General features: G+C 36.6%; 2 protein-coding genes and 2 pseudogenes across 3 annotated transcripts; 3 read left to right on the top strand and 1 right to left on the bottom strand.

Moving 5' to 3' along the window:
• Positions 1-7,735: 7,735 nt before the first annotated feature.
• LOC143558258 (heavy metal-associated isoprenylated plant protein 46-like) lies at positions 7,736-9,222 on the top strand. Its single transcript, XM_077047127.1, has 3 exons — positions 7,736-8,108; positions 8,196-8,274; positions 8,747-9,222. The coding sequence occupies exons 1-3, from the start codon at positions 8,100-8,102 to the stop codon at positions 9,049-9,051; spliced, it is 393 nt and encodes a 130-aa protein (XP_076903242.1). The 5' UTR covers positions 7,736-8,099; the 3' UTR covers positions 9,052-9,222.
• Positions 9,223-39,347: 30,125 nt separating this feature from the next.
• Positions 39,348-44,021, top strand: LOC143558257 (ras-related protein RABB1c-like). Its single transcript, XM_077047126.1, has 6 exons — positions 39,348-39,533; positions 41,247-41,386; positions 41,622-41,704; positions 41,791-41,995; positions 43,614-43,682; positions 43,775-44,021. The coding sequence occupies exons 1-6, from the start codon at positions 39,488-39,490 to the stop codon at positions 43,862-43,864; spliced, it is 633 nt and encodes a 210-aa protein (XP_076903241.1). The 5' UTR covers positions 39,348-39,487; the 3' UTR covers positions 43,865-44,021.
• A 6,138-nt stretch (positions 44,022-50,159) lies between these two features.
• On the top strand, positions 50,160-57,190 carry LOC143558261 (glucose-1-phosphate adenylyltransferase small subunit, chloroplastic/amyloplastic-like; annotated as a pseudogene). Its single transcript, XR_013139708.1, has 8 exons — positions 50,160-50,393; positions 53,839-54,135; positions 54,217-54,665; positions 55,398-55,501; positions 55,599-55,710; positions 55,876-55,974; positions 56,051-56,170; positions 56,480-57,190. The product of XR_013139708.1 is annotated as a glucose-1-phosphate adenylyltransferase small subunit, chloroplastic/amyloplastic-like (transcript).
• Positions 57,191-63,905: 6,715 nt separating this feature from the next.
• Positions 63,906-66,793, bottom strand: LOC143558265 (receptor-like protein 20; annotated as a pseudogene).
• Positions 66,794-72,089: the final 5,296 nt, after the last annotated feature.

The raw sequence follows: 72,089 nt of genomic DNA, 5'->3' as shown, positions 1-72,089 counted from the left end.
CTAGCAAGACGCTAAGAAGCAAGCAACGAACCACAAGAAATTAAAACCGGAAATCACACCAATCTATTGGTAAAATGATTTTGCAAAGGAGAATGTTTCTTCATCCATAAGTGTCCCAATTTTCCAGAAATTAATTTCTAGTTATATCATAGTATATATTACGTCCTGTTTATTACACAATAAGAACTATTTTTTGTTTACATTTACGTCATCCTTGTATTCATTGTCTATATAAGTACCAACAAGTGTCAACAGGCCAAGTAAATAAGTACCAACCACTCATACACATTGTCAGATCATCATAAATGGCCAAGGTAGAAATTTGCTTTCGAGTTGAATCACACTTTGTTTCACCTTTGAATGAATCAACTGACCTCAATTTGTATAATTCATTATTTTTTTCAGCAAAAAATTGTGATGAAAGTTATGACGAAGAACGAGAAGAAGAGTCGCAAGGTTTTTGCGATCGTGGCTAAGTTTCATGGTATGATGTTTAAAAGCAAAATTAATTTTTATAGGATTCAATGTGTGATTCCGATAGAGAATCACTGAAAATGTGTTATGATGATTGAGTCTTACGTTTCAAGTTGAAGCGTGGGTTGGAATGGATTTGAGTTTTTTCTTTAAAATCTTATTGATCGATATGTTATCTACTTTATACTCCAACCATTTGACATTCATATATTGTATAAAATGATCCAATTACTACATAGAGGTGGCTAAGCGAACAACAAGTTGCGCCGCGACCCCTTTATACTCAATATTTTGTTTATTATATATATATGTGTGTGTGTTTTATATTTTGTTAATATCTTAAATCAACACCAAAAGTTTATACAACTTTTATATTTTTTATACACGTGTACCTTTTAAATTACTCATAAAAGTCAATAGTTTCTAAACCAGTTCAATCAGTGGACTAGGGGTGTTCATCGAATCGAATAACGAATTTTCAAGTTAATTGAATCGAATAATTCGAATAATTTATTTTTTTTGCTTGTATTCGTATTCAATTCGTATTCGTTTAAAAGTTGGATTATTCGATTTGTATTCGTATTATATCCCATATTCGAAATGTGATTCTATTCGTATTTGAAGCTCAAATTCGAATAAATTCGAAAAAATTCAAGTTCACAATGTCAAAATCTTCAAAAATCATAATCATCAATGTAAACACACATAAATATTAATTTAAAGTAACTAAAATACCACATTTGAATTTGAATTTCGAATACAATCGAACAAAAGATCATGAATTCGTATTCGATTACTACACTCGAATACGAATCGAATCGAATTCGAATATTTTGAAATCGAATTCGAATCTTCATATTCGAATTTGAATCGAGTCGAATTTCGAATGTTTTGAATTCGAATCAAATTTTGAACACCCCTACAGTGGACCGATGACCAGTACAATTAAAAAAACATTAGATATTTACAATTATCGAATTTGAATATGGTAATGGATATATAGGTGTAGACTCAGTGGCTTTTGTGGGGACAAATAACGAACATATAGTGTTGACCGGAAAAGGAATTGACCCGGCATGCTTGACTTGCACACTAAGAAAAAGCCTCGGTCATGTAGAGCTAGTAAGTGTTAGTATGGTTGAAGAGAAGAAACACGAAAAATATGTTCAGTATTCAACGAATCACATATTGGAGCCATATCAGCATCAGCATCAACATCAGTATCAGTATCAGTATCAGCATCAGTATTCAAATCCTCCGAAACCTTATTATCTTCAACTCATGCCTATGCAAGCCGTCCATGAAGAATCTTACAACTATTGCAGCATATTATGAAGTTGAGATTTCATTAACCGAAACAAGACGAGAGACATGAAATCAAATTATACGTGACTTTTTTGATATGACTAGATATCTATAATATCAAGAGTTAATGGCCATTTTCGTCCCTGTGGTTTGCTATTTTCGCCACTTCAGTCCAAAATTTTTAATTTTGTCAATTTAGTCCTCATAGTTTTAAATATTAGCCAATTACGTCCCATACGTCTAACGGCATCCAGTTATGCCGTTAGTTTAAAGGTAATTTTGTCTTTCTTATTTTAATTTTGAGTTAATGGTCATTTTAGTCCCTGTGGTTTGATATCTTCGCCAATTCAGTCCAAAGTTTGAAAATTTGTCAATTTAATGTTTAGTTTTCTTTTTATTTTTTATGTTTTTTGTTTATAACCCTGAAGAGCATAATTCAAGCCCAAAACCATCGATCAACCTCAAATACTGGTATGCATTTACTCTATTGTCAACAGTAATCATACCCCCCCCCCTTATATTTAGTATCTAGACATTACCTAAATCTTCTCCATGGTGGAATTCAATGGTAAAGTGGTCAAGGTAATTCCCTGAAACCGAATTATACAGAAAAAACTAAAAATTGTTTTGTTGATTAATGTATAATAGTTGATTACGACCCAGATTTTCGTTATGATATGTTAATCTCTAAACCCTAAATATTATGCATTCATCAAAGAAACGATTTTTTGTTTTTTCCGTACAATTCGGTTTCACGGAATTGCTTTGACCACTTTACCATTGAATTCCACCATGGGGGAGAGTTTAGGAACCGTCTAAAAACTAAATACGAGAGGAGGGGGTATGATTACTCTTGTCGACAGAGTAAATGCAGACTTGTTTTGGGCTTGGATAATGCTCTCTAGGGTTATAGAAAAAAAACTGACTTAAATTGACAAAAGTTCAAACTTTGGACTGAATTGGCAAAAGTATCAAACCACAGGGATGAAAATGACCAATAACTCAAAATAAAAAGAAGAAAGACAAAAATACCTTTAAACTAACGGCATAGTTGGATGCCGTTAGACGGCTAGGACGTAATTGGCTAATATTTAAAACTATGAGGACTAAATTGACAAAAATACAAATTTTGGACTGAAGTGGTGAAAGTAGCAAACCAAAGGGACGAAAATGGCCATTAACTCTAATATCAATATGTGTGTTAAGAATATCCTTGCTTTCGTAATCTTATAGAAATATATTTAGCTTGTTATGTATTGTAATTGTGCATGTGAACCATGCTAAAATAAATATCTATGAATGTATCCAACTCTAAAATTTTATTGTTTTATGTAACACAATATTGGAAACCCAAATGTACTGAAATGAAAAAAGAACTAGAAGTGACCCAAACATACCGACTTGACTCTACCTGTTTGTGACTATACCTTGAATTTTAGTATTTCAAAAGCAAATTATAATAATTAGATTAATGATTTTATTAATAATAGCAGTACTACTTGTGAAAACAATTTAAAAGCGAAAATAATTACAAATGAAAACAATCTAGCAGATATGATCCCCTCTTCGAGACGGGAAATCTGAACGTTGAGGCGCTTGCTACAACATACGGAATAAAAAACGGGGTTAAACTTCGTAAGTATTCATCTCGACGACATATACATAGATAGTCAACCTGCCAAAATGTCTAATTGGCGCTTAGATTACAACTTTTTCGCGTCTTTTGATTAATCTTTTTTAACGTATACGATTTAAGACACATGCCAGCAAACCACTAACTTAGTTTGTTTTATTTAAAAGACAGAATTACGAATTTTGTCCTTTAAAATAAGACGAATTACGGTTCGTGTCCTTTTCTAAGTTTCCTTGCAGGCGGTGTACTTTAAACTTTTTTTTCCTACAAGTTTTGTCCTTTACGCTAACTGGGTTTGAAAAACACAGTTAAGTATGACATGTGCCAGACATGTGATGGGCATAATTGTAATTTTAATAGGGGAATGTATTATATATATTTTCTTTTCTTTCTCTCTTCTTTCTCTCTAAGCCACCACCATCACCATAAATTCCGGCCACCATAAATTCCGGCCACCTCGTTGCAGATTCCATTCAACCCACCACCACCACCTCCTCTCCATCTCACAAACCGCCACCACACTTTCCGTTCACAAACGCAAACGATCCCTATCACCCAAACCCGACCCATCCTTTTCCAAAACCCGTATCCGAAAACCCAATTCACCTAACCCACCCACTGACCAAGATCAGTCGCACCCAATCAAGCGACTTAACAGTTGGTTAACTTCAATGGCTGGTGCAGCCCCATCTCTGCTTATCCTCCACCCCCGGTTCACCCGACTCGCCACCACTCTCTGCCCATTCACCTTAATCCACCACTTCACGGCCGCCGCCACTGGGTTAGAAAAACTCAGTGGCCTGCTTTGTCATCATACTTTCTTTCTTGACCTGCTTTGTCACACAACCGTCTTCTCTGGCGAGCCACCAACACTACAACCGGAACCCACCACTACTAATGCCTACCTCTCCCCCCCTCTCTATCTCTCTCTCACACAAACACACACACACACACGAACAGCCACCGTCGTCAAATATTTCGGATATTGAAAGCTCACTGGGTTGGACATGTGGGTCGATTTTGAGGGTGACGTAGTCTCCGATTCCGTCAACGCCGCAGCCTGAGAAGTCAAACCCGGGTCAGAGGTTGGCTACGGTGGCCGGAGCGAATGATTTGACGGAAGTGTAAACGGGTTCGGGTTCCGGGTTGGATGTGACACCGATTTGCAACTGGGGGTGGGGTTGGATGTGATGGAAGTGTAAACGGGTTCAGGTTCCGGGTTCGGGTTGGATGTGACGCCGATTTGCAGCTGGGGGGGGTGGAGGTGGGAGACGGGGTGGGCTGAAGTCGGAGATGGTGATGGTGGCAGGCGCCGGAGAAGAAGCAGTTGCGGCGGTGATGGTCTGAAGTCGGAGACGGTGATGGTCAATGACTGTCATCGTCGGAGATGGTGATGGTGGCTCGCCAGAGAAGAAGCAGTTGCGGTGGTGATGGTCGGAACAAGGTTGAGGGGAGGTGGTTTTGTAAATATGAAAGAAGTTGCAGGAACAATATATGCAAGAACAAAAATGAAGAAGAAAGAGGAAGAAGAAGTTGCAGGGCAGACGAAAAGACAAAAATGCCCTCACATGCGCCTCACGTAAAGGACTGAGTTTTTCTAACCCAGTTAGCGTAAAGGACAAAACTTGTAGGAAAAAAAAGTTTAAAGTACACCGCCTGCAAGGAAACTTAGAAAAGGACACGAACCGTAATTCGTCTTATTTTAAAGGACAAAATTTGTAATTCTGTCTATTTAAAAAGAGTGTCATAACTGTTTTACTAAAAATTGAAAAACGTTCTTTCACGTCACTGCTATTTATGTTTCACCTTGAAATGCCCACAACTACTTAAGTGTCTAATGGCTTCGCTTGGAAATTAAATAAAAATAAAATAAAAAAACACTAAAGTCCAGTGAGGTGTTTTAACCTTATATATCGATGCAGAATATTAAATGAACAAGTATTCGAGTACCCACCCTCGTGTTTTGCTCAACGCCTATGCCTCTAAAAACGCCCATCTATAATGTTGTGGGGGCGTTTTTGTGCTTATGTGAGTCAAGGCATTACGACATTACCCAAATACAAATGCCCTAATAAACAAACTACACAAAAAGAAAACACAACAACACGTTAACATTGAATGTGCATTCTATTCTTATTTGATTTAGTGGTAAGAGTAATATTTGGGCTAAACGTATTTCAAAATTTCTATGATTGTGCTTTTGTTAATGTGCCCATGCTCTTATAAATGAACGCTACTCACTTAAATTGATGCTTAGATGTGTTTCTTAGTGACGATTGAAATGTAATTGTCAAATGCTATTATATCTTATCAATGCAAACATGTCACCTCGGTGTGTTACTCAGTTAAGTTGATGTTCAAATCTGCATATATAAGACGCTTGAATAAGATTTGTGTTTGTCAATAAGAGGAGGGCGTATCTATTGATGAGATACCAAAAAGACAAAATAGTACAAACATTGAAAATGCAGTGCTACCAGACTCATTGAATGTAATATGAACACATGACCAAGTTACCAAATTTTAAATGTTTTATTAATTATGTTTTTGAAACAACTAACTAAAGACAAGAGTACAAGACTATCTAGCTGTGCATTGTTGGTTATGTTTGTTACGATATCTGCATTCGTTATAGCAACTTAAAGATGTACTCAAAATATAAATGTGTAATATGTCTAAAAGAGTGTCGACGCCTTTTAGGTCCATCCCTTATTTGAATTTTGTTGAATTAAAAAACGAGTACTTGGGTAGAGAAGTTCGCTTTGATTGCTACTGTTAGTGGCTAACTCAAGATGCTTTTCATAAGAGCGTAATCAATGTCTAAAGGTTAATTACAAACATTTATAAAATATCTTTACTAGCAAGGACAAATAATGTGTCGAATCCACATAAAACCAGTGGAAAGTGCAGGTTTGACTAATGACTTATTAATTATTAATTAAACTAAACGGACAAACGATGTCAAGCGGTTTGGAAATTATAAATTTGGTTGTAAAATAATTTAAGAAAACAGTGACTACACTTAAGGTTGGGGATATGCTATAAACTGACTGACAATAATTTATACAAATCGAGAAATCACATAGACATGATTCGTTTATTAGAATAGATAAATGATTACTAGACACAGTAGTTTGATTATGATGATTCATAGAACTTAATCCGAGGAATTGACACAATTGACACGATATACTTAATTACTGGTTCATTAATATAAAACTTAACATCTATCAATGATTAATGGTAAACGGTTCAATAACGATAAGAACTTAATCCTAAATGTTGATGAACACAAACCAAATAATTGATGATAAACAAAAGTCCCAAAAACACAATTGTTTAATCAATTCTAATAAACATATAGATTCAATCAACCAAAAGATTAATCAAAACTAAATCTCAATACATGTAATCTTTATAAAAATAATTAGTTCATATGCAAACCCTGAAGTGGTCACAAGTGGTTTAGCTTTGCCTCTACATTAAGATTAGCTCGATTATCGGTTGGAATGATGAAACCACAGATGATTGTGGTGATTGGTAGGTGTTAAGATGATGAACGGAAAAATAATAAAATTCGCTTTTCCCTTTAGGTCAGACCGTAAGCTACGGCCTAGCCACCGTAGCTTACGGTTCTGCTTCTCTTCCTTACGGTGCCAACTCCACCGTAAGCTACGGTGGAGCCACGTAGCCTACGGTTGCTACAGCACCAAAACAATGTTTTCTTCATAAAATTTTCATTCAAACTTTGTTTTCCTCCCCGTTTGCGGCCACTTCTTTCTATTTCAACTCTCTATCATATCATATATCATTACTTTCATTTCCAGTCAGTTCTAAATACTCCAATTTAGTTTCTTTAAGCTTTGATCACCTACAATCGTAAAACCAATCAAAGTACATGTGTTCAATACATATAAACAATTAAACACGCCATATTAAGCACCTATAACACGCTCTTTTACCCGTCCATCAACGGTTGAAGGGCTCAACCGACTTTTTTTTGGGTGTGTGGGGTGGGGGACGGGGTAATTGAGATTTTTCGTGTATAAATAACACTAAAATAATCCTTATATGTATAAATAATATATATCTTAAACCAATTTGTTTATCATATAACTTTATTCTTCTCTAATAACTTTTCTTCGTGAACTTTTATAAAAATTAATAAAATACACAGTTATGTTCATTTTTTTTTCTCAGTATGCAGGTATATTTTATTGAATACAAAGTTGTATTCAAAATAAAAATACTTTGTTATCGAATACAAACACTGATCGAACAATATTCTGGTACCTATATGTTGTATATATTTTTATGGTTTATCATGTCTTAAAAAAACATTTTGATAACAAAAAAAAGTAAAATTAAATCAAACTCATTAATCTAACTAATTTCTACACAACACTCGTTGTGTGATCATATCGAATTAAATTCATAGTGTCGTGTCATGTCTACTTGCAATCCATTATTTAAATTGAGGGCCCTTTGGTGGAACTTTCTGAGTAATAGTGTAATACATATTCTTTCTCGTTACATCATTTCTTACATATTTATAGTACGGACTATTTAATATGCCGCGTCAACCTTTTATTATAAGTAGAACATACCTTTTTGTTCTTAAAGCATCTCCTCAAGTCTCAAGTTTCTAGTGATCACTAAGGCAACATCATAAGATTATTATATATAAATGGCCAAGGTAGTAACTAATTTATTTATTCATTGGGTTAAACTTTGTTTGAATCAACTGATCTCATGCATTTTGTATGAATCATTATTTTTCCAGCAAAAAATTGTGGTGAAAGTTACGATGAAGGACGAGAAAAAGAGTCGCAAGGCTTTAACAATCGCTGCTAAGGTTTCCGGTAAGATATTCAAAAACTTTTTTACAATTTTCTCAAAATGTTTTCCTTATATATGGTTTCAACATGTGATTCCAATGTAGAATCATCCAAAATGTTTTAATCAAGCAATCCGTGACAATTTTTGAGTTGTTTTAGTCACTGTCGACTCATAGTTGGACCAGACTAGAGCTAGGACCATGAACCAGTAGCGTTACTGGTCTGACTGTCCAACTAAGAAAAGCTTATTCTCTTTTAAAAGAAATATTTACGGATACAACTACCGCCTTATACATGCAATTATATTCAATATTTATGTTGTCTATTGTGTTAAAATCGCAAAAAAACACAAAAGGTTAAAACAAATTTCATATCATCGATTTTTTAACCAGTCCTGTCAGTGGACCTGTTACCAGTTTAATGACCGGTACAGTTATGAAAATTGAAAACATAAGATTTTTTATTCCGGAATTTGAATTTGGAAAAGAATAAACAGGCGTAGACTCGGTAGCTTTAGTGGGGCCGAATAAAGAGCATATTGCATTGACCGGAGAAGGAATTGACCCGGTTTGCTTGACTTACATGCTAAGAAAGAGCATCGGTCATACAGAGATAGTAAGTGTTGGTGTGATTGAAGACAAGAAACCTTACGAACCGGTCGCCACACCAAAGAAGACCAAGGAAGCTCTTTTAATACCAGAGTCATTTCAATATCCGCATCCGTATCCTCCTTATCATGCCCACCTCATGCACATGCAAGTCGTCCATGAAGAACCTTACAATTATTGCAGCATACTATGAAGTCGAGATTTCATTGACCGAAACAAGAGGAGACATGAAATCCATTTTGATGTGAATTTTCTTTGATATGGCTATATAGTTTTAGTACGTGTGTCAAAAATATAGTTACTTTCGTACATCTATAGAAATGTACTAATTAGCATCATATGATCATGTATTGTAATGGTGTGCATCATATGATCATGTATTGTAATGGTGTGAACCATACTAAAATAATTATCTATAAATGTATCCAATATAAAGTTTATTTGGAATTTTTTTTGTAATAGCTAGTTAACTGGATTTTATTAATCTTATATTTTAGAGGTTAACCAATAATAATCTCACCTAAAAAATTTGTTACCACCGGTCTCATATTTCATACTATTTGTTTTCATTGGACCTCTGTTAAAAAAAACTTAACTCAGTTAAGTTTTCTCTTTTTTTTTTTTTTCCAAATTTCAAACTATTTTAAGACTTTTGATTAGAGGTGACAATGTGAGTGGGTTGGGTTGGGTTGGGTTGGGTTGGATTTGGGTGATGGGTCAAGATGGGTATGGGTCAGGATGGATTTTTAAAATAAAGGGTTAAGATGGATATGGATCAAGACGGGTAAAGCTAACCCATCTTGACCTAAGTGAAGGTTGACATACAAAGGGTTTTAAAAACCTCTCAAAAAAATATTCAAAAAACCTATTAAAAAATAATAACTCAAAATATAAATAAAAAACGCAAAATGTAAAATAACTAAAATGTTTCCCCCGTCATCCTCGTTCATTAAAAAAAAGACCGTTTTGTACCATTACAGGTTCGAGTTTTTCGGGGTATTTTTCGGTTCGGTTTTGTTTTTTTTTTTTTTCATTTCGGTCGGTTTCGGTATTTGCTCGGTTTCAATGATTTCGGTTTTGATTTCTCGGTTTTTTCGGTTTCAGTGTTGTTTTGTTTTAGTCAGTTTTTTCGGTTTCATTTCGTTTTTTTGTTGTTTCGTTTCGGTTCAATTTGTTTTATTTTGGCCGGTTACGTTTCAGTTTTTTGTTTCGTTTTGGTAAGCTTTTTGATTGCATTTCGCTTTTCTTTGTTTCGTTTTGGTCAGTTTTTCGGTGTCATATCGGTTTTTTTTTTGTATCGTTTTGGTTGTTTTTCTATTTCGGTTGAGTTTCTTTTCAGTTTTTGGTTTCGTTTTGGTCGGTTTGGTGTCTTTGATTCGTTTTGATTCGATTTTTAAATTGCATTTAGTTTTTTATGTTTCCTTTTTGTCAGTTTTTCAGTTTCAATTAAGTTTTTTTGTTTCGTTTCGGTCGTTTTTCTATTTCAGTTCAGTTTCGTTTCGGTTTTTTGTTTCGTTTTGGTCGGTTCAGTGTTTTTGTTTTGTTTTGGTCAGCTTTTCAGTTGCATTTCGGTTTTTTTTTCGTTTTGGTCGTTTTTCTATTTCGGTTCAGTTTCGTTTTGGTCGTTTTTCTATTTCGGTTCAGTTTCGTTTCGGTTTTTTTGTTTCGTTTTGGTCGGTTCCGTGTTTTTTGTTTTGTTTTGGTCAGCTTTTCATTTGCATTTCGTTTTTTTTTTTTCATTTTGACCAACTTTTCGGTTTCATATCAGATTTTTTGTTTCGTTTTGTTTGTTTTTCTATTTCAATTCAGTTTGGTTGATTCGGTGTTTTTGTTTAGTTTTGGTTAGCTTTTCGGTTGCATTTCGCTTTTTTGCTTCGTTTTGGTTAGTTTTTCGGTTTCATTCTGGTTTTTTTTGTTTCGTTGTGGTCGTTTTTCTATTTCGGTTCAGTTTGGTTTTTGTTTTTTTGTTTCGTTTTAGTCGGTTCGGGGTTTTTGTTTCGTTTTGATCATTTTTTGGGTTTCGGATGAGTTTTGTTTCGCATGTGATAGTTTGTGTATTTTAAAATTAGATAAATTTTGGATAACTTGGATATTTTGTTTTGACCCATTTTAACCTATAAATGAAACTCACTTGTATATTTCCAACCCATCCTGACCCACTTGAAGAATTTTATTGATCCATCCTAACTCATTTTACTTTTAAAATTTATCCATCTTGTCCCAAAACAATCCATTTGGGTTGGGTTTGCCACCCTTACTTTTGATCGATAGGAGGTTATTAGTCAACTGATGTAAAACTTATCTTGAAACGCAATGAATGTAGATATAAATGCATTAACCAACTTTTGAAAATTCATTAATGATGTGGATGAATCAACATAATAGTCAACAGATAAGACCAGTTCACAAATAGATTTAATCCGAACATTATAACTTTTTGGTTATGAAAAAGATAAAGATTACCTAAGGTCGTTGGGTAAGTGATAGCAAGGTACTTGATAAGATTTTGTCTTTCTGGGATTAAATGGATTCCCTATGTAGAAGGAACTGGATTCTCTATGTAATAGGATATTTTATTGAAAAAAAAATCCTAAAATAATCCATTTTAGGAGAGAGAAACTAATTTTGATCTAAAATTTGAAAATATTCAGATAATGATTTATTGAAAACTCACGTATGCGATACATTTTGGAATTCCGCCGATAGATTTCGATATCCACTAGTTTTCTGACACGTGTTATAAGTCTGACCATACCCAGTAGTTTTCTAACCAAATCCACCGGTCGCGTGAGTTTTGGTAGCAATTCGTCTCCGCGAATACCATCTCCTCCGTGATATTTGATCATGTTTTCATCTCCTCCGTGAGTTTTCTAAAAGGTCAAAAATTATCTATTTTTGAAATTCATTTGACTAGACGAATTTCAAGTGAATTTCTTCTTTGGAGACAAATTTCAAACTAATCTTTAATGTCGCTGCCTAATCTTGAAGATGAAGTTGCAACATCTCTAAGCTCGGGTAAGCTTCTTCAAAGATGTAATGCAGCGTTCATTTCAAACACTTCATCATTCTCTCTACTTTCCAAATCTCTTCTTTCAAGTTTAATTCTATGGATTCCTGCATCATCTTAAAGAAACATGCATTGCTTCTATACATTTCAAAAACCATCCCTACTTGCCCACCATGTTGTATGGTATTTAGGACGCTAGCCATCGCACCCCCATGACTCCAAGCACCATGGCCAACAAGATTCCTTCGTAATATGTTGTTGCAGCCATTGTTGACGAATAAACAAAGGGTTGGTTGAAATCCATCTTCAAATATAAAATTCACTTAGAAATTCGTCTAGACCGATAAATATAAAAAAAAAGATGATTTTCGACATTTTTGGAAAACTCACGGAGGAGATGAAAACAGGATCAAACATCACGGATGAGATGATTTTTGCGGAGACAGATTTGCTACCAAAACTCTCTGGACCGATGGATTTGGTTAGAAAACTACCGGGTGGGGTCAGACTTATAACACGTGGCAATATATTATTGGGTTATACCAATGTGTTGCCCCAGTGAGTTTTTGTAAGGACTTTATAGGAAACTTTTTAAACATTGGACTAAAACAAGAATATCTCTCATATTTTGGATCATTTTTGGAATTCTCTAAGTTTTATTTCATAGACTTACGTGAGTTATTTTATTATTCTCTCCATTACCTCATACAAACACCCACAGCATTCTGCCAAAAAAAGTTATTCATCAACTTTCCATAATTCATACTCTCTAATATATTGTTCTTAATAAGTGTATATCTTGTGATATGCATATCGTAAGTACGACTTCAACAACTTCTATTTGAACATGTTTTTTTTCTCGAATACTAGGGTAATCAACAAGACTCTATATGCAGTTAATGCATCAGGAAAACTTGAATATTTTTAAACATCGGTAGGGCTTGAGAGTTTCAAAAGGTAATAAAAGTTTCAAACGAATTTAAATCCAGTTCATCACTATCATATCTAATCCCCGTCATACTATTGCATTCTCAAGAAGAATATGAATTTATAACACTACTTAAGATTTTTATTTTCTAAATTATTTAACCTTTTAGGAAACAAGCACGCGTATAGTTTTTCGTAGTCTTTGTATTTGTTCAAATATTGTTTTCAAGAAAAACACGCACTTGATCAACACGCACTTAATATATTTAAAAAAAATAGTTAATTTAGCTGGAAATAATAGTTGTTGTTCACTTCAAGCAATCAAATATACTTCTAATTCTAAATGAATAATCAACTTATCACCCCCAACAATAAAACTCTGAGCCAAATAAAAAGTACCTAATTAGACTTGTTTGTTTAGATTGATTGCATGTCATATCTAAACCAGGGCGAACCTACCCTTGTAGGTTGTCATTGTGAAAAAAAAAACCTTTTACTACTATTATATTGTAAAAAGCAAGACCATGTGAGTACATAGCCACTGCTGCAAACTTGTTTGAAAATTTAAACAGAATTGTTTGGTGCCTTCCTCTTTGGGGTTGTACTTTAAATCGGCTCTTCATGGAGTGCCCTCGCCCCTCGACACCCTTTGTTATGTTCGTAGGTTTAGAAACCGAATGTTGATTTATTAGAAAGGTCGACTAAAACAAACATGCCCCCTCCTTTGTTGTATAATTTGCGTACCTGGAGGATGAATTCGATCAATGATGCAAACCTGTAATCATGATTTCAATCTTAGTTTCTTTAACAATTGCCTGGATTAATCTCTGAATCGTGAATCACTTTCAGATAAACCTATTTGTGGGTTACACACAATGATTTATCGGATAAGACAGAGAATTCTGTAGATGGAATTGGATTTTTTTGAAGAATCTGTGATGAAGAACCAGAGAAGAAGTAACCGTCTTCTCTGTTCAATATCTTCGATGGAGTCAGATAATTTATTATTATGTAGCGAATTAATAAACAAAGATTAATATATAATCCAAACCCATTTCCCTATGAGCCCAAATAAATTAGTTAAAAGCCCACTTAACATTACAATTAAGCCCAAGTATACAAAGCTCAAATAACATTATTGTTAAACAAGCTCGCACTCCCGCGTCACCTAACTCGTTTAATCTCTAACGTTATTTCCTCAATCGACAAGTTAATCCAATAACACTAAAATAACCAACAATCCTCCTATATTTTAGTGATATCCATGATTAACTTAACCATCGTCATAGAAACGCAAACGTATGCATAAATGAAAATGTCATACGGATTGAATTTTCATCTTAGTAAATTACACGATCCAAATATTCGAATATCGGGGTGTCCTATGGATTGAACCGTTGCTATCCATTTGAATACTTGAAGGAAAAATACACATATGCTTATAAATCCAAATTCCACTCGACACAATATTTTACTAGCATGTGTCCTAATCCTTCAAAGAATATATCATAGCTCAAGTCCAAAGCTTCTTGAAGCGGCTAAACTTCATATTCTTATAGGTAGTTCACTATTCTCGCACGCACACTGCAATTTATCAATGAACTATTAAGAAGCTATACTTCAACCTTCTTTATCTTACGGTCTGAACACAAACCTTGGGATGCTTACGATATTGTGTTCCAATATCTCTATGACAAGCTTTCCACATTGAATTCAGTATCTAACGTTGTATTTGATGGGAATTGGGTGTCTTGACACATGATATTAAAGTATGGACTTTAAACTCATCCCCATGACTGATATGTTCACGAGATCTCTTCCTAACTCTTTAGTTAGATCATTAGCCAAATTATACTCATATATTACAAACCAACTGACATCACACATTGCATTGTATAATATATAACCATCTAGACTTTCCACTATAACTCATAGCCAGCACGATCCCACCTAATAGATTCTGGTGATATCGGTTTGACCACAATAGAATTTCATAAATCCAGTTTCTTAGCCATTCAACCACTTTTATCGGTTATTGCTAATGCTAGAAACGTGTATTCCATTGTCAAATGATGCAAATTCATTCCTTAATTACCTAAGAATTGAAACATTCTCCAAAAGAGAATACACATCCATAGTTAAGCAGTTTGTTTACTGCTTGCCAATGTTGAGCATTAGGATTACTAGTATATCTGCTCAAATTACCCACAACATAAATTACGTAAGTCTTTGTGCTAATCATAGCATAGATCTGTAAGGCCCCAAACCCGGTAGCCCTACTTTAGCGTCGGATTTACTCATAAACACAGTTCTTCAATCAGAGTTTATTAAAACTTTTCGCGGAATATAAAACATCAATCATTTGTTACAAAACGTTAAACTTTTTCTTTGATACCATAACACAAAACTTTATATTTAAAACATCTTTACTTCTTTCTTCAGATGCCAGCCGTTCAATCCATGCCGTGTGTCGTCCTCATGCTAACTCTGTAATCAGCTCACCTGCGTGCATACTAAAAGTCAGCTACGCTGAGTGAGTTCTAGTTAATCGAACGCCATACAATACATACACATACATACATATCCGTAGATACATTTCCATACTTCACTAGTTACCCTTCTGTTCTACATACACACTTACTACCATACATACACACATATTTATAACCACTAACCTCAGTCTACCGTGAGTACGTTCATAGTCCGCCGTCTATACCTGTACTCAAGGTCGTGAACACGTAAAAGGTCCGCGGTCCTTACCTATGTTCACCCTTTATGGTACGTGCAAGGTCCGCAGTCCTTCCCTATACCATCCTACATCCACAACACGTACAAGGTCCACAGTCCTCCCCTATGTTGCAACCTAAACCATAGCACGTACGAGGTCCGCAGTCCTCCCCTATGCTACCACAATACAACTACAGCACGTATAAGGTCCACAGTCCTTTCCTATGCTGATGCCTATCTATAATACGTATAAGGTCCGCAGTCCTTAACTACGTTGTCGTCTATTATCTGTAACGCGTATAAGGCCCACCGTCCCTATCTACGTTTACGTCTATCATCTACTTTACGTATAAGGCCCGCAGTCCTTAACTACGTTTACATCTATCATCTACTTTACGTATAAGGCCCGCAGTCCTTAACTACGCCATCACCAGCCGAGTCTATGTCCGACAAAAGCTAGAGGGATTTGCCATCCTAACTTACTATGTCGAACGTAGAACTCACATACCATTCGTGTAACTGCATACACCTACTTCACATATACAATAATTACATCATAGCATAAGAACACCCTAGGCGTTCTTTACATCATTCATTTAACAACCATACCTCTTGTCGATACGTGCAATATCCGAAGATCGTTCACGCCCCGACAAGTATTCATTTGTAATGTTCATACATCTTCGATGTATAATATTCGTACCTTTATTTTTGACCTGACAGTACGCGCAATATCCGAAGATCGTTCGCGTACCGACAAGCAACCATTCATAACCATCACATATATCACATATGGCATACACTTATCACTTAGGATAAATGTATTAACAACACATCGAGTATGCACACAGCCCCGAAAACATAACACATAAATGGGGCTAGAAACTCACCTGAATACTGTTACGCTCTCCGTTAAAAGTTATTCCCCTCTTGAGCTGCGCACGGCTAACTGTATAATATTTACACGTATCAATTAGCTACTACTACTTATGTTGCGTTTCTATCTTTATATGACCCACAACGAACGGGGGTCCGGGGGCAGCGCCCCTGGTAGCGGGGTTCTAGGGGCGGCAGCCCCTAGCGGGGTCCAAGGGGCAGAGCCCCTGGCTGGGGTTAAGCTGCCAGGTCAGCTTGGAAAAATTTTATTTTCGATAACTGCCTTAACACATTTTCCATTAGGTTTTTAATTTATTTTATAGACGAACTTCGCTTCAGGCGAAGTTAAACCTTAGGCGAACTTGGAAACAGCTTGGTTCTGGCTTGATTCGATCGAATAGGAACACGTTCGATCGAATAGGAACACGTTCGATCGAATACATCACGTTCGATCGAATAGGAACACGTTCGATCAAACAGGAACACGTTCGATCGAATACATCACGTTCGATCGAATAGGAACACGTTCGATCAAACAGGAACACGTTCGATCGAATAGGAACACGTTCGATCGAATACAACACTCATTCGATCGAATACAAAACTCATTCGATCGAATGAGTTGGAGACCATTCGGTTGCTTCCCTATTCGGTCGACTGGACTTGTTCGATCTACGCATTCGATCGAATGGACTGATTCGATCGACTGGTTCGATCGAATGAGTCTGATTCGACTCCTTCAAGCTGGGCGACGGAGAAACCCACGGGTTTTCCAGATTTTCCAGATTTTTGACCCAAAATCGAAGTTTTTGACATGGAAATGCTCGGGATTGAAAGGGCTATCGATCCCTAGTACTTTTAAACACAAAAGCTTGTATTTTGACACCAAAACAAGGCGGTTTTTGACCCGAAAACTCAAGTTACGAAAATGGGAGTTTTTGCTCGATTTGAGGTCGAAAATGGTTATGAAAACGGATGATTTTCGAGGGGGACTTACCAAAAACGATTAGGAACAAGATTGTGGACTCGGATTTGTGATTTGAGAACTTTCTCTCTCTAGCTTCTCTCTCTAGAAATGAGAGTGTTTGGGTGGGTGTAAGTGAAGGAAGATGGTGAAAATGGTGGAAGTGTCAAGAACTTTCGTTTATATACTACGGGTTTGGTTAGGCTCGGGTTGGCTTCCTACGGGTCGAGACAGGCCGAGTTCATAAAATAACTAAGCCCAAGACCCGTTCCTTACTCGACATTAAATAACTAAAACGTGAAATTACTAAACATAACTTTCTTTATTCAACATTATAAATTTTAGGATGTTACAAGATCATAATTAACTTTGGATAATCTGATTGTGAAATTGAATCACCTTGATTAGACGTAAACTTGATATTAGGATCTATAGGAGTTCTAACCGAAGAATAATCAAACTGATTGAATTTCTTCAATACTTTCTTAATGTAATGAGATCGAATCATAGTTATATCATTGTTACTCCATTTTATGATCATACATAGGATAACATTAACCTCCCCTAGATCATTCATATCAAACTTAGTAGACAATAATTTATGTTTCTTATCAACCACTCAAATCCGAGTAAGATAACAAGGAATCAATCATTTCCTTCAAGATTCTATATTTATTTTCACTTCAAAATAATTCACATGCTTTGAGATGAAGATGCCATACAAACAGATTCAATAGCAAACGGGACATTTATATTAAGTTTAAACATTCAATTACACAAATATTCCATGGGTTGAGATTAAATAAATTTAATAGATTCAATAACCAGTTTAAAACCATAAATTATTTTAAAACAACCTAGACAAGAGGTTCTTTTAATCCCTAAAACATACAACACATAATCCAAAACAAATGTTTTTCACAAATAAATACAAGTCTTCAATCGGTTCAAATTCTCAAACCATTTCAGATCCATGCATACATGACTCATATCACCCGAGTCTACCCACCATGCAAACATGTCATCCTTTACATAATAGGAATAAGAAATAAACCACAAATAATTCTTTTCACCAAATTATTTTTAAACCATTAGACTTTTCGAGTTCAATAACAAACTCGAAGTTTCATTTATTTCACACCCACCGGGTTTCCCCAACTTGTATACCTCTAATGAGTTATTACCCGGGTCGTGGCCCATCAACCCCATGTGTGTACCATCTAAACAAACATCTTCATTAATAGTTCTTATCAACATGTCCTTAGTGGCAAACTGAATAAACTACAAAACTCATAGGTTTTGTCATATTTAAAATAGAATTAGTAAACGTACCTTGTAAAAGCATTCGGGTCTTACGACCCATTTGGACCAGCCACATTAGACTGGTTTCCATGCGTAACCTTCACTGGGAAATCTTTCTTGAGAGTCACGGCTTGCCACATCTCGGAGAACCAAATATATTTATATGTGCATCGCATTTTTGAAACTTATCAAGAAGGAAGTTTGGCAAAACTTTCTTCTCAATATGTTTATGTGAAAAAAAAAAGAACATTCTGTTTTAAACTGATCATAGCATTAGCTAAAATGGCCATTTAGAAGCATACTAGGAAACTTACATCATGCAGATCATTCACTAATTCATCTAGATACTATTCACATAAACAAACTAATTTCCCACAACCCTCATATAACTTCAATCATGATTCATATAATGCAAAAGAATGAATCACTTACTTGTAGGGTAACATCTTTGATGTAGAAGACGATATCTGAATGATATATAAATTGGTTTGTGCTAGTATGAAATTATTAAAAAATATGTGGGTTCTTGTTTGCGAACATTCTTCTCTGTATATGCCAAACCCAATGCCACTATTTGGATAAAATCCACAAATTCCAATTTTTTTTTTCAAAACACATGCAACAATGCTTCAAGTTGAACAAATCCTGTTTGATTGACATTAACATATTCCCCACTTGCAACTTTGTTTGAATAGAAATTTATTATACCACAAACAAAATTAAAATACCCAAACGTATCTAATTATACCATAACCCATCAACTTTAAATTAAACACAATATATAATAACATGAAAAGTTATGTTGTGGGATATTATAAAGTGAAAATCAATAATACCAAAATCAATACTAAACCGAGGGGCATTATTGATTTTCATGAAAAGCTTATCCACGAATCCGACTATACCAAATGTTTTGACTTGAAGAGGTATGTACCCGCCTCAACACCGAGCAAGGCGGGTCAACCCACAAGATAAACACATTATGAAGGCACAAAGCCAAAACTTATGCGCATGGCGCATACAAAACATGCTCAGGCATCATATGCCCAGGCACACATATGCTCGCGCATCACATATGCGCGCGGCGCATATCACATGCTCGTGCATATCATATCTGCCCAGGCACACATATGCTCGCGCATCACATATGCGCGCGGCGCATCAGCGCGCGGCGCATATCACATGCTCGTGCATATCACATCTGCGCATGAAATATCTGTGCGTGAGAATAAAGAGAAGACCTCGCGCATCCTCAGGATTGGTGCATATCACACATGCACATAATCGACCTCGTCCTTATCCAAATCAGGATTAGGGCAACCTAGATTGTGCACGTCAGACAATCTTCCAGAAGGCATCTTTTTAAGGAGTAAGAATATGCTGATGTTGACAGCTGCCAAATGAAAGGTCGACAACTCAGCATGACACAGGTGCTACCACGCGATTACAACCAACGAGAAAGCGCCAGGTGTCCCAGAGGACACGTGGCGCAATGCGATTGGAGGAGGCCAACGAGGTTGAGCCCAATCAGTGGAAACCCTAGCACTATAAATACAGCATCAACTCCACTTTGATGGACACATTCATACTCAATCATTGACAGTTACAGGCAGTGATATCACATTCAATCATATTGAATTACATTCACTCACAGCCAGTTACATACAGAAACACATAGTCACACAATCATACAGTATTCAGCTATTAAGCAATACTCTCCAAATTCCCTTACTCTCACATTATTATCTTCTCCTACACATACTTATTCTCACGCCGGAGGGTTACCCCAAAGAGGACCCCTCTGTCCCTTTCTGAGGGGTAAGTTAACGGCGTTGTTCATTTTGTAGGTGGAAGAACACAGATCCAGAAGAACCATCGGTGAAATAGTACAATCAAAACCCGAGGAAAGTAGATCTGCTACCAGTGAGTAGATCCACGTTTCTTCATTGGCGCCATCCGCTGTTACAAACGGCAATCAGATCTCATCAGATCTACATAAAAAAAAATCAATCACCATGGTTTCTGGCGTTCGTAACGCTGATCAAGCTCTGGAGGATATTGAACGTGAGGGTGTCAATGAGGGACAACAGTTTCTGAGGGTGCCGCGTGATTCTACGCGCACCACCAGTAACCGTCCCTTCATCACAACCCCTCACGGCCAGACTGAAACTCCTCCAGACGATCTAACGTTACAAAATCTTCCCGGCGAAACTGAAAGGACCAATGGGTCCAGAAGAAGAAACAAATGATCCGAATGAATGGCTCATAAACGAGCAGCGGCGTTTAATAGAAAAGTACAATGAAATGGTCAAACAGAAAAAGCTAGCCGACCAAACACAAAGGCAAGCGTTTGATAAGCAGACTACAAAAAGGCCGCGCGCGCCGGAAGAAGGACATTCTGTTCACACTGCACACACTGAGTTCAGTGATGAAGAAGTGCATAGCATGAGGAAGGCGCGGGATACTCATGCAGGAGGCTCACAGCTCCGCGCGCCTGTGAACATGGCGCCTGGAGCCAGAGCCGATCTGGATCTGCACATGCCGTACAGCCCACCAGTCGGAGGGCAAGTGGACGTAACCACACCCTACAGACCAGCCATCTTGGTGAAACACTCAAAGTTCACTGCGCGCATCGCGCAGGCTCCCATCCAGCACAAGACCAAGATGCCAAGTGGTTTGGGTAAATATGACGGCACGACAGATCCAGACGATTTCTTGCAAGGTTTTTACAACACGGGAAACCTAGAGAGCTGGACGATGCCAACATGGTGTCATATGTTTGCTCGCTGCCTAACAGGCGAGGCGCGGCGCGGGTATGGTTCGAGAGCTTGCCGACTGGGCAAATTGATGGGTTCGAGGAACTATTAGAAAAGTTCCAAGCCCACTTCGTACAGCAGCGCAGGCACACGCGCGATCCTGATGACATCATGCACTGCGTACGCAGGAATGATGAAACGATTGAAGATTACATCACTCGGTTCAATCAGGAGTCTCTGGCAATCGGAGGTATAACCGAGCAACTCCTGCGCGTGGCCTTTATACAAGGCGCGCGCAGTGATCAATTACGACGAGCTCTCGTAAGCAAAGATGGCATGCCCACCACGTGGGCCAAGTTAATGGAGGCATCGCGAGTTTTCGCGAGAAATGAAAAACAGATTGCCCAAGATAGGGCAAGAGAAAGAGCGCATCAGGCTGAATCACCGCGCAGCAAAGAGAAGAGGGCCAAACAGAACTCTGTATGGTCCAGGTTGCAGCCAACAAGTTTTTCTTCCACAGAAAAGCAAACGCAACCAAGCTCACCCCAGCCCCAAAAAGATGTTCGTAATCGCGGGGAGGGTGACAAGAGGGAGGGCGGCAGAGATCCTAGCAGACCTCTGCCAAGAATATGGACTCCCCTCACTAAAACACCTTCACAGGTGTTAAGTACTGAGAATGTCCAATTCAAGCCCCCCAAGCAACTACACTACAAGGGACCGCAAAACAGTGGCAAATATTGTGAATTTCACAGGTCCCCGGGCCACAACACCGACGCATGCCATCATTTAAAGGATGCGATCGAGAAGGATGTAAAATCAGGCAGGCTGGCTCACTTGGTGAAAAACCCAAGAATAGAAGATGAACAACCGGAAGGAGCTTCTGCCAGCAAGAAATACAAAAGAATCTGTGTGGCTGAGGGGGGACGACAAGGGCAAACGTCAAAAAAGAGAAGCGCGCAAATCCACGGAGATTGGCGCGAGCAGCAAGTTATCTTCCCAAGAATCAGGGGAGGCCCTTCAATCAGCAGCCCTCTCGTCATCACCACACACATTGCTCATTACGAAGTGTCAAAGGTCCTGGTAGACACTGGAAGCGAATCTGACATTATGTATGAGCAATGTTTCAGAAAGTTAGACCCGGCGGACCAAGCGCGGCTCGAAATTGTGAACGCACCAATCTGTGGTGTTTCAAATGAAATCATCCATCCCCTAGGTCAAATTCAGTTTGAACTAACTATGGGGGATGATGAGCACAAGCGAGCCGAAGTTGTCAATTTCTTGGTCTTGCCCACCACGTCATGCCACAATATGATCCTGGGTAGGGGAACGATTGCCCAATTTAATGCTATACCGTCGCCAGCGCACGGCGCATTGGGGTTCCCTACACCAACAGGCGTAACATTTGTTTACCGCGATCATTTGTGCGTAGTGACAAGTACGCCGCGGGAAGGGAGAATGAAACTTCCAATGGCGGACAATGCGCCAGAGAAGTGGATTTTAAACCCAAAATTCCCAGAGCAAACGGTCACAATTGGCGCTACCATTTCAGACGAAACGAGATTGAGAATGAAAAGGTTGCTCACAAAATACACGTCGGTCTTCGCGTGGCAACACTCCGATATGACTGGGGTCCCGCGAGACTTGGCGCAACATTCTCTTAACACTTTCAAGTCGGTGGAGCCAATTGCTCAGAAAAAAAGAATCATGGGGGATGAGAAGGCGAAGGCCATGAATGAGCAAGTTGAGGACCTGTTGCGCGCAAACATCATCCGCCCGATCCGATACCAGACGTGGGTAGCCAATCCTGTGATGGTAAAGAAAAGCAACGGGTCATGGAGGATGTGTATTGACTTCAAGGACCTCAACAAAGCATGTCCGAAAGACTGTTACCCCCTCCCAAACATCGACGCAAAGGTGGACTCCGTGGCGCCATTCAAGCTCAAATGTTTCCTGGATGCCTACAAAGGCTATCACCAGATTCAAATGGCACCACAAGACGAAGACAAGACTGCCTTCAGAACCGACAAGGGTGTTTTTTGTTACACAAAAATGCCCTTTGGTTTAAAGAATGCGGGCGCCACTTATCAGAGACTTATGGATTCGGTTTTCAGTGAACAAATCGGAAGAAATCTAGAAGTCTACGTTGATGATTTGGTGATCAAGAGCAGGGAGGAGAGACAAATGCTCAAAGACATCGAGGAAACTCTTCAGCGCTTAACGGAAGTCAACATGAAGCTCAACCCGAGCAAATGTACTTTCGGCGCGGAAGAGGGGAAATTTCTTGGTGTAATGGTCACTAAGGATGGTTTCAAGGTGAACCCTGAAAAGGTGGAAGCCATCCTTGACATGCCTTCACCATCCACCATGAAGGAAGTTCAGAAGCTGAATGGTAGATTGGTGTCAATCAACAGGTTCCTAGCGAACCACGCCAGCAAATCTACTCCATTCGTTAACACTTTGAGGAACTGCTTGAAGAAGAGCCAATTCAAGTGGACGCCTGAGGCTGAGCAAGCTTTCAGTGAGATAAAAGAATATCTCATAAAGCTGCCCGCGCTCACAGCTCCACTTCCTAGCGAAACCCTTACATTGTACTTGTCAGCTGGGGATCGCGCCATATGCGCAGTGTTATTAGTGGATCGCAAGGGGATCCAAACGCCAATATACTATGTGAGTCGGGTGCTGACGGACCATGAGACGCGCTATTCCATCATGGAAAAGTTAGTTTTGTCACTAACACACGCGTCGCGCAAGCTTCATAGATACTTCAATGGTCATCCTATTGAAGTTCTGACAGGTTACAACATCCAGCAAGTCTTGCGACGCCCCGCGCTCTCCGGAAGGCTGACAAAGTAGGCGCTGGAATTAGGTGAACACACGATCACCTATAAGCCCCGTCCAGCAATAAAGGGTCAAGTTTTAGCGGATTTCATCACGGAAATCCCAGAGGGAAAGATTGAAGAAGCTCAGCGCGAGGTAGACCCTCCGCGAGCAAATGATGAAGAAGATGTTTGGAGGCTATTCACTGATGGAGCCTCCAACAGCGAAGGGTCCGGCGCAGGCCTCAAACTGGTGGACCCTGATAATCATGAGTATACTTATGCTATTAGGTTGGACTTCAAGAGTACCAACAATGAGGCTGAGTATGAAGCCCTGCTGGCTGGTCTGCGCATTGCGCGCAAGTTTGGAGTTAAAAGGCTAGAGGCACATGTTGATTCTTACTTGGTAGCTGCACAGGTCAATGGCCTTTATGATGCCAAGGAGAACACCATGCCTCTATATCTAGAGCAGGCAAAAAAGCTCGTTGAGCAGTTTGACTTCTTCAAAATCATACACATCTCGCGCAGCGAAAACAAGTCCGCTGACGCGTTGAGTAAGATGGCATCGACTAATTTTGATCACTTTGGCAAAGATGTCAGGGTGGAAGTGATGAGCAACCCGTCAGTGCAAACGCAATCTGTCCTTGTAATTCATACAACCCCTTCATCCTGGATAACTCCAATAATGGAATTCCTGAAGGAGGGGAAGTTACCGGACGATCGCGCACAGGCGAGAAAGATAAGACACAAGGCGCAGAACTATGAACTACTTGATGGTACATTATATCGACGCTCTTATCTTGGACCGCTCATGAAATGCCTGGATGCTGAAGAAGCAAGCTATGTGATTAGGGAGATTCACGAAGGAATCTGCGGAATACACGCTGGCCCGCGCATGGTGGTTGCCAAGGCAATGAGCTCAGGCTACTATTGGCCAGGCATGTACTTGGATGCGCTAAAAGAAATCCAAAAATGCAAGGCATGTCAGAGCTACGCGCCAAACACCATGCGGCCAAAGAACAACTTGATTCCAGTGACCTCCGCATGGCTTTTCCACAAATGGGCCATTGATATTGTGGGGCCCCTGCCGCAAGCGCAAGGGCGAGTGAAATTTTTGGTAGTGGCGGTAGACTATTTCACAAAATGGGTTGAGGCCAAGCCACTAGCAAAAATCACAGCTGAGGCGATGAAGCAATTTATCTGGAGCCACATCATTTGCCGTTTTGGCCTTCCTATGGAAATTGTGAGCGACAATGGCAAACAATTCACTGACAGGAAGATATCCAGCTGGCTCAAAGAATTGCACATCAACCAAATCTTCACTTCGGTCTACCACCCTCAGGGGAATGGCCAAGTGGAGCGCGCGAATCAAAGTTTGTTAAATGGGCTGAAGAAAAGGTTGGAGGGAGAATCTCATTCTTGGGTCGAAGAGTTACCTAATGTCCTGTGGGCGCACAGGACATTAAGCAAAACTAGCAATGGCGAATCCCCGTTCAGCCTAACCTATGGGACAGAGGCTATGATCCCAGCAGAAATTGGATGCCCATCCCATAGGGTACTCATGATGAGCAAGACTGATAACGAGCGCGAAAGAAGATTGGACCTCAACTTGCTTGAAGGGCGCAGAGAAGCGGCTATTATCAATGAAGCCAAATACAAGAAAAAGCTGGAAAAATATTATAATCAGCGCGTTAAAGAGTGCCACTTCAAGAAAAATGATTTTGTCCTTCGAAACAATGAAGCTAGCCGCGCAATACCCCCAGGAAAGATGTCCCCCAATTGGGAAGGACCTTATCAAATCTCAGAAGAATTGGGGAAAGGCGCGTTCACTTTAAAAGATTTGAAGGGAAAACAGATACCGCGCGCGTGGAACGCAGCACAGCTTAGAAAATGCTTCATGTAAAAATTCAAATATGTAATCAAGGCTTTTAAGCCATCATGAATGATGATTCGCGCTATCTTTCAATATTTGTTCTATTACCTTTGCATACATGTTTCACACTTCCTTTATTAATTTGGAGCAATATGACAACACTATATTGACTTCAAAACAAAATAAAACGAAGTAAAACATACATGCGCGAGCCTTAGCTCAAACGCGTTAACGAGTCTTAACTCTAAAACGTCAGGGCCTTAGCCCAAACCTACGAGCCTTAGCTCAAACACGTTAACGAGTCTTAACTCTAAAAACGTCAGGGCCTTAGCCCAAAACAAAGAGCCTTAGCTCAAAACACTCACAAACATCCATCTTACATCCCGCGCAGCCTGATCATAAAAATCCCTAAACACAACTAAGGCAAAGTACATGCCAAATCATAGTTGTTAAGGTCTCAGGTCGAGGTCGCGCGCGGAATCATAGTGGATATCTGAGTAACACATGCTGACATACAATGGCTAAAACTCATAATTCCATGTAAAAAACGCGCGACAACGACGCGCAAAAAAGGAATAGTGAAAAGTCATCGCGCATGTCAGCATAAACAAGATACTGCGAAACCACTTACAAAATAGGACTATGGTTAAGTAAATAATTTCCTTACAACCTTGTTCTTATTTTAACGTGCAAGCATATCTTATATCTATACAAGCAAACATGAAGAGATGAATGGAAATGCGCAAGATGTGAAAAAGGGAAAACAAATTTCATTCCATAGCATTGAAATTTACAAGTGTGATGAGTTACAAATTACAAGTATAACAAAAAACAAAACAAAAAAAAAATTTGAGAAAGATGAAGGGCTTCTCAAGTCTCCACGTCGACGTCAGCCACTTCATCACCCTCATCATTTCCCGCAGCATCTGGCGCGGCCCGCTCCTCATCTCCGAACTGACCATAGTCAAGTTCTTCCTCCTCAATGGAGTCTTCTATCACGACGGTGTCAGGAGCAGATTCTTTCGCCGCGCCAGAGCCGCTGGCAGGGGCAACATCCCCCGCGCCACCATCATCGCCACCAGCCCTCTCACATTCATCGAGTAACTTCTTCAACGCGCCGAGGTCGGGCTGGTCAGCAAGCGCAGCAATCTGCAAATCATTAGAAAAATATTGAGTACAAAACACTTGAAAATTAATCAAGAAAAACTCATTAAGGTCAAGGTACCTGCATAAGGATGGGGATGGGAGTATTCATATACTTCTCCCCCACCGCGGCCATGTCCGCGCAGGCCGCGTCGCTCTTGTAAGGGTATTCGGATGGGTTCTTCTTCAACATGCCATATTCATACCCATCCGTAAACCCTTCAGCTCGACCCACCAAGCGCGCGGCAGCATTGCAGTCCATCACAAGGGCTTGAAACTCGGCAGAATATTTCATCGCCAAAGCGCAACGAGTCATGCCCTGTGACACCAGCCATTGGCGATCCTGCGCGAGGCCAGCAACAGACGTCTCGAGGGCAGGAACCTGGGAGTTTAATAACTCAACAGTTTCCTTGGTCTTTTTTAGCTCCTCTTTATCAGACGCTGCTGCCGCCAAAATTTTTCCTTTCTCCGCCTGCGCAGCATCAAGTGCTTCCTGGCTAGACGCTGCCGTCGCCAAGGCCTCATCTCTATCGGCCTGCGCGGCCGCCAACTCCTTCTTCAGGCGCGCAACCTCACTCTCCAGTGATGATTTCTCTGTGATACTCTGGACGATAGCTTGGTCACGCGCCTCCGCCTGCTGCTCCAAGACACGCACTCTCCGCGCGTACTTGGCAACTTCGGCCTCCGCCACCTGCTGCTTCTCCCGCGCAGCTTGGAGCTCATGCCCGCGCTTAATAAAGGCGGTGTTAGCACTTGCTCGGTTTTCGCTGAGCTCCGCCTGGAGTTTCTCAGCTCGTGCGCGAGCATCAGAAAGGTTCCAGGCAGCCACCTTAGCCTCTTGCTGGGCTGCCACAAGAGCATCGCGTACTTTAATATAATCACGATGAAGCTCTTGGGAGGCAGCAAAGAAAGCTGACCCAGCGAAAATGTGATCGTTGAGCAAGTCAGCGCGGGTGCGCTCCTCCTGATACCTCCTTTCAGTAGGAGGCACGGCATGAGCCCAGAAGTCCTCGCATACGCCCATGGATTGGAAGGAACTGTCTTCATTAATATTCCATCTCGGGTGGTAAACGTGGTCACCTTCCTGTAAAACACAAGAAATGTTCTAAGTCATAAAACATACTTATATGGAGGTACGCGCAGCGGAGCAACAAATTAAAACATACCTGCGGGGATGAAGCAGAAAAGTCAGCGCCAGCCCCACCAGAAGTTTGCGCTGTGAAGTCTTGTGGCATCGCAGGGCTGGCGCGGTCTCCCAAGGAGTCTTCAGCTTGAGCCCCCTCATCCTCCTCATCTTCTTCAATAGGCCTCTTCTTCTGCGACCTGGAGGGCTCCAAACCAGTCTCGCGGGGAGGGCTGCGTGTAGGAGGAGGCGAGGGAGGTCTTGACGCCGCCAGTTCGGCGCGCAACACGGCTTCCTGCTCCTTTGTAATCCCAATGAGGGGAGACTCAGCGTTAGCAGGAGCAGGAGCAGAACCAGCGGCGCCGGCAACGGCGCCAGGAGTCTCACCAGCAGCTTCTACGCCAGCTACAACTCCTATGAACAAATCAACAACAAAAAAGGGTTTATGATTTGATCAAAACAAAAAATTCAGAAGACAATGGCGCAAAACATACCTTCGCGCAATTCTGTTCGCGCGGCGAACATCGCCATAAAGTTCATTCTACCCTTTTCTGAGGGTAGAACAGCGGACTTCGAAGCAGCCCCCGGCGCAGCATCAGCACCTTGTTGCGCAGGCGGCTGATCTGCTGCCGTCGCCAGTCCTGCAAACATTCAAATGCGAAAAGATTTAATAATAATTCAAACAGAATCGCCCTCATTGAACTATTAGGGGTAAGCAGAGTATACCTTTCGCAGGCGCGACACTGCTACTTTCTTTAGCCGCGCGAAGGGAGGAGGTCACGCCACCATGCCTCAAGTGGACAGGAGGTCTGCCCACTTTCACAGGCAGGGAAGCTAAAGAAACCTTGGTGGTAAACACCTGGGTTTCCTCAGTCCCTTCGTTTGAGCATGGGGATGAGCGACAGGGGTGTCATCTTTCTTTTGTCTTTTACTGCCCCCTGCGCCAGATTTCCCCTTAGCTTTGCGCTTTAGTAGGGGCGCCTCCTCTTCCTCCTCCTCCTCTTCCGCGAGCTCCAGCTCGTAGTTTTCGAGCGCATCTGCAAATACAAGCAACAGAACTGTTAATAAACTTTGGTATTCTAAAGGAATAAGCATAAGGGCGAAGGCTTACCAGGCGCGTCGCTATCAAAGTCAAATTCCAGATCCACAGGGATGAACATGTCATCGAAGCGATCTGGGAAGCACACCTCCCCAGCCCCCAGCGGGACGGAGCCACCCTCCACCTGATCGTCGTAGGCGGCGTGGACAAACTCCTTGGTTACTGTGCAAAAACAAGACAACTAATATCAGCAAAGGCAAATTTTATTAGCGCGGAAATAAAGCAACGCGATAACTTACGCAAGCCGTCCACTTGGATGACAGGCTCCGCCGCGCGGTTGGCCCACAGCTTACTCATGCCGACCCCCACCAGCGCCTCCTCGCGAATTTTCTTGGCGGGGGATGGTTCAGCGGTCAGTTTCTTAACCCAGGCGCCGGTTGGGTTCTTAATAACATCCGCATCCGCGGGCGCAGAATCAATCGCGCGCATCGTCATGCGGATGGGGATTACACCAGCCCTGATGTAGAAGAATTTCTCAGACCAGTCATGAAGGCTCTTGAATGACACGGTGCTGCACTTAACCTTCTGACTGCGAGGAATAAAGGAGATCCAAGAGTCTTGGATCTTGGGCTTGTAAAAAAATTGAAAGCGACGAGGGGTGGGCTCCTCGCGCTATGATTTGCACATGAACTCGAAATGAGTCATGCGCACAAGTCCAAACGGATGGACTTGGGATATATGAATCCCGAAAAAAACGTAACACCGCGCCTACAAACCTTGTCATCGGAAGACGAAGGTTGCAGTGGGTGAAAAAATGGGTGTATAGTGAAATATAGCCGGGAGGCGGGTCCGCCGCCGTCTGCCCGGCCACAGGCAACATGCAGCCAAACACAGGGGGGAAACCCTGTGACGAGATGAGGCTGTCGAGATCGGTCTGCCTCAACTTGCAGGGGATTTCATTCCACCTTTTCGTGGCCTTGGTCCTCCCTACTTCCTCCGATGTGGTCTCAACAACCCTCTTCCCCTTGCCCTTGTGCTTTAATGTCGACATCACCACAGATTTCACACGGCGTCTTCGAGAGGCAATAGAGGTGATTGAGGGGTTAGAGGAGTCTGAACTATCAGACATACAACTGCAGCAGCAGATAATCGAAGATTCGAAACGATGAATACACTCAACTCAGAATATGAAAGGCAGAAATTCGAAAATTAGCAACAATGAAGATGAAGATAAAAAATTTTTCCTAAGGGCCTGCTTTTATAGGCCCATGAGAGAGAAAAGTGGTAACTGTTCGGATTTCACGCGCCCCCACTCGCAGGTGTAAGCCAACGAGGGCGCGGCACGTGTCCCTAACACTGTTGAGGGGACATAAAAACGTAACGGACCTGCCACGGAGCAGAGACGCGCCCCCACTCGCAGGTGCAAACCAATGAGAGCGCGACACGTGTTCCAGACAGCTGTGCGAGAGGACATGAAAGGCAACTGTAGCACCTCGAGCACACGAAACGTCTGACACGTTTACGGCGCACGACACCACCAACCAACCACGTGTTTGGACCCTTCGTTTCAACCAAATGGATAGAACAAGGCGCAACGATGGAAACAACCAAGAAAACGACAAAACCCCATCAGTAAGTCTAATATCTATCTTACCGCGCTAGCGCGAGATAAGACACACATTAGACTGGGGGGGCTTGAAGAGGTATGTACCCGCCTCAACACCGAGCAAGGCGGGTCAACCCACAAGATAAACACATTATGAAGGCACAAAGCCAAAACTTATGCGCATGGCGCATACAAAACATGCTCAGGCATCATATGCCCAGGCACACATATGCTCGCGCATCACATATGCGCGCGGCGCATATCACATGCTCGTGCATATCACATCTGCCCAGGCACACATATGCTCGCGCATCACATATGCGCGCGGCGCATCAGCGCGCGGCGCATATCACATGCTCGTGCATATCACATCTGCGCATGAAATATCTGCGCGTGAGAATAAAGAGAAGACCTCGCGCATCCTCAGGATTGGCGCATATCACACATGCACATAATCGACCTCGTCCTTATCCAAATCAGGATTAGGGCAACCTAGATTGTGCACGTCAGACAACCTTCCAGAAGGCATCTTTTTAAGGAGTAAGAATATGCTGATGTTGACAGCTGCCAAATGAAAGGTCGACAACTCAGCATGACACAGGTGCTACCACGCGATTACAACCAACGAGAAAGCGCCAGGTGTCCCAGAGGACACGTGGCGCAATGCGATTGGAGGAGGCCAAAGAGGTTGAGCCCAATCAGTGGAAACCCTAGCACTATAAATACAGCATCAACTCCACTTTGATGGACACATTCATACTCAATCATTGACAGTTACAGGCAGTGATATCACATTCAATCATATTGAATTACATTCACTCACAGCCAGTTACATACAGAAACACATAGTCACACAATCATACAGTATTCAGCTATTAAGCAATACTCTCCAAATTCCCTTACTCTCACATTATTATCTTCTCCTACACATACTTATTCTCACGCCGGAGGGTTACCCCAAAGAGGACCCCTCTGTCCCTTTCTGAGGGGTAAGTTAACGGCGTTGTTCATTTTGTAGGTGGAAGAACACAGATCCAGAAGAACCATCGGTGAAATAGTACAATCAAAACCCGAGGAAAGTAGATCTGCTACCAGTGAGTAGATCCACGTTTCTTCACAATTAATCCAAAATTCAATTATTCATTGGGTTGTTATTTGATTTTGAAAATCCCATCCAAAATCCAATAACTATATAGTTTAATCTTTATAATTTGTAATGTTGAAATCCAAACCCAACAACCAATTATGCGAATTAGGGTTTCACCATAATTAAGTTGAACCCGAAAAATGACTAGAATCGAAAATTGATTTATAATAACCAAATCAAACCCTAATAGGTTTATCTTTGTTGTATAATTTGTGTACCCGGATGTAAGGCCCCGTTACCAGTAGCCCTACTTTCGTGTTGGATTTACTCATAAACGCAGTTCTAAATATCAGGGTTAATTAAAACATTCGCGGAATATAAAAACTTTCGTAAAACATTTCATAGCAAAACACATCTTGTCTTAAAACAACATCTTGTCTTTTAAAATGAACAAAACATTAAACTTAAACGTCTTGAATCTTCCGATGCCAGCCTCTTATTTAGTGCCACGTGTCTCCTCAAGCAAGTTGCCTCATCCTACTCACCTGCGTGCATACTAAAAGTCAGCTACGCTGAGTGAGTTCTAGTTAATCATACATTATACAATACACACAAACTTATATTCTTTCATTCATACTTTCATACTTTCATACTTTCTTTTGTATTAACTTGCTTTCATATCTTACGTTATAAAGAGCATTACGCCCTACATTACTCGAGTATTATTAGGGCTCGGTACCCTCCTTCCTCGAGTATTATTAGGGCTCGGTAGCCTCCTTCCTCGAGTATTATTAGGGCTCGGTACCCTCCTTCCTCGAGTATTATTAGGGCTCGGTACCCTCTTTCCTCGAGTATTATTAGGGCTCGGTACCCTCTTTCTTCGAATATTAGTAGGGTTCGGTTCCTTACTTCTCGAATATTAGTAGGGTTCGATTCCCTCTTCGTTACCATACAACCATACATCATACCTCGAGTATTATTAGGGCCCGATACCCTCTTCGTAACCATACAACCATACAACCATCCTTTCCTTCTTTTATTAACTTTATCACATTCATACACATAAGCATACATATCATACTTACCTTATACATAGCGTTACAACCTGACAGTACGTGAAATATCCGAAGATCGTTCACGTACTAACAAGCAATCATTCATACATTTCACATCATTCATATAAGGCATACACTTATCACTTAGGATAAGTGTATTAACAAACATATAGAGTATGCACACAGCCCCGAAAACGTAACACAGAAGTGGGGCTAGAAACTCACCTGAATCTTGTTACGCTCTCCGTTAATCGTTATTCCCTTCTTGAGCTGTGTACGGCTAACTGTATAATATTTACACGTATCAATTAACTACTACTACTCATGTTGTATTTCTATCTTTGTATAACCCACAACGAACGGGGGTCCGGGGGCAGCGCCCCTGGCAGCGGGGTCTAGGGGCGGCAGCCCCTAGCAGGGTCCAAGGGGCAGAACCCCTGGCTGGGGTCGAGCTTATCACCAGGCGAAGTTAAACCTTAAGCGAACTTATTACCAGGCGAAGTTAAGGCTTGGCGAACTTATCAGCGAACTTATGCCAGGCGAAGTTGTCAGTTAGGCGAACTTATCAGCGAACTTATGCCAGGCGAAGTTGTCAGTTAGGCGAACTTATCAGCGAACTTAGGCGAAGTTGTCAGTTAGGCGAACTTAGCCTTAGGCGAAGTTATCACTTAGCCTTAGGCGAAGTTATCAATTAGGCGAACTTGCTTGCAAGTGAAGTTAAGCTTGCAGGCGAAGTTACAGTTTGCAGGCGAAGTTACAGTTTGCAGGCGAAGTTACAGTTTGCAGGCGAAGTTACCGTTTGCAGGCGAAGTTGCCCAGCTTCGCCTCTGTTCAATCTTAATCCCCAAAATCATCATCGTTTTACTGAGAAATCCATGGGTATGGTATTTGACTAACTCGCGATCATTCCTATGGTCGTTTTTGGATAAGGTTTGACCCGAAAACACGTAAAGTTTGGACCTTTAAGTTCAAAAACGCTTAATACAAGATTTACGGTTTATCCTATACGAACCGTATATGTTTATGGGTTCATTGGATTCATCCTAGCATCAAGTTCGTTACTTTACGTTTCGTTTAGACCCGTTCTATTATAGTTTCAAGTTTCATGGCTAACCGTCTATTAAAACAAGAACTTTTAAGATCGAAATCATACCTTTATGTTTTCGTTTTGGTCTCGGTTAGCTAGCTTATGAACTTTGGATCTTGTATAAATCTTGAATCACGTTTTCTTGCTCGGATTTCACCTTTCTCGGCCGCCGGCCGTGTTTGGTGGTGTGTGGTGTGTGTGTTTTGGATGTATAGAGAATAAGATGGAAATGAATAATGGTTTAGGGTTTAAGGGTGATTTAAGGAGGTATTTATACCCCTTAAGGCTCATGGACCTAAGGCCCATTACCCTTAACCCATCTTAATTAAATCCAAGTCCATGATCTTTTCCATATTAGACGTTAGTTAATATTATTAACGCACGACAATTTAACGCAACTTTCTTTATTTATATTAGAATATTTTAGGATGTTACACCGGAGGATGAATTCGATCAATGATGCAAGCCTGTAATCATGATTTCAATCTTAGTTTCTTGAACAATTGCATGGATTAATCTTTGAATCGTGAATCATTTCCAGATAAACTTATTTGTGGGTTACACACAATGATTTATCGGATAAGACAGAGAATTCTGTAGATGGAATTGGATTTTTTTGAAGAATTGGTGATGAAGACCCAGAGAAGAAGTAACCGTCTTCTCTGTTCAATATCTTCGATGGAGTCAGATAATTTATTATTATGTAGGGAATTAATAAACACAGATTAATATATAATCCAAACCCATTCCCCTATGAGTCCAAATAAATTAGTTAAGAGCCCACTTAACATTACACTTAAGCCCAAGTATACAAAGCCCAAATAACATTATTGTTAAACAAGCCTGCACTCCCGCGTCACATAACTCGTTTAATATCTAACGTTATTTCCTCCATCGACAAATTAATCCAATAACACTAAAATAACCAACATCCTTTTCTAACTTGGCACTCATTTAGTTTAGAATCTAGGTTAACTTGTTTGATTTATTTAATGGGTTATTTTTTTAAATTGTTTGATTTAACGGTGTAAAAAGGTTAGTGGTTTTAAAGTTATTGTATATATATGGTATGGTGTAACATCCTAAAAATTCTAAAAATAATAGTAAATATATTATTTATTTACGGTAGAAAAGTTTACTTGGATTAGTAGATAAATAATTAAAGAGATATAATGGACTTGGATTAGAAAGAAATGGGGATAGACCATGGGCTCAAGCCCATGGCCCATAATATATAAACCATAATCCCCCATTAATCCATCATTTTCACATATTCCATACACCATCCAAACACACACTTAAGCGCGCTCTCTCTCTCTTATTCTCTTTTCTCTAGCCAAAACCAACAAGAAGAATAGATTTCCGACCTGAGGTAATGATAGTATGATATTGTATGGACCCAAACCCGCTAGATCTAGTCACGAAACAACGAGCCGACACCTTAAACCATTAAAGTCACGAGATCCGGATGGAATCGGGTATGAACCGGTCAAAAGATGAGCTTAGGGATCACCCTAGCTCATATCTGGATCGAACGGGATGAAAAACGGTGAAAACGGTGGTGAAACATGCGAGATCTCGCTTTTCCGGCGAGAACCCATTTTTCCGGCGACAACGGCGCCGGAAAGGCGGCGTCGGAGGTTGAGTCACATCAGGGAATGTTCTGATGTGACGTCTGACAAAATGTCATAACCCTAAATCGTTACGGAGCATTAACGAACTAGCTCTTTCGTCAAGCAATTCGTATGTTAATTCGTTAAGGGAAGAATAGCGAACCAGTTCATTATTTAAGCAGCTCGTTATAATGTCAGTTTGTTATAAAGGTTCCTTTTGCATGAAGTTCAATTCGTTATGAAGGTCCATAAAGTGGTCATTCGTCATGATATAACGAATCAATATTTCATTCGTTATGGAACCCTAATTCATCAAGGAACTGAATAACGAATCAGAAATTAGGAACTGGATAACGAACTAAGTTTGAAAGATTGACAGAAAGGTCCCTGGACTTGTACTAAAATGGATTAATTCCAAAGAAGCTCTCGAACTTTATAAATTAGAATTCTAATGAAAAATGTGTTAAGACAGTTAATGAAAATAAAATTTTTCCAAGCTGACCTGGCAGCTTAACCCCAGCCAGGGGCTTTGCCCTTTGGACCCTGCTAGGGGCTGCCGCCCCTAGAACCCTGCTGCCCTCGGATCCCCGTTCGTTGTGGGTTATAATTAAGCTAGACATACGATATGAATAGTAATAGTTAACTGATACGTGTAATTGTTATACAGTTAGTCGTGCACAGCTAAAGAATGGAATAACCATTAACGGTGAACGTAACAGGATTCATGTGAGTTTCTAGCCCTATTTCCTTGTTATGTTTTCGAGGCTGTGTGCATACTCGATGTGAAGTGTGAATACACTTACCTTAAGTGGTAAGTGTATGCTATAAATGATGTATGAGTTAGCCCTCATGTAGAGGTTATGAATGAATGTTTGATGATGCATGAACAATCTTCGGATATTGCACGTGTCGGAAAAGGAAATGATCCTCAAGTGATTATAAGTGTGCGAATGTTATTATGTGACTTGTTTATTGTATAAATGATAAACTGTGTTGTAGACAAGCAGATTAAAGTGTGGTAGAAGTGGTAAGGGGTCTACTAAGGGTGCTAGTGGCATGACGATTGTGCGTGGTAGGGTAAGCCTATACGTGCCTTCGTTATTAAAGAGGCATAACGAGAGAACGTGAGAGGACAAGCCTCTACGTTCCTCCGTTATTAAAGTGGCATAACGAGAGAACGTGGGAGGGTAAGCCTCTACGTACTCCCGTAAAAAAATGGCTAAGACGTAGGTGACACTAAAGTGGTCAAGCGGTAAGTTGAGCAGGATAGATAGCGAGCTATGTGTCTTCGGATACGTATATAATTCATGTAATGGTTGTATGGTAAGTTGCTTGATTAACTAGAACTTACTCAGCGTAGCTGACTTTTAGTATGCACGCATGTGAATATGTTGAAAGAGCTAGTATGAGGACGACACATGGCATGGATTGAATGGCTGACATCTGAAGATGGAGGAAATGATGTTTTAAATATGATGTTTTATGTTATGGTTTTAAAGAAAATATTGAATGTTTTGTAACGAATAGTTGAAGTTAACGTTTCCGCGAAAAGTTTAAATTAACTCTGATTTGTAAGAACTGTGTTTATGAGTAAATCCGACGCTAAAGTAGGGCACCGGGATCGTGGCCTTACATCCATTTTGGAAAGGTCCCGGTGCGGTGCTCACCCCATACTTGGCCCATGCCGACAATGCGTTTAGTTCTTGCGGTAAGTTGAAAACGAAATAACAAAATGCGACAACATTAAGGATTTTATAAAATCACCATCGAATAATTAGCCCACGCTATGATTGTAGATGGGTTAATTGGCTAAGACCCTCCCATAAAATTTAGAATTTACACTTAGGGTGTTTTTGTTTTTTCTCTTGCATCCTTTTCAATTTGTTGTTTAGTGAAATTTCGAATATATGGTTACGACAAGCTTATTTTTATCCAAGTTTCAAGGTAAGTTTCATTTATAACGAAGTTGTGCGTCATAATGAACAAGTAATCGAAGCATAACCATATAGATTGTCAAAGCGTTATGTTTTCATAATTTCCTTTTGTTTTTAAGTGATTTTTATTAACGTTTCTATGTGTTTTTTTTCCTTTTTCATGTTGTGGTTGCTTATTTTAATCAGCGTTTGAGTATGAATAACTTTACTTTTTATGCAATATTTATTTTTTTGCAATTTAACATGAAGGAAACAGGTTTAAATACTAGTTATTATAAATCATGTTACTTAAATCCTTTTTTATAGTTAATTAATACAATATATCTTTCTTGGGCCGACTATTATCTTATACAACTAAAATATTTAGAATACCTAACATTATTGATACAATCATATAACTATTATAATTTCTTAATCAAATGAGTGATTCTCTCTTGTAGTCAAATACTAAATAGACAATGTTAATTGTTATATATTATGTAAAATCTCAAAAGCAAATCTTCAATAATAATAATAATTATTATTATTATTATTATTATTATTATTTTCTTAATTTTAATTAACTTGCATTACTTATTTATTGATTAAGGTGAAACACTCAAAAATTAAAAAAAAAATGAAAGATTTTGGGTTCAAGTTCTATTTATAATATAATAGAGGTTCCAAGTTGGGTAAGAGTTTTTTCATCTATAGTGTATTTCCTCATGAGGATGGTCTCCAGTACAGGTGCACAAACCAGTTTCGAACCTTAAACATGTTTGGTTTGGTCACAAAAGTCAAAGGCTATTTATGATTGGTTTCGATTCTGGTTGAAATTGGTTTCTTGACCAGTTTACGGATGGTTTTTGACCTGTTCTTGACCGATTTGACATGCTTTTGGTTTAGTTAAATGGGTTTGGTAGGGAGAAATTAATTTCTTAATATTGATTAACCTGCATCACTTATTTATTGCCAATGGTCATGATCCAAGTAGCTGAGATGAAACATTTAAAAACTTTACATAAAAAAAGTGGAGATCTTAAATTTTGGTTCCATCCATAACGAAATAGAGGTTCTAAGTTGGGTTAGTGGTTGTCTAACATATGTTGTATTTCCTTCTGGGGTGGTCTTTGATAGAGGTGCACAAACCGGTTCCAAATTTTAATCCGGTTCGGTTTGATCTACCAAAGTCAAAACCTATCTATGATGAGTTTTGAATCGGGTTGAAACCGGTTTCTTGGCCAGTTCATGATCGGTTTTGACTCGTTCATAACCTATTTTAATCATTTTCCCGTCAAGTTAACTGGTTCTGAACCTACGGTTTTAATTGTTTCCAAGCCGATTCAGTTTCGATTTGATAATTTTTTTCCACCTCAAGGTTCCAGAGAATGAAGATAATCAGGTGGGTCAGTTTTCCATTATCAGAGGTACACAAACCGATTTAAAACTCAAAACTAGTTTAAGTTGAAACCGGCTCGTTTGGTAAAAAAAGTCAAAACCGATTAATAATCGGTTTTGGTTTGGGTTTTTACATGTTTTATACACTATATATATATAATATTATATAAGTATTATTCTCTCTAGAAGTTATACAAATACCTAAAAACCCCAAATCGGTGCAGCTTTTATCGATCACTAATCTCTTAAATCCAAATCGATCTTAAAAACTATTTATTCAATTCAAGTTTGTGAAGATCTTGAAGTAGCCAGCCATCATGTCTTATGCTTATTTGTTCAAGTACATCATCATTGGAGATACCGGTAATCGCTTTTGATCTCTTTCAATTTCATCTTTGACTTGTGTTGACTTTGGTGTTAATCGAATTATTTATGAAATTGACATGATTTTAGTTGCTTGATTTAAGGAGTTGTTGCTTTTATTTTATAAAAGTTGGAATTTTTATGACAAAACTAGGCTCGAGCTCGACTCGTTTTGACCTACGATAGCTAGAAGTCCAAAAGAGGTGAAACTTTAAAATATACAAGGCTCGAGCTTCAGCTCAATAAAAAAACGAGCTTTATTTGAGGCTCAAGCTTGAAAAAGCTCGGATTGTTTCGATTTTTTTATTATCAATCCGAGCTTGAGTAGCTTGCAAGCAGCTCGGTTCGTTTGTACTCCTAAACACAATAAGTATTTCAGTATAAGCAATGAATCTGGAATTGAACAATAATATCGAATTGTTGATTTTATTAATTAAAACCTAAAATTTTGATGACCTAATTTTGAAGCTGTAAACGAGTGGCGCACTCGTTTTGAATTACGGGAGCTTGAGCTCGGCTCATTTATATTTTGTTAATAGTTTTGTATTTTTAATTATTTTTATATACTTTTGAGAAAAACATTTTAATTTTCCTAAACTCGGCTCGAGCTTGTGTAGTACCTTAAACGAGCCAAAGCTTGGCTCGAGCTCAACTGTGTATTGTGAAATTAATACATAGAAGTCAAAAAAAAGGTAAAACTTAAATAAATATCCACAAGGCTCGTTGAGGCTCAATGAGCCTAAAAAACTTCCCATACAAGGCTCGAGCTTGATAACTAAACGAGCTTCTTATCGATCCGAGCTCGAGTAGCTCGCGAACAGTGCGGCTCGTTTGCTCCCCTAAACAGAGTTAGTAATTAGTATTTGGATATAAGCAATGAGTCTGGAATTGAACAATAATTTCTTCAAACTCTTAACTTAAAAGTTAAATCTGTATCATGATTCATGATATATTGTTTAACCAAATATGCTTGTAAACAAGTCTAGGACTTCAATGATCCACTTGTATTTTCATTTGGGATAGATTGGTCTTTTCGCTTAGTTTTATCATTGATTTAGGATAATTTTTACTTGTTCAAGTTATATTCAAGAAAGTAATATTATTGAAGTGAAAGATGTTTTATGTACTGTATTAAGTTTGATGTGATCAACTTTTCGGTGGATCGATTTAGGTTAACTTTCTGTGAATTGATGCTTATTAAATCATAGATTCTAGATATGAAGCTTAAGATCCCTATTCTATTTAGATGGTTTCCAGAATCTGTTGTTTTTTAGCTTCTTGTAATGATTATGTTAAATCTTATAGTTGATACAAAATTCCTATTTGAATATAACCGTGAAAGCAAAATCTTGAGCAATACAAAAGTATTCCACTTCAATGTGATAAGCTATTAAACACATATTCTTGACAACTATGATCTGACATTATGCAGTCGTATTGCTGATATATTGGTTATCGGTCCCTTGTTATAATACCGTTTAAAATATCGGTACCGATAATATCGGCAATATTAGACCGATATATCATCAATATTTCCGATATCAGTGCTTTAAGTCTTAATTATCAGTATTAGTGTTCAATGTTAGTGTTTTAAGTCTCAATCAACTCCTACTTGCTACGTCCGATATCCGATATTTTTCCGCATTAATTGCTTAGATTGGACATTGATGATGGGAAAATGCAACTAATGTGAAAGATTTTATTTTTATTCAGGTGTCGGAAAATCATGCCTACTTCTACAGTTCACAGACAAACGTTTTCAACCGGTTCATGATTTGACCATTGGTGTTGAATTTGGGGCCAGAATGATCACGATCGACAACAAACCAATAAAGCTTCAGATCTGGGACACGGTTAGTTTTGTTTCACCTTTCTTGATAACGTGTATAAATTAAAAAATGTGTTAAGTTAGGTTTTCGTCTCTTAGGTTTGCTAGTTGTAAAATGACTGAAATGCCCTTCAACTTAACAGAAAAAAATAACTGAGTTAGTGAAAAGGATGAAAAGGGTTAAAATGGGCAAACCTCAGAGATTAAATCCGAACAAGAAATACTGTATTTAAATATATCTTTTATTTATTTTCTATCAGGCGGGTCAAGAATCATTCAGATCTATAACAAGATCTTACTACCGAGGTGCTGCCGGTGCACTTCTGGTTTATGATATTACTAGGTATGAATGTCGATTGTATGGTTGTATTTTCTTTTTCTTTTTGTATTTTTTTAAAAGGAAGTGTTTTTAATTATTTTTTATTGCAGGAGGGAAACTTTTAATCACCTTGCGAGTTGGTTAGAGGATGCGAGACAGCATGCAAATGCAAACATGACTATTATGCTTATTGGTAACAAGTGTGATCTTGCACACAGAAGAGCTGTTAGCACGGAAGAAGGAGAACAATTTGCAAAGGAACATGGTTTAATATTCATGGAGGCTTCTGCAAAAACTGCTCAGAATGTTGAAGAGGTAAGATTCGTGTTTTGTAACGTTACTAAACTAATAAAAAGTTAAAACGTATCATGAAACATTCTTGACGGTTAAGTAATTATAAATTTAAGTTTAAAAGTTTTGGTTAGTTTGCTAGATAAGAGTTGGCTAAATTATTGATTTTAAGTAATACTGAAATCATGATTATTTTTGTTTGTTATATATAATATATTATATGTATATAGAGGGGCGTTCTTTGCAGAATTGATAATATGTTGAGAACCGCATAATGCATTTGTACTTTTTTACCCCTTTGAAAGTAATACAGCCATCTGTGTTTCTCTCTTCCATCACTTGTAATAATCATTTATGCATTACGTACAAGTGCGTTATGCGGTTCTTTCTTAAAACAAAAGTGAATATATATACAAGATCAGGATCACTTCAGAATTTTCAAATAGTTCAAGAACTTCAGAATCACTTTATGACCAATCAGTTTATTTATATATTGAATATTATTTGAGGGTAGTTTTGTTATCTATTAGGCTATCCGTAGTGGGGCGATAAAGGGGTGGGCGACTAGTTTTTGCCGCCTGCCATGTTTGTTTATATATTATTATTATTATAATAGTTTGTATGTGTGTGTGATATATATATATATACACATACACACACACACATATATATATATATATGGGGTACAACACCATTACACTCCTAAAACAAAAACCCACCCTTTGGTGATTGAGCGTCACATGGCAGGTCGCCCCATTTTGTAGTCCCTCCACTACACATAGTCTATTTAATTCTAGGAAAATTGGTTTTTTTGGGTCCCAACTATTCCATTTTGGTCGGCGTTGGTCCCAACTTTCATTTTGGCTGGCAATGGTCCCGACTTTAACATTCGTTTCTTCCACCAGTCGGCGACTAACGGAGTATTAACTCCGTTATGTAATTGATGACATGTCCATCCTACTTGTCAAAACATATGGCATGGCTGCCTACATGAATTTTAACTTATACTTAAACGCGGCCGGTGATGCCAAGTGATCGATGGTGGTTACTAAGGTTGTGGGCGAGTCGACTCTAAGCTATTTCCGACGAACTGGTACAACTTCCGGCATCTACAGCAGGAATCTGGCGATGAAGGAGATGTGAATATTTCCCATGGTTGCCTACGTGGATTCAATGTAAACATGTTAAGTATAAGCTAAAATCCACGTAGGCAGCCATGTCATATGTGTTGGACAAGTAGGATGGACACGTCATCAATTACATAACGGAGTTAATACTTTGTTAATAATGAACTGGTGGAAGAGACGGGTGTTAAAGTTGGCACCTTTGCAAGCCAAAATGAAAGTTGGGACCAACGCCGACCAAAATGGAATAGTTGGGACCAATAAAAACCAATTTTCTTTAATTCATTGATTCGAATATAAAGTTATAAACGTGTGATTACTTATATGTAATCACAAAAGTAAGTATAATAAATTACAAAACTACCCTCAAATAATATAAATAGAATGATTGGTAGTTAAGTCATAAAAACTCTTAAATTATTTGCAAATTCTGACATGATCCTGATTATACATATGATAAACTAAAATAATGTGGCTAGTTGTATTTTTGTCTTCTAATGTTTGGTAATATTTTTCAGGCATTCATTAACACAGCTGGAACAATCTATAAAAAGATTCAGGATGGGGTTTTTGATGTATCAAATGAGGCAAGTCTTAGTATTTTTTAAAATTTTTTGTCATTTTATATTACTAAAATCAATCATTTACTAATATATTTGATTGTGGCTATGGGTGACAGTCTTATGGAATCAAAGTTGGATATGGTGGTATTCCCGGGCCTTCCGGCTCCAGCGGGTCAGCTTCTCAATCCGGCGGCTGTTGCAGTTAAATCATTCTTTGGTTGTGGCTACATGAACAACTCGTTTCTGATTATTATTTATTGCGCGTGTAAAAATTATAGATATTGGTAAATATTTTGTGTTTGGGTCTTTTTCTGTAATTTTGTTTTAAGGATTTGTGTTAATATGTGGTTTGTTTTATTACATTTGGAGTTTTGAATATGCATAATTGTTTTTGTGTGGGATTTGTCTTTTAAATGTATAACTGTTCGCGTTGAATTTTCAAGTCTTAACTATCACCCTCCTGCGTCATAGAGCCGATAAAAATATTAATGACTATGTTGAAAGTTATAAATATATGTAATGCATAGTTTAGTCAATAAAGTAGTTAAGACAATTAAATATATTTTAACTGAAAAACTTCTATTTGATTAAAGTAATAATGTTATTCTTAAAAAAATCTTATTTTTTTAATCTTCTGTTATCTAATCTAACAATAAATAAAAAAATTGGCGACACGTGTTAACTTTTTACACAACCTAAAATTTAGTTTTCGTCTTTCTCTTCTATTAATATTATATGTTGTGTGTCAACTTTTCTTTTTATTGTTTTGATTTCTCACATCTCTTTCTTATTAAAAACCATAATTTATTTAATTGGATAATACGATTACACAAAAAGCATATTTTTTATTGGCTGTAAATGTATTTATTTAAAAAATATATGATATATTATATAAAACAATTATTTAAAAAAAATTATTTAACCTAGTTGGCCAATATTGACAATGCAATATTTGAATTAGGCCATGTGAGGTTGTCAGTTCAAATCCCGAGCTCACCCGGGTTTTCGTCTCACCGTGTGTTACGCTATAGAGTTCCGTTCTTGTGGCGGCACAACAACTGTCAAGTGGCAGCCGACTATATGGTTTCCTGAGGGAAATCTGAAACCAGCGTGAGTCCAGGTAATATCACATAGTCTGACTAGAGTGTAGCAACGAAAGTCGTCGTTATTAAAACTAATAATAATAATCTACTATTATAATAAAAGAATGTTTATTTGGACATGTGTTATTCTCATAACAAGTCTTCATGTTATTTTAACATTCTATTATGTGAACACGTGGAACTCTCTCCTTCAAGTATTTTACAGTTAATTTTATGGTTTCTTCCATGATTCCAGTACATGCACTATCAGTTTCTTCTCCTCAAACCAATCAACCCCCTTTCTCCTTCAATCGACCACCCCAAATCCACCACCGGTAGTCCACAATTCGGTGTTTATCTACTAACCGAAGGATGCTTCAGTGGCATAATTGATCCTTAAGCCTAGGTTTACTCGCAAAAACCATCACCGGTGGCAACGAATCTAGTCAAGCAAAGTCATCACCTAAAGTCAATTGCGGTGTAATTGGCTCCGGGAGATCAAACCGGGGTGGTTCTGACGAGTTTATCGTAGGTACGTGTTTCGGATTTCATCGGTTTTTGTAGTTGGTTGTTCAGAATAATTCTGATTATTGTTTTACAATCTGAATAGATTTCTAAGATTGGTTGTATAGTTTTATCTAATTGTCGTATACTTCGGATATGCGTAGTAACATTATGTTTAGTATTTAGTATTGTTCTCAACTAAAGGTTAACAAGCGGAATATACTTGGGTTCAGATAAGACTTAAATTTTTCACTTACGCTTGTAGCCTTTATTATACGAAAGTCCAGTTAGGATCACCCCCAAAGGATTGTTATGTACAAATTTATGCATGAAATTCCCTAATTTAAGCAGTCTGCAAGTATACCTATTAAGTTATTATTTTTTATAATTAAACAAAATATAATGGAATTTGATATGAAACAAATGTGTAGATATTTTTTATTTAACAGATTCCAATGATGCTATCAATCGTCCCAATCATCTGATCTGAGTTGTTCAAACAACCGGTGCGGTTTCAAGTTAAGATGTGGCATTGGTAGTGGGACTTCTGGTTAGTATGTGCCAATGTTATTCATTTAAACATAATTGGTGCTGGTCCGACCTCAGCTAATGTTGTATTTGGGTGAGTTAGTTATTAATCATTAACAAGTGTTACAAATTTATAACATTAATTGAAGAAAGTAAATGTTGTTAATTTGGTATTGTACTGATTTATGCAACAACTGTAGCACGTCTCAAAACGGGGCTTTGACTACATCTGAGTGAGGCGTGAACAAGATCTTTGGATTAGGTCAAAATGGGTTGTCGATAACTTCACAACTTTCTGCATAAGGAACTGCTCTTGATGCATTCTCTCATTGTCTTATTGGAAGTGATATTGGGGTAGTTTGGTTACTTGTCAAATAATGGAGCTGACATATGATCTATACTCTACTTAACAAATCAAAGTAAGTTTTCTTTTGGTTATAGTGGCATTATTTGTAATTTAATTGAATAGATAGCTTCGAATAATATAAAATTGCATATTTGCATGTTTTTAGGCCACATTATAATGTGAATTGGCGATTATTTTTGTCAATGGTCAAATAGTGTCCATTGACCTATCTCCTTTCACATTATCAACAACCATGGTGGGACCATAATCAACTTAGGAACAACTCTGCATAGCTTTCTAAAGATGCTCTTAAACCTTTTATGGATGCTTTAAGTTGTATAGGTCATAGCCAGGTTTTGGAATTTGACTAATGGTCAAATTGTAATGTTGGTATCTATTTGATTCTGTTTCTGCAGATCTCCTAATCGATTTCACAATCTGTATAGTCGCTTATTTCGAACCAAGATAAGTGTTACATAATTACCTCAAGGTTTCTCTTCCATACCAATTAATTCTCAGCATTATGATATAACCATTTAAGTAATAATCTAAATTGGTGGACTTGGATTGTGCTAAAAGCTTAAGCGGATCAAATATAAAGCTTTAGCTCAAAACTGATGACTGGATCGGATTTTATTTTTGTTTTTCCTTTCAGAAATCTCAATTACTAATTCAGTTATTATTTTAAACCTAATATATTCTTTATTAAAACATCATATTTTTTCATATTGATATTCACGACAAATTTATAAAGTATTAATCTATTTTGTTTAAATTAGTTTTAACATTATCCAATTATTGAAATCGGTTCCAATAGTGGATCATGATCAGTTTTGAAAACATTTGTTATGAGAATTAACTAATCAACTGTCGCGATTAGTTTTGTTGTAATAATGATGCGAATGATGTTCTGGTATTTAATTTTAGTTTACGGGTCAAAATTTAAATTTAAAAACGAGTCAAAAATTGTCGTTTTAGTAAACAGGTCAAACATATTATTATTATTATTATTATTATTATTATTATTATTAAATGGATCAAAATAATCATTTTTAGTACGCTATTGTTTTTATTTAATATTCAACTGGTTCAAATTTGTGCCTTAATATTCAACTGGTTTAAATTTGCCAATGATTGGGGTAATTTGTTACCGTGTATGTAGGACTTTAGCAAACAAGCCTAAGATACTATTTTTAGTGAACATGCCAAATTATAATTTTGGTGAACATTTTTTTAATTTAATTTTTTACTACTTATTTTGGTCTTTCAGGTTGATATTTATTTTGACAATGTTTAATGCCTTTGTTTTTGGGATGTATGTTTTAAACGTGTATGAATGAATGATCCTGACAGTAAACTTTATATTTTTGTTGCATTGCAATCTATAAGTGATTATTGGGCATCCTCATTTTATACTTTGCCAAACTTGAAAATTGTATGAGAAAGGATTCTTGAATTATTGAGAGAATAGGCTATAGATCTCATTACTTATGTCACTTATTCATGTTATCATTTGGTTTTTATTTATGTATATTAGCTTTTACTTATGTGCTATTCGATCCTTATTTGATGGTTTCTTCTTGTCAATATATGCTAAGGATAATTGATTTTTGTTAATTCAATTTTTTTAGCCAATCTCGTGAAATTCACGGGTTTATAAACCTAGTAATAATATAGAATCATTAAAGTGAGATGGGAAAGAGTAGATATCCTTCTTATCCCTTAAACTCAGAGATGCATGTCCCGTTATAACGGAACAGGACGGTTCCTCATTCATTATAATAATATATTCTCGAATATACCTTTTCCGTGTCGTTACCCTCACTCAAAGTAACCAGGTCATGTGATCACATTAATTATTAATATAAAACTAGTAATATATATGACGGCGTTAGAATATTAATAATTTAAATGCCTAACTAAAAAAAAGTGTATCCAATTAACTTTCAAAATTCCCATATTGCCCTCCATTAGTCACATGTGATGTTTAAAGCATATATAATGAGTTGATCAAAAAATGGATCATTTGTTAAACACGTTTCATAGATTTGATAATGAGATTGAAAGGTATAGTTATAGATTTTTTATATAATATTTGTTATACTGTAACGACTTTAATATTTATCAATTATCACTTAAAAGTTGGTTAAATTAATGTTAAAGAACATAAGTATCACTCTTAGTAAAAGATTTCCTCAAGTTGGAGGTCTAAAATGAAATAAAAATACGGGATTTTTCTGAATTTTATTGTTACAAAGCAAAACAACTAACCACAAATATGTTTATCTTTTCAAATAACTTAAAAAGTCATTTTTCATAATATAGTATGTTTTTTTGTATAACCTTGGACTAAATTGAAGACGCTATCCAAGTGAAGGCCTAAAGCTCTAGCTTGAGTTTACTCCTTGTAAAGTTAACCCTGAGCAAAACTACAAATCCGGTGGTATAGGAACATAAACTATAGTGTACACATCACCTACCATAGTTGAAGGTATGAATCGGTTTAAGAATAACCGAATTAGTCTGAAGATCAAAAGTGAGAGAAAATGCAAACCCAGAATTAGGGTGCTAGTGGTCAATATGTTCATGAGGGATTCAAGTTTCGATCTAATAATTAAAACCGAACAAGACCTATTAGGTTGAGAATGAGAAAGTAATTTACGTATCTCTAACCATTAAATACATCATTGATTGATTTACCAATTTCTACACGGAATATTGTGTTTTCACTCATCATTACATGCCTTATAGTAACATTGAGGCTTTCTTTGTGGATATTGTTGGTGAAAGTGGATATGTTTAACATATAATCTTGAGCGGTCTAAGTTAACCTAGTGTTTTTTAATTCTTCAGTTTTGAATTAAACTAAACCAAACCAAATAAACAAATTTATCAAATATATTATCAAATTGGTGCGAGTCCAAATCCAATTCAATTTGGTAGTTCACATAGTCTAAATTATTCCTTACACATCCTTCTCAATATTAAAAAGAAAGAAAGAAAGCATGTAAAAAGGTCATAATAATCACTCTTGATAATTACTTCAAAACCAATATTGCAATCAAATAATCATACAATCATTTCACAAGATTTCAAAATAATTATTATAATACGGTGAATTGATTTTTATTAATTTTAACTATCATTTTTATCGCTGTTGGTCTCAACTAATGAATGGCGGCTGACAGTTTCATCTTGTAATGTATTTGTTTCTAACGATTCACAATTAACATAATCCTAACGCCGTTACTTAATGGTCGCCGGAAAAAGTTTTGGCTTGAAAAATCATATTTTTTTTGTCGGAAAACTCAACTTGAACACTACCTGAACACCACCACCACCACCACCACCAACCAACCGCCACCACTTGAGCACCACCAACCGGTTCTGATGATGGTTCTAGGGTTTCGACAACCGCAATAATTGAGGTTAGACTAGAAAAATTCGGTCAAGAAGAATAAACTTATAATATCGTAGCCGCTCATGGATATTTTGACTGATTGATATTCCAATATGCTAGTTTCAACAACTCTCATTCTTTACATTTCTTCCTAGCTTCTTGGCCTGTAGTAGGTATCTGGTTCACTGTTTTAGGTATTAGTACTATGGCTTTCAACCTAAATGGTTTCAATCTCAACCAATCGTTAGTTGTCCTAAACGTCTTATCAAAGGTTACAAAGATGTTTGAGACGAAAATGTTGAGTATTCCGGCCAAAAACGTTTTTCCGGTGACCTACAACTAACGGCGTTAGGATTCTATTAGTTACAGACCGTTGAAAACAAATACGTTAAAAGATGGACGAATTTGTTAGTTGAGAGTTGAGACCGACACTGACCAAAATACACCTAATAATAACAACAATAATAATAATAATAATAATAATAATAAAATTCAGCTCTAACCAAGGGCAATACGGGAATTCACCAAAGTCAGTCTAGATATCCCCAAGGGAGTAGTTATAGTTTACCAGATCTATCACACTCACTCTTCCCACACACTTCACGAGTCCTTCACTTTAACCTCACCACCACCATTCATCAATGGCAGCAGCAATTGGATCACTAACTCCACCGCATTTCTTCAACTCCACCGCCCGGACATCATCCTGCCGGACCTTGTCATTCTCTTCCTCTAACCTCTCCGGCGACAAAATACCTTCCGCATCCTTCGCCACACGACGTCGTTCTGTAACCAGACGCCACGTCGTCGTCTCGCCGAAGTCCGTTTCCGATTCCAAAAATTCGCAGACATGCCTTGATCCTGACGCTAGTCAGGTATCAATTATATGAATTATATTATATTTTGTTTTTATATGATCATGTATTCGTGTTGTGATTTTAGGCTATATATCTGTTTTAAGTGATTTAGGTTGAATTCTGTTTAGATCTAGTAGAGTACATATACAGTTAATTAGCTTACCTAGATTATTATTATTATTATTATTATTATTATTATTATTATTATTATTTATAATTGTATGTAACCTAATATATGTTAATAATATTAAGTTTTAACTATATTATTACTTATTTATTTATTTTATGTAGTTAGTTTGATGCATTAGTTAGATAACCTAATATATGTTAATAATATATGTTAATAATATTAAGTTTTAACTATATTATTACTTATTTATTTATTTATTTATTTTATTTTAGTCAGTTAATTAGCAGTTAAACAGTTAGTAGTTGTGACTTATCATTTTCCTCTGTTTTGTACTCTGTTTTAGCGATTTCGGTTAAATTTTAGGTGATTTGAGCTTGAATTCTGTTTAGATCTAGTTAAGTGTAAATATGGTAATTAGCTTAACTAGATTATTATTACTATTACTATTATTATTATTATTATTGGTATTATTTATAACTGTATGTAACCTGGTATCTGTTAATATTATATTTAACTTTATTTTTATTTATAATTGTGTGCAACCTAATTTCGTACAGTAGTTAGATAATGACTGTTAGTCGGTTAATTAGCCGTTAAAAGTTAATAGTTGTGACTTATCGGTATGATCATTATATGCTTTTTAGGTTAAGTTTTAGGAGATTTGAGCTCGAATTCTGTTTAGATCTAGTAGAGTACAATTACGTTAATTAGCTTAACTTTATTATTATTATTATTTATTATTTATTATTGTGTGTAACCTAATTTGATGCATTAGTTGGATAATGACTGTTAGTCAGTTAATTAACTGGTAAACAGATAATAGTTATGACTTATCATATTCCTCTGTCATACTCTCATTGTAGCGATTCAGGTTGAATTTTAGGTGATTTGAGCTTGAATTCTGTTTTAATCTAGTCTAGTACAATGACGATAATTAGCTTAACTAGATTATATTATTATTTTTTATTATTGTATGTAACCTAATTTGATACATTAGTTAGATAATAACTGTTAGTCGCGTTAGCAATAGTTACGACTTATCAATTATCATTTTCCTCTGTTTTACTCTCAGCTGTACTGATTTAGGTTAAAATTTAGGTGATTTGAGCTTGAATTCTGTTTAGATCTAGTTGAGTACAGATACATTGTTATTGGTGTTAATTTGTTCAGAGAGAGTATTATGAAGTTTCTAGAAAGTTGTACGGATACAAATTACTAAAAATTCACTAGAAGTAGAGGATCAGAGGTCATGCAGGAAATAATTATTAATATTATGATCCTCATTTTCCTCTGTTTTATTCTCAGTATAATCGTTTAGGTTATGCTCCGTCGTAGCGATTTAGGTTAGATATTAGGTGATTTGAGCTCGAATTATGTTTAGATCTAGTTGAGTAAACATACGTTAATTAGCTTAACTTTATTAATAATTTAATATTATGATTAATTAGTGATGTAACCTAATATCTGTTAATATCAAACTTAACACTATTTTTAGTTAGATAATAACTGTTAGTTAATTAGTTGTTAAACATTCAATAGCGGTTGATCGTTAATTGGCCATTAACTGGTTGATTAACCGTATATGTGTACTTATTTATAAACATATTTGCTGTTGTATTTAAACTACCAAGTTATTCGATACTTATCAATATCGTTTAACCATCGGTTTTTCGGTTTCTGATTGTTTTTTTCGGTTTCATGCACACCTCTAGATACATGATTTAATACCCTAGGTGTAAGGCCCCGTTCCCGGTAGCCATACTTTAGCGTCGGATTTACTCATAAACACAGTTCTACAAATCAGAGTTTATTAAAACTTTCGCGGAATATAAAACATTAAATCCTTATTTTAAAATCATAACATAAAACATCATATTTAAAACATCATTTCTTCTATCTTCGGATGCCAGCCGTTCAATCCATGCCACGTGCCATCCTTATGTTAACTCTTTGGTCGAATCACCTGCGTGCATACTAAAAGTCAGCTACGCTGAGTGAGTTCTAGTTAATCAGACGCCATACAATAAATACTCATAACATACTTTCATACATATCCGAAGATACATATCCATACTTAACCAATCACCCTACTACCATACATACATACATACATACATACATACCTACAATCACTAATCCTAGTCTACCGAGAGTACGTTCATAGTCCGCCGTCTATACCTATACTCAAGGTTGTGAACACGTAAAAGGTCCGCAGTCCATACCTATGTCCACAAATTATGGTACGTGCAAGGTCCGCAGTCCTTCCATATACCATCCTATATTGACAACACGTACAAGGTCCTCAGTCCTTCCTTATGTTGTAACCTAAACCATAGCACGTACGAAGTCCTCAGTCTTCCCCTATGCTACCAGAACACAAGTATAGCACGTATAAGGTCCACAGTCCTTTCCTGTGCTGACGCCTATCTACAATACGTATAAGGTCCGCAGTCCTTATCTACGTTGGCGTCAATCACCTATAACCGTTTAAGTTATGCTCCGTCGTAGCGATTTAGGTTAGATATTAGGTGATTTGAGCTCGAATTATGTTTAGATCTAGTTGAGTAAACATACGTTAATTAGCTTAACTTTATTAATAATTTAATATTATGATTAATTAGTGATGTAACCTAATATCTGTTAATATCAAACTTAACACTATTTTTAGTTAGATAATAACTGTTAGTTAATTAGTCGTTAAACATTCAATAGCGGTTGATCGTTAATTGGCCATTAACTGGTTGATTAACCGTATATGTGTACTTATTTATAAACATATTTGCTGTTGTATTTAAACTACCAAGTTATTCGATACTTATCAATATCGTTTAACCATCGGTTTTTCGGTTTCTGATTGTTTTTTTTTTGGGTTTCATGCACACCTCTAGATACATGATTTAATACCCTAGGCAAATCCTATATTGTTTGTGGACAACAGAGTTGCTGAACTCATAATAAATGGAAAGAAAATTAGATAAACTATGATTTGGGGATAATTTATCAATTGTTTAATACTTTAATGTCTTCCATATGGAAGATGCCTTATGTGATATATGTACTTAATACAATAATATATGCAATCAACCATTTAACTGTGAATCTTTGCAATATCTTTGTTTATATTGCATTACAAATGAGAGTATCATATGAGGTATCAATGTTCTTCAAGATGTTAAATAATTGTTTAATTGTTTGTATGATTTCTTCAGTGTGTGCATTGAACTGTGAATCTTTGCAATATTTTTATTGCATTACAAATTATGGTACCACAGCGTGGTTTCATTTTTGTGCAAGATGTTAATTTGTTGTTAAATTGAATTGATGGTTCTTCAGAGTGTTTTGGGGATAATACTTGGAGGTGGAGCTGGTACACGTCTGTATCCTTTAACAAAAAAGAGAGCAAAGCCTGCTGTTCCTTTAGGAGCAAACCACAGGCTTATTGACATTCCTGTCAGCAACTGTTTAAACAGCAACATATCAAAGATTTATGTCCTAACACAGTTCAACTCTGCATCCCTCAATCACCACCTGTCACGCGCGTACGCAAGTAACATGGGTGGTTACAAGAATGAAGGGTTTGTTGAAGTCCTTGCTGCTCAACAAAGTCCTGAAAATCCAAACTGGTTTCAAGTAATTATGAATCCAATATACTTTAGTCTGCATTTACCATATTAATCTCGGCTATATCATAATATGTGTTAATGGTTACAGGGTACTGCTGATGCTGTAAGGCAGTATTTGTGGCTGTTTGAAGAGCATAATGTTCTAGAGTTTCTCATCCTTGCTGGAGACCATTTATACCGTATGGATTATGAGAGATTTATTCAAGCTCACAGAGAAACCGATGCTGACATCACTGTAGCCGCTCTGCCAATGGATGAAAAACGTGCTACAGCGTTTGGTTTGATGAAGATTGATGAAGAAGGGCGTATAATTGAGTTTGCTGAGAAACCAAAGGAGAACAATTGAAAGCTATGAAAGTTGATACAACAATTTTGGGACTTGACGAAGAGAGAGCTAAAGAAATGCCTTATATTGCTAGTATGGGTATTTATGTTGTTAGTAAAGATGTGATGTTGAATTTGCTTAAAGATAAATTCCCTGGAGCTAATGATTTTGGAAGTGAAGTGATTCCTGGAGCAACTTCTATTGGGCTAAGGGTATATTTCTTTCTTTAGCTTTTGTTTCTTTATTTTTTGTTTGAATTTATTATTTATTAATAAACGGGGAACCGTTGAAACCGACCAAACCGCCTAAACCGAAACAAGTCGGCTGGTTTAAATTCAGATGTTTGGTTTTCGTGATTTTCTGCTTTAGCGGTTCGGTTTTGAACCAGCCGTGTAAACAAACCAATCTTTTAACTTTTATTATTTATATATCTTTTTAACTTTTGGAATATGTACATGTTTTATCATCATCAACCATTATCAGTTTTTGATTTTATTAATAAAAACTAATATTTTTTGAAAAAATATAATATAAAATCAGGTAGGATCGGCTTGTCTGACCCACCCATCCAAACCGACTGGTTTGGTTTGTGGTTCTCCGAAACCGTAGCTGGGGGTTTGGCCCGGAATTTCACCAAAACCGGCTGAACCAAACCGTTTGACCATGAACTCTCCTATTGATAACTTCTGATAAAAAATTATAATCTTCCAAAATCTGTTATTAAACAACAGTATCTATTACATTTAACTTATATGTGTCAGAGAATATATTTATGTTACTAAGAATGTATTTAATTTAAAGAAATGTAAGGGGCATATTTTATTGTTGTCAGATTTTACTGATATTTTATTGTTATCAGATAAGATAATAGATAGCAATAAGGCTAAATTTTTAATTTTTTTTTTGCAAAAGCCTGTGAACTAATAGTTTATATACATGCATAGGTACAAGCTTATCTTTATGATGGATACTGGGAAGACATTGGTACAATTGAGGCCTTTTATAATGCCAATTTAGGAATTACAAAAAAACCAGTACCAGATTTCAGGTAATAGTATTATTATTATTATTTATTTATTTTCACCATTATTAATGTTTCTTTATCACTCTTATCAAACTCTTGTGTTCTTGAATGTTTAATGCAGCTTCTATGATCGTTCGGCCCCAATTTACACCCAACCGTGATACTTGCCTCCTTCCAAGATGCTCGATGCTGATGTCACCGATAGTGTTATCGGTGAAGGGTGTGTGATTAAGGTTAGAAAATAATGGTTCGGGTTAGTCAACGGGTCAACATGGGTTTGGGTCAAAATGGGTCAAACTGACACACCAATGTTTTTATCCATTTTTCTTGAGTGTGATAAATAAATATATAATAAATATGATTAAATTTATTGTATTATAACAATAATGGTTATGCAGAACTGCAAGATTCATCATTCTGTCGTTGGGCTTCGATCTTGCATAGCTGAAGGTGCGGTAATTGAAGATTCATTGCTTATGGGAGCTGATTATTATGAGGTAATAGCTACATCAAGAATATTATTAACATTACATATATTATTGAAACTGATAACATGTTGTTTTTATGGTCTAGACTGATGCAGACAGAAGGCTTCTTGCTGCAAAAGGCAGTGTTCCCATCGGTATTGGAAAGAACACTCATATCAAAAGAGCAATCATTGACAAGAATGCACGCATTGGAGACAACGTGAAGGTAATTCGTCTTACCATTTAATTATCAGTATGTCCCTTTGTGTCATGGTCCATTCATAACGTGTCAAATGAATCAAATCGCATGAAATAGAAACGAGCTTTAGTCATTCTTTTCGTTATTTTTGCAATCAAGTTTAACTCAATATAAATCAAGTCACAAAATACTACAAGTTGGTTTATATTTGCGCCCGATAAAAAATATGTACCTGTACTAAAGAAGACCCGTCACCCAACCAAGCCGACACTTCAATATTGTTACTTCTAAATTACTACTATCTCATTGTTAGCATCTGTTCTTTTGTAATGACAGATTATAAACAGCGATAACATTCAAGAAGCAGCAAGAGAAACAGAAGGGTACTTCATTAAAAGCGGGATCGTGACAGTTATCAAGGACGCGTTGATTCCTTCCGGTAGCATAATTTAAAAGATTGTACAATCTTGATAGCCATTGGTGAGGATTCGATGTAAGGTACCCTACAGTACCTTGTTACAGAACTATGCATTATGGTACCAGGAGAAGAAGCACCGCGCCAGGTGAAATGTGAAAATTATTATTTATTTAATAAAAATTGAACTTAATGTGGATGAGGTTATATATGGTTTCGAATACTATATCTATGCTGTACTTGTACTTCTCATGTTTCTAGTAAAAAGGCATTTTGTTCAAATTTGTGATCGTAATTCGTTAGTTGGGCCGGTGTCTAGTTCGTTTAATAGTCTTACGTTTATATAGTACTTTAAACATTAGTTAATTTAGTACACTAGTAACCGTCACATGATTCGGCTGCATATTGGAACTGTTTTTGAAAGATGATTGTATGTCTCTAAACGCCTTTAACGTTTAATTGGCCAGCCCGTATTGTTGAAATTTCTGATATAAGAACATTAATGACACTATATTTGGTTTGGAACCTACATTTACCATCTTGGTAATTCACATAAAACAACTGTTCTTGTCACCGTTTCTTGCATACCAAGAAACCAATGTGTTATAGGTGATTTTATCAGGTAATGATACTTCATTTTGCATGAATGCCAAAAAACCCGAATGCATGTTTTTTATCTACCTTTCTGTAACATTACCTACCAACATTGTATTCCATACAACCAATACTTCCACATTTTGCATGCGCGTCGACTAAAGATCCCTGCAGGTATATATTTCCACAAAGTTCGGTTTATATAACATACACAAACTCATACAGAAAAGTAAAAAGCATTAGATATTGAGAAAATTGAGAAAAAAACAATATAGCACACATTTGTTGTGACGCGGAGTACACTTGCATATTACACGATATAAAACGTATAGTTATAAGGAAGCATATAGTGTTATTATTCATCTTGGAAATTAAAATCAAAATGGACATTAGTTTCTCCTTATGTTCCTTAATGGCCTTACCCATCTCTATATCATCTGATTATAATAGAAAATGTTCATGCATCTCTTTCTTACAATATAAAGACAGAAAGATTAATTAAAAACTTTTTAAAGTTTTAATGAAAATGATATTCATTACAAAAGAGCACTTAGTATGAGATAGTTCTTTAAGCTGGTTGAGCTGAATATTGCTGAAGAAGCCAGAGACTACTTAGGTTTGGTCTGGAATAACCTAGTAAAAATACTCCTGGTGTGACCCGGCGATATCTTGGTCAAAACGGCAAAAAAATATGGAAGCATGTTGGACCCTTGTTCTTTTTAATTTTGAAATACTTTTAAATTTTTGAATCTCTAGGGTCTTATAAGAAAAATTCTCATAATTAATTTAAAACATACCTCTGAAATTTGATTAAACATTCATGAAAGAGCTCTAGATATCAATATAACATCTAATAAAGTTATGATACCTTTATTATCTAAAAATGATATTCAAGAAAAATTACAAAAGGTAAGACCAGAAATAAGAAATACTTTAGGATGGGTTCACGTTGGGGCCATCCAAATAATAATAAAATTCACATTTAAAGAAGGTATAGATACTCCTATAGAATTAGCAATCATGGACAATAGGATCCAAAATAGAGAAGAAGCGTGTCTTGGAATATTAAGAGGAAATTTACAATATGGAAAACTTAAATTTAATATTTATCCAAGAATTTCCTATCATATTCAAGACAAAGATTTTGATAAACGTTAAGTTTATTACAAGATTTTTAAATAAAAGATTTCTTTAAACAACAAAACAAGCCATATTCTATTACATATGCTATCTCTTATGCAATATCGAATACTCATCATTCCGATTGTTTTAGTATAAAAGACACAATAGATTTTCCTTTTTTATTTAATGATGTGTGCCAGATACAAACGCCTACCTTACCTAAAATAGAAGAAATAGATTCAAGACCATTAAGTCTTGATTTACAAGATAAACCGTTATTATTGTCTGATAATGTTTCTTCTAGATTATTATTTTCTAATAAAAGTGTAGTTAGCCATCCTTTAATAAGAGATACAAATTCTAGTAGATTTTCTAATATAATTAAAGCAAAAGAAGATACTATAAAAAATTACAAAATACAAGGAGAATACTTGGAAATAAATATTCTCATGTAAACATTTTAATAGATACAGGTGCAAATGGAAACTATATAAATTTCAAACTTTGCAAGAATTTACAAAAATATCCATTAGACGAACCCCACTAATATACTAATTTTAATGGTGAAATTCATGAGATTAATGAAGCTGTGGAAACTATGATAAAATTTAGAGATGAAAAAATTCCATTAAGATTATTAATAAGTAATGAAGATGAAAATGACACATTAGAAATTATGTTAGGATTGACATTTTTAGAAAATATTAAACCATATCAAATAACCTCTTACGGATTAAAAATAACACGATATGATAAACTAATATATATACCAAAACAACAAGCCCTAAAAGTATTTATATTCCAATAGGAATCACTTATAAAGGTTATAAAGCCGAGTATTTTGCAGCTTACATAGATAGTGGTTCAGGATTAAGTATTTGTAAACCAGAATGCTTTCCAGAAGAATACCATGAAGATTTAACACCTTGTAATGGTATTAGTTTTTCTAAAGATATAGTCTCTTTAAGAAGAGGAATAAGAAATCCAATAATATTGTTAGGATCATATCTAGTTAAATGTCCTTCATTTTACTTTTATGATTCAGGATCAGACGTATTATTAGGAAGTGATTTTTTAGAAAGATTTAATAAGATAAATTTTGATATAATAGTGTATCAAATAATATTAAAAACACTATGCCACCACTTAATAGTTGTTAAAAGAATAAAAAATGCACACAGAAGAAAATTTTCAGTTAATTTTACAAAACGCGTCAACAAGCGTGGTGATATAGGCTACAAACCAAACCCAAAACTTGAAAAAGGAATCCCAATTTTACAATGTTATCCAGAAAAACCATTAGACTATAAAGTAAATCTAAGAAATTTAGATTTCCATATTGAAAATATGAAGCATAAACTTAAACAATACTATACAGATAATCCATTACAATTTTGGAATAAAAATCAGATAACAACAAAATTAGAAATGAAAGATAAAGATAAAGAAATAAGAATAAAGCCCATGAGATATAATCCAGAAGATCAAAAAGAATTTAGCACCCAATTAAAAGAACTTTTAAATTTGAGATTAATTAGAGCTAGCCACAGCCCACATAGTTCTCTGCATTCCTGGTAAGAAAACATGCAGAAATAATAAGAGGGAAACCTAGAATGGTAATAAACTATAAAAATTAAATGATAATACTGTTTTTGATGGATATTTTTTACCTCATAAAGAAAGTTTAATAAACTGGACTAGATCTAAAAAAATATTTTCTAAGTTTGATTGTAAAAGTGGATTTTGGCAAATAAAAATGCATCATGATAGTATTAGTTATATTGCATTCTCCACCCCTCAAGGTCAGTATGAATGGCTTGTGATGCATTTTGGATTAAAAAATGCACCACATATTTTTCAAAGAAAAATGGATACTATATTCAAGAATTACGATTTTATTTTTGTTTATATTGATGATATTTTAATATTATTTGATAATATCAATAGTCATTTAAAACATCTTGATATATTTATAGATTTATGTATAAAACATGGGTTAGCCCTATCTGAACGAAAAACTAGCTTACTAAAAGATAATATTGATTTTTTAGGAATGAATATAGATGGTAAAGGAATAGAACTCCAGAGCCATATTATTGAAAAAATTACATCATTTCTTAATAAATTAATAGATAAAAAGCAAGTACAAAGTTTTCTTGGTATATTGAATTATGCTTAAGATTTTATTAAAAATCTCGTAGATATAAGAAAGCCTTTTCAAAACCTATTAAAGAAAGATAAGATATTTAGTTTTGATAAAAGCTTAGAAGACCAAGTGAAAAATATAAAAGAATATTGTAGGAATTTACTAAAATTACAATTGCCTAAAGAAAACGATGATTTGATTTTAGAAACAGATGCTTCAGAATATTATTGGAGTGGGATACTTAAAAAAATAGACTATGACTCCGAAAATAAAAAAGTTGGTGAAAGCATTTGTAGATACTGGTCAGGCGATTTTAGTGACACTGAAACAAGATATCATATTAACGAAAAAGAGCTTTTAGCAGTTGTAAAAAGTTGCCAAAAACTTTATTATTTTCTATTACCAGTTAGATTTTTACTAAGAACTGATAATACACAAGTAAAAGCTTTTATAAAAAACAATTTACCTTCTAAACCTGAGTATAAAAGGTTAATTAGATGACAAACTTTACTACTTGAGTATAATTTTGATATAGAAATAATTAAATCTGACAAAAATGTATTAGCAGATTTTTTAACTAGAGATGGAAGATCATGAAATAGCTCAAAATATGGATAAACATATTGAAGACATGGATAGGCAGGTGGTGTCCATAAAAGAAATAATGAAAGATATGAAAGAGATGCTAAGTTACTTTAGCACTCTCCATGAACAGTTCTCAGACCTAAAAGATTTGATCACAAGAAATTGTCTTCTAATAGACTCAAAAATAGTCTTCTATGAATATAACAGCATGATATTGAAATCTTTGGTAAATCACCAAATAAAAGAAATAATAGATTTATCTCCCATATATAAGGAAGTAAAAATAGAAAAAAGAGATATCCCGTCATCTTCAAAGGGAGTTCAAACAATAGATCTTACTACTGATCAAAATGAACCTACAGAAAAAGATTTTAATTTTAAACCACATTCTGGGCAGACTTCACATTTTGAAAATATTTTCCAAAGGATACCAACTCAACAAGATCCTGTTGAGCAACAGTGGTTTAAAATGAGAGATTTATATATGGCTGTCACTTTTACCCGAAACCCGAAACCCGACCCGATAAAACGCGACCCGAACCCGAATAACCCGACCCGAAAAACCTGAACCCGAGAAAAGACTAACCCGAACCCAAACCGAAGTAATTCGGGTTGGTTCTCAGGTTTGATTTATAAGTTTCGAATCAACCCGAATAACCCGAATAAACTTTTAGTTTTGAAATTAAATATATATTTAGGTAAAATAGACTTAGTCTTAGCCACTAAAGTTATCAAAATCTAGTCACAATCGATTGTTGTCATTACAACTATTATAGATCGATTGTTTATTGTTAATTTATGTTTTCCGTTTATTACTAATAGCAACCGTAATCAAACAATTAAATCACGCTCGATTGAAAGCGATTATGGTTGGAGTTAGTTTACTCTTCTTTTGGATTGTTTTATTAAGTTATGTTGATTTATTATTTAATTATTGCTTACGAGCAAAGAATAATATGTTATTTTAATTTTAGCATTGTAGTTATTTTAAAATTTTTTGTTTTGTTTTATAGGATACCCGAAACCCGATTAACCCAATCTGAAAAAACCCGAACCCGAATTACCCAAACCTGAAAAACCCGTGAGAGATTCGGGTTGGGTTTCGGGTCAAGATTTAAAACTTTGAAACCGAATAACCCGACCCGGATAACCCGAAATCCGAAAAACGAACCCGAAGAACACCCCTAGATTTATATAACCTTAAAAATACAGATATAAGATATGTTGATTGTACTGGGTTTACCCCAGAATCAATTACTTACAAGGTAATTCCCCTGAAGAAATAAGATACTGGTATGATTTTGGATCAATAAATTCAGTATATCTTACATCACCAAATTTCCCAGAGTAAGGGACAATTATCTATATAACTCTACTATTACTCCAAGTGATGTTATGGTGTTAAAACTATTTTCTGCAGGGCCTGACTTTTATAAAGACAATAATTACCCTGCATATCATCTGATTATAATAGAAAAGGTTCATGCATCTCTTTCTTACAATATAGAGACAGAAGATTAAAAACTTTTCAAAGTTTTAATGAAAATGATATTCATTACAGAAGAGCACTTGGTATGAAGATAGTTCTTTATAACTTAGAAAATATTTTTAAAAGATAATTTAGAACTTATAGAGGAAGTAAGATGCATTCTTCTGTTATGATAGCTCCAGTAAGGAGAACTCCTTCAGCAGCCAAAAATTAATATATAGAGGATAAAATCAGATTTTTGGATACTGGTGTTATAGCATCAAGTCCTCAAGCTCAATACAAACTTTGCTTAACCAGAAAACATCAACATAATATTTGTCCAGCTTGTTCTTAGAAAAAGGATAATATGATTATTGATTCTCCAAAAGAGAGTCAAACATCATCTGAAGATTAAGATTTTTATTAATCTTATAAAAATAAGATTTCATAAATTAATGATTTAATCAATAATGGATAAACTCTCATGAGATATATACAAAAGTTGGAATGCATGGATCATATAAATCCAAATGTTATTCCCATATCTGCAATTATGGAATATGATTGTAAGAGAAAAGAAAAGCCAAAGTTCAAGTTTCCATGGGGAATCTTAACATCAAATTTAACGATCTGACAATGGAAAATTTTAAGAAAAAGAATATCACATGGAAACAAGATAAAGAAGACAAAGAGGTGAAGTCTATCTAAAGGAAAGAAGGGCCTATAAAAGAAAAGAGAAGGAAGAAGAAAGGCATTGGTTCTAAAACAAAAGTTTTAAAAAGAGTGTTAAAAGTTTCATGTATTAATAAGAGTGTTTGTATTTTCTTATATACTTTCTTTCACATCTCCATTGTAAAATATCCATCATGAAATAAAACTTTCACTTTCCTTATAATTCCTTTGAGTATTCTTCGTATTTAGAAATATTTTTCTTTTAAAAAAAGGAAATCTCCAACTACGAACTGTTTCTTTTTACCATACACCGGAAGTAGGAAACGAAACCTGGTTGAGCTGAATATTGCTGAAGGAGCCAGAGAGGAGTTACCTAAGGCTACTGGTAAAAAGACTCCTGGTGTGACCCGGCAATATCTTGGTCAAAACGGCAAAAAGGTACGGAAGCATGTTGGACCCTTGTTCTTTTTAATTTTGAAATACTTTTAAATTTTTGAATCTCTTGGGTCTTATAAGGAAAATTCTCATAATTAATTTGAAACAGAGATATTAAAATACTTGTCTTAATAATCTTGAATTATATATTAGAGAACAATAATCTCTATGTGTTTAAATTTTGCGTATTGCTTGAATGTTTGTTATAATATGTGGCTTATAAAACTCATAAGTTTCTTAAATTTAGACAATTTTAAATATTATGGATAATTACTTACTTGAACTAATAATATTAAATCGTTCATATTTAAAGATAATAAAGGTGTCATAACTTCCCCATGACACCGACACGTTCAAGGAGCCAATTACCATACCTAGCATATAGAAAGTTCCCAATAAGAATTCCAATTACTAAACCACTTCCAACTCCCAATAATATCACCATCCAATCAATTATGGTAATTGGCAAAAGAGACTCATACTCATTGTTGCTTGTTGTTGGAAGTACAGTTGGTGCATTTGAATTTTCACATTCCTTGGATAATGGTTTCCCACACAATCCTGGATTGCCCAAGTAGGAATTATTCTCAAATGTATTGAACTGTTTCCCTTGTGGTATGCTCCCGTCAAGGTGGTTGAAGGACACATTCAAAAAAGCGAGGAAGCCAAGTTGCAACAATTGTTGAGGGATATGTCCAGATAGCTCATTTTGGGAAAGATCCAAAGATTTAAGATTCTTTAGGTTTCCCAAGGATGGCAAGATACAACCGGTAAAACGGTTGTGGGAAAGATTAAGATATTCAAGTCCGTGAAGATCCTGGAGTGATTGTGGGATCGGTCCTTCAAAGTTGTTACATGAGAGATCGATGGCTATGAATATGTTTATAAGTTTTTGGTACTCTATCTTGACACCTTTGTTTGTTAAAGTCATCGAGTTTGAAAACTGATAATGCATTGATAAATCAAAAATGAACTGGGATCCCATCGCAGATGATCCACCAAGATAAACAGATTTCATTGCCTTCCAAGTTTGGAATGACTACCAAAATCGTTGTTGGTAATGTCAGTGATCCGTAGGTTGAGAAACTGTGATCTGGTAGTTGAGAGACCTTGAACTGAACCATAAAATTTGTTGGACCTTAAAAGGAGAACATGCAACTTGGGAAGAGTTCCCAACCAAAGTGGAAAAACATCTTCAAAAGAGTTTTCTGCAAGAGAGAGAAACTCTAAATTAGTACATTTAGCCAAAGATTTTGACACCCGGGCAGTGAGCTGATTTTCACTCAAGTCAATCTCCTTCAAAAGGTTTCCATGCGTACAAGTATCTATCATTGGCCCATGAAATTTATTCCGTTTAAGATTTATATTTGACAACAAATTGAAGTTGCCTAAACATGGAGGAAGGATTCCAGTCATCTTGTTAGAAGAAAAATCTAGGAGTCGAAGGGATTTCAATTCACAAATCCATGGTGGTATTTCTCTAGTTAGATTATTGTTTGAAACGTCAAAAATAGTTATAGTTTGTGGAGGTATTGGAAGACGTCCTTGTAGCTGATTATACGACATTTGAAATACTTCCAAATGAATCCATGAGAGAAAATGGGGATTTTGATGAAAGCCGCTGATGCAGTTGTCCGCAAGGTCAATTATTTGTAATGTTTCTTGGCTGTTATTGCAAATCCAGTTTGGTATGAGGCCTTCAATTTCATTGTTTTGAGAATCCAGGACTTCCATTTTCGTTTGGAAGCGCAAAAAGCTGGGAATTCCTTCAAGTTGCATGACGACATACTTAGATAACCCAATCAGGTAGGGTGTCATTGGTGTAGTTGTTGGTTGCAAATGACAAGCTAATACCATTTAAATCCAAATGATCAAGTTTGTTGAGTCCTAAAAACGAATCCATGGCCACTATGGCACTAAAATTGTTAACCTAGAGAAAGATATTTGAGACTTTTGAAATTAAAAAACGAACTTGAAATTTGTCCTTGCAATTGATTCATTCCAAGGCTTAAAATTGTTAGTAGGGTTAGGTTCATAAACGAAGATGGGATATGGCCAAAAACATTATTTAGTTCCACTGTTAAAAAGCTAAGTTTGGTTAGGTTCGCAAGATAGGGTAGGATTTCACCCTGGATGTTCATAGCGTCTAGATCCAATACGTTAAGATTAGTAAGTTTGTTAATCCAATCATACCTGCTTTCTTTCTCAAAATTATTAAAACCAATTCCTAAATTAGTGAGTTTCGATAGACTTTCCAATGAAGGGACTAATCCGGAGAACTCATTATCATAAAGAGACAAGTAATTTAGTTGTGTCAAGTTAGGGAGTGAACCTGGAATACGCCCGAGAAATGACATTTTGTAAGGGACAAGTGTTCCAGATGGTTAAGGTTGCTTATGGATTCTAGAATAACCCCAGCAAAACCTGTTGAAAACAAATCTAGATGCTCAAGTAAGGTTGTGTTATGAAATTGAGGCAAGGAACCAGTGAGATTAGCGTTCTTTTGCATGATAAGATATTTCAGTTTCGGTAAGTGAAAAATTTCCGAGGGAAATTCATCTCGAAGCTCACAATTATCGAGTTCTATGGACCTCAAGGAAGAAAAGTTAGCCAATAAACGAGGTATGGAGGAACTAAGGTCAACCCCAGAGAGGCAAAGGTTTTCGAGTCTAGTCATGTTTTTCAACAAATTTTCAAGGCCATGATTTTAAAGCTTTAGGGTATTCCATGATAGATCTAACCAAGAAAGATGTATCAAGTGTGAAATTTCATTTGGGATTTTGCCACTAAATCCAGAATTATAGAGATCGAGTCTTCTTAATTGCTTAAGACGACCAATCTCTGCCGGGATTTGAGATTCAACAAAGTTGTTCATCGAGAGGTTGAGCATTCGAAGATGAACAAGTTTGAACAAGGTACTGCTAGAGTTGATAGTTCCACTTAGAGAACTTCGACTCAAGTCAAGCTCGATCATGTGGCCTTTACTGCTACACACCACAACGTCAAACAAACAACAATCAGAATGATCTGATGAATTGCTTTTGGTCTTCCTCCGAGAATCGAACTTTCGAAATCCAAGAGCATCATGGTTTTGATAAAGAATGGTTTGCTTAAATTCAAGAAATGCTAAACACTCTTCATCATGGCTTAACAACAATGAAGTGCATGTGAGAAGGAATAATAAGTATACTAGGGAGAAGGTTTGCAAGACAAAAGAAGCCATGAAAACAAAGTAGTTTAAGTTCAAACATTTTGTTACTAAAAATCAATGTTTTCAGACCCGGCCCGGACGTCGACCCGGACACCATACCGGGTCAAAGGTCGGACCGACCCGGTACGGCGGGACCGGTGTTGACCCGGATGACGTCATAAATAATATATTATATATATAACCTATACACATGTGAAAATTTTAAATATATACCTATAAAAAATAATAATACATCTAAGATTCAAATATAAAATACAAATTAAAAAAAATAACACAATGAAAATAGTTAAAATAAAAAAGAGAGAATACATATTAAAAGTCTTCAATTATATTTTATTAAATAACTAAATTTCCATTCACTTCTTTCAATATTCACATCTCATCTTATTTGTTTTCTGTCAAACCCTAAGAAAACCAACCACTGCTGCTCTGTCTCTTCAAAGATGCAAAATTGGAGTAATTAATAGCCATTCATATCATCAGCCATCACTACCACTAATTAAGTAATTACTAATTAGCCTTACATTCTGTGATAGGAGACGAAGTTAGGACTTGAGAGCGGCGGCGTTAGGAGCGGCGACGGCCGGGAGTTAGGAGCGGCGGCGATTTGGAACGGGCGATGAGTTTGGAGCGGCGATAAGGAGAAATAGGGTTTTGTTTGGTGAGCGGCGGTGATTATATTATTCAGAATCAAAGAACTTATTAAAAATATAATAAAATAACAAACCTGCTGGTCAGACCGCCGGGTCACCGGGTCCGGTCCAACCGGCGCCCGTGTGAACCGGCCGGTCCGTTAGAAAACGGGCTGAACACTACGACCGGAACCGGCTTTAGTCCCGGGTCCCGGTCGGACCGGGCCGGGTTTGAAAACATTGCTAAAAATAGTTAATATAAACCAGCTCATAGCTGTCAGACATTGTAAAACACGATGAAACAAGTCAACAGTCCTAGCTGACAGCTAGTGTGAAACACGAGTGGCTTTTGATTTTATGTGTATCCATACAAATATGTCGTACATTATTATCCAGCCGATTATAATATAAAAAAAAAAGAAATGGTATATCTATTTCTCTAAAGATACTTGCAATAAATATTTATTTTAAGTTCATACTTCAACAAAGGTTATTATTGGTCAAACGAATAACCTAATAATACTTTTAAATTTTGTTGTCCTAAAATATATAATTTAACAAACAACTAATTGCGATACGCTCTCAACTTTCATTTTCGTTTCCAAGTGTAATCCGATACGCTCTTCAACTTTCATTACCGCTATATTGAGATTTAATTACTTGAATAAGAAAAGTGAGATGTATTCGTATAATTGTTTAGATTTTTGGTATGAATTATTATATATGGACTCAAGAATGATGGTTTAAATTGTTGAGAGGATTTATCAAACACTTTTGTAAATATGATTGTGATTGATGAATAAAATCGTTTTCTCTTTGAGATTTTAACACGTATCGACATTAAATTGGATACTAAATTGTAAAAATAGAATTCGTATTAAAGGATGTAAACAATTTAGGAAAAAAACACAAAAGTAAAAAAGGGCAATTACAACAACACCAACGCATGACATTTTTTTTATTTTATTTTTTAATTATGAATTTCATTAACTAGAAAACACTAACTAGTAAGGGCTGAGTAAACAAACAATCAACGTATGACGTTTAAACTTAAATAAAATTTATAACAATAACTATAATAAATGTACTATAATTTTTAAAGGAGAAATATGGGCACCACCGCACCACGTTAAAAATGAAAAATACAAATATAAATTTATATTTGTGATATGTTCCACGTTATCATCCCACCCACGTTCTCCATCATTGCATTAGTATTTCAAATTAGCATCTTTCATTGGTGTACTTGATTAGATTGGGCTTCATGTTTACCATTATGCATGCATTTGGCTTACCCACGTTTATTTGTTTGTTAATTACATATTTATTTCATCAGAATATTTGGTTCTAATGTGTTCTCTACTCTTGTTTATCTCTAACCGGCTTTATAATAATATGTTTTAGCTACAGAATAAACTTTTTCTTGGAAAGACCCAATTTTATAAAACAATAAAAAAAGATAACTTACAAGCAGCAAGAAACTAAAAAGTACAAACAAAGAAAATGAACGTACATCAGTCTAAAAGGCTTTTATAAACTGCTTAAATAAGAAAATTAACGAAATTAAACTTGCACCACTTCTCTCGCTCTAAGCCCAAATGTTTTCTCCTATGCTTGAACCAAAGAAAAGGAAGTCATCTTGATGCCATTCACCAAATTTACCATCAAGAATGGGTTGTTATTAAAAATCATATCATTTCAAGCTCTCCAAATCATCCAACATGTAACTTACAAAATTGCTTGGATTGCTTCACGCTCCTCCTTTTTATTCTTATGTTTATTTTGATACTCCAGTAGGTCACTCACGGTGCCAAAGTTATCTACATGGGTAATTTAAAACAAGCGTGAATAATCGACCAAACCCAATTAACCACCTGACAATGAACCATAAGATGCTCCGACGACTCTGGAAACATGTATATTACACTACCCACACGTGTTGTTTCCAATGCTAATACCTCGTGTTAATAGCACAACTTTTGTAGCAATCCAATCAAGAAGTAACTTAAAAATAACAATTTACTTAAATTGGAACACATTTAAGCCAAAAGATACCATTAACCTGATGTGCATTATTATCCAGTTTCCATCTCAAGTTCTTCACCAGAGCTCTCCACCGTACCATCAAAATCTCTCCATAACCAGGAATCAGGGTCTGACTTCAACACAGCTTGCGATAACAGTTTCAAACAATTTTGAAATTCCCATTGGAGCTGGGCGGATCTAGGTATCCTAGACTAACGACATACCAACCTACTTCCTTTATTAGATGTAGGTCCCGTGATCGGATCAAACAACACAAGCAAACTAAGTACTAGTTGTTCTTGGATCAACCTCACAACTAGTTGGCGGAAACAACTAGTTGGACCGAGATCTCAGATCTTATGTGAGTGTGAGAGTGGGTCGAAAACTAGAGAGGAGGTGAGGGGTTAGAGAGAATTTTAGAAGACTTGGATGTAATAATATGCAAGGGTTTATTCACAAGGTTATAAGAGAAATGGGTTAAATAACCCTTTATGTAGGGTCCCCCATTTCTCCAAGTTTACATAACATGATATAAAATAAACGTACTGAGGTACGTATTACACCGACTCTAAGCAAATATAAAGACATACACAATCCTAAAACTAATATAGAATATTGACCCTACAATCTCCCTCTAGGATTGATTATGTCCAGAAACCTTCATCAAGTTCCTTGCTTCGTCTTTATTTCTCGAAATCTAGTACTTGTCTTGATCCAAGAGCTTGAACAAGATTGGATCTTGGGCAATTATTTATATTCCGATCTTGAAGACTTGAACTTCAATCTTATTTCCTGTGAAGAATCGGCAACGACAAATTTTAGAAACATGCGGGAGGCTCGACATCTAATTTTCTTTTGTTGACTTTCTTATGCCGACTTGTTTCTTTGTTTTGTCCTTCGACTGATCTAATCTTCAGATACGATCAGTTCCTTTTAGGTTCAACCGGCAACTGTCACGTTCTCATTTTCTTTTAAGCGCTTTGGCATCTCCAACTTCAGTCTCTGCAGCCCAGGACACTTGATCTTGATCTACCTGTCCATGTACATCTGCACAAAACATAGAGCGAATAAGATTCGTTAATAGACCCTCTTGAGGGTCAAAGAAGAATTTTCTTTTTCAAAACATGCTCTTGGTTTGAAGTATTTGCAGAATAACTTTGAAATTTTATTTTATCTTGACTTTTCATAAAATATCAATTTCAGTCTCTCAACTTGTAAATGATCTGTTTAAGTCCCAGGTTTCTAACGAACTTTGTATGAACGACCTTGATAACAAAACACATGATTTTGAATAAAAAAAGGTTTAATAAAATATGTACGAACACATAAAAACTTAAAATCTTTTTGGAATTTTCATATATTATAATATTTCGAATATATATATATATATATATATATATATACATACACACACACATAATATTTTGCAGTTGAAACATAAAATAAAACAAGAGAAATGAAAAAGATAGGAGTGAAGATAAAATTAATATTATATTAAATATACTAATTAATTAATTTACATAACTTTTGAAGGACATGTTTTTTGTGAGAAAGATCTCGAAATGGAATCACATTGTCTATAACGTCCTAGATCACACTTTTATTTGGATATTATTATGCCAAGAACCCAAAGTCGATTATAGATATGTTGATCCATTTGAACTTAACAAGTATTTTGATTTGATACGTTAAGGTATAATTAGGCACAATACTTGTGTGGTCCCCTGTTAATCCAACATGTTACATACTCCATCATACCTGTAGGTTCCTATCCGGATCTACACAGGAGTATCTCGTACACGGAGGGTGCAGAATCCCCTAAGTATACGATTATGAGTGTATATATGAGATAATGTAACGAATACGTAATTAACACGAACACATAAAACAAAGGCTTAATTGTTATTAGCTTATAGAGCTCTTAACCGATAAACCAGCTGTCCATAAACTATGACGAAAAACCTTACAAAACAGAAAGCCGAAGTTAGGTTATATAGGCCTGCGACAACTTCGCCAAACACACTTGGCGAAGTTGTCCCTAACTTCGCTACTAGCTAACTTCGCTACTGGTTAACTTCGCTAATAACTAAACATTAACCAACAAGTTCACCAAAACGTAACAAACAATATACTGATTACAGACACGATAAACTAAAGATTAATGAACTACTGGCACATTGCACCAACAAACTCCTCCTTGGCAGTAGCTTCATGACCATCCACGGCTTACCATCTGCTCGTAATCCCCTTTCAGTATCCTCAATCAATTTACCCTTCTGAGGCTTTAGCAGCACAAACTTTTTCTCTTTAACCACCTCACTCCACACAATCTTTCCAACCCAACCAGCAAACATATCATCACTCCTATTTATCAACCTCAGACGTGCCAAATCTTTCACCTCACACTTAGGAAATGTATTAAACGATCTCAACTGCTTTGCAAAATACTGAATCCCATTATATCTCTTAACCACAAACACCTTGAGTTGATCATCATAAAGCCAACATATAATACCTTTCTTTGATTCCGTATACCCCTTGATATTGTAGCTCCTTTTGAACATCGGAGTCACCTTTGGTTTCTTTGTTTTAATGAACCAGTGAGCACATTCTTCTTTCCACCTTGGTTGTTCTTCCCATT

Source organism: Bidens hawaiensis, unplaced genomic scaffold (genome assembly GCF_021521415.1).
Source record: "Bidens hawaiensis isolate Kalapana, Puna unplaced genomic scaffold, B.hawaiensis_p1.1 tig00019386_1, whole genome shotgun sequence".
NCBI classification, from domain to species: Eukaryota; Viridiplantae; Streptophyta; class Magnoliopsida; order Asterales; family Asteraceae; genus Bidens; species Bidens hawaiensis.
The sequence above is the reverse complement of the archived record's forward strand: the minus strand, read 5'-3'. Positions and strand labels throughout refer to the sequence as shown.

Coding starts and splice junctions, on each gene's coding strand:
- LOC143558258 (XM_077047127.1), top strand. Junction 8,275..8,746: donor AATCGCTGCTAAGGTTTCCG/GTAAGATATTCA, acceptor AAGAATAAACAG/GCGTAGACTCGGTAGCTTTA.
- LOC143558257 (XM_077047126.1), top strand. CDS start 39,488: ATGTCTTATGCTTATTTGTTCAAGTACATCATCATTGGAGATACCG. Junction 41,387..41,621: donor AGCTTCAGATCTGGGACACG/GTTAGTTTTGTT, acceptor ATTTTCTATCAG/GCGGGTCAAGAATCATTCAG. Junction 41,996..43,613: donor CTGCTCAGAATGTTGAAGAG/GTAAGATTCGTG, acceptor AATATTTTTCAG/GCATTCATTAACACAGCTGG.